Source organism: Eumetopias jubatus, unplaced genomic scaffold (assembly GCF_037043125.1).
Source record: "Eumetopias jubatus isolate StellerSeaLion01/CBP00866 unplaced genomic scaffold, mEumJub1_p1.0 scaffold_2, whole genome shotgun sequence".
NCBI lineage: Eukaryota > Metazoa > Chordata > Mammalia > Carnivora > Otariidae > Eumetopias > Eumetopias jubatus.
In genome coordinates, this window is record NW_028274808.1 from 9326311 (window position 1) to 9398399 (window position 72089).

A 72089-nucleotide genomic window follows, 5' to 3' on the forward strand; every position below is an offset into this window, starting at 1 on the left:
CAATAATAGCCAATCCCAAAACAACCTAGGTTGGGTTCCATCTTACGGAACCTGCCTGCTCTCCCACCTTGAGAGTGCACTTTTGCTTTAATAAACTGCTTTGTGCTTGCTACTGTCCTTCTGGCTGTCTTTATTGAAACTTGGATCTCCAGGTAGGTCTTCTCATGGGGAATCCAAGACCGAGACCTCCAGTCACACAAGGCAGCCTCACCCACCAGGAACAGAATGCTATGCTATTTCTTCCTGGGATCAGGACTAAGAAAGCCTCCAAATTAAAATACAACAAAACTTATCTCTCTTTAAAGAGTTGTTCATCGGAATTTGCAAGGCTTTCTAAGATATAGGGCGGTCCACAAGCTCGTTTGCAACGTCTAATCCTTGCATTATTTGCATTCCCTGAGAGTTGAATTCCTTCCTGCCTTACTTCCACCCGAGTCTCCTGCCATCAATTACTGCTTCTCTGCCCAGACTGTTCCACTTTCCCCTTTCTGCTGGACGCTCCTCATTGGCTTTCACCAGATGCAGTGACCTCCCGTGTTCAGGAAGAGCAGCTAAGCTCTGTGTGGACCCACCCCTCCAGGGATCCCTCTCCTCTCCACAGGCAGCTTCAATAAGTGACCGAGGTGAAGCTTATTTACTCCTTAAATTTCCCGAGCTACAGTCACCTTTAGCTAACATCTGGTTTCTGCTTTAAGTACATCCTCATCACAGGCTTCATTAAAGTCCTCAGGGATTTCTGGCTAAAGTCAAGGGATATTATTCTTCCTCAACGTTCCATCCTTTTAGAAATGTGTTCTGTTCTCCTTTGGACAGGTGTAAGGAGAAAAACAAATGAAAAACAAGAGGCCTAATTCTCCCCTCAAGAGATTCCTCACTGTTTTTTCTCAGAGCATTCACTTTGGAAAACTTGTAAGTACTTTCTCTTTGAAATGCATATAAGGCTTTTGAAAACTCGATGGACCTTTGGTCAGTTTCATGACCCAGAAATGTCTTTCTGAAGGACCTGGGAACCATCTCCTTGAAATGTCAACATCTAGAGAGAGAGGAGCCGCCACCACCCCCCCCCCCCGCCATCTCCAGCTTTGTGTGGGAAGGAGGAGCAGAACTTCAGGGGGTGCCTTGCTCCAAACTGCAAAACTACTTCCTGTCAAAAAGATAGGAGAAGTTTGTTTTTTCTTCGGGTAAAGCCAATTAGCTAACATGGCTGGTCATCCCAATTACCTGGTGAAGTTAGGATGAACTATGGGTAACCGACGGCTCTGTCAAGTCCTCTCACTTGAGGACTAGTTAGTTATCCTGAGAATGTATGTCATGGGTTGCATCTGCTGGGCTGTTGGAAGAGGCAGGCTCATGTACACCGTCTTCAGGCAGCACAGGAATGGGTCTGGGGCTGGAATACTTCCTGCCGAGGGGTAAGGAGCCCATTATCATCTCATGTGGGAATACCTTTCTTTGTTTGAGGCTCAATGAGTGTTCTTTTGTCTTAAAGTGTGTGCATGATGTGGCAGTTTTCCAAACCCACTGCTGTATTTGTCCTCTGTAACAAGGGGATGGGGTCCTTCCGCTGCAGAAGAGGAGGTGCATGGCACACTTGGACAGCTCAGTCAGTTAAGCATCTGACTCTTGATTTCGGCTCCAGTCAGGATCTCAGGGTCATGGGATTGAGCCCCAAATGTCTGGCTCTGTGCTCAGCTGGGGAGTCTGCTTGAGATTCTCTCTTTTTGCCCCCTCCCCACCCCTGAGCTCTCTCTCACACATGCGTGCTCTCTCTCAAATCAATCATTTTTAAAAAAAGAGGGGTGCATGTAGGCATATTGCCCCACGTAGTCCCCCGCCAAGATGCAGTGGGCAGAAGTATTTGGACTTTCCTTCCTGGTGGCTAACATTGTGACGATTTTTGCTGTGTTCCATGCGATCGGAATCTTCTTGTGAGATTGGTGAACCATGCTGGAGGTCCTGTTCTCCCAGGATTGATGGCTGGTGGCTGGGAACCTGCTCAGTGGCTGTACACAAGAGTGAGGTCCCTTTCTGCCTCTGCAACCACTTAGTGGACTGCCTGTGACGTGCATCCCATTCTGGTTTAATGCTTACTCAATAATAAAAGGATTATATTTCTCTGTTACCTTTAGGGAGAGGATTTCTGCCCTGGGAGAAGATTTTGTTTTTATTGCCCCCCCATTACTTATCACCAGTCTTCCTCCTTCTCCATTCTGTGTCATGCCATCCTGCTTTCCACCAATTGTTTGTTCTACAAATGCAAAATGAGTTTCTCAGAGGTGAATCTCATAACCTTGAGGCCAAGGTCCTTCTCTTTCCCCATGTTTCTTGCTTCGAATACTTCCATGACTCGTAAGATAGAAATGAAAGCTAGGAGGATGGCTCACAAAGGCCCACAGTCTCAAGCTTCCCCTTGCATCTTTCTTGTCTCACTACCCCGTCTTCCGGTTTAAGTGTACCGTTCTCCCAAAGCCTGGAACGCTCTTCTCTCCTCAGCACTCCATTTTGTCTAATTAACATGACTCACCATTATGATATTAACCTAAGTATCTCATCTTTGGGGAAACTTAGCTGCCAGTATCTCATCTTTGGGGAAACTTAGCTGCCATTCAGATGAGGTCAGATTTGCCTGGTATAGTTACCAGAGCACTATATGCAGTTATTTTGATAAACCTACTGCAGATTGTATTGTGGAATTATTTGCTGACTTTCTTCCCCATCTGACTTCCCCATCTGCCCTCCAAGAGGGCAAAATCTTTTTGTGTTTTTACTTACCATTGCATCCCGAAGGCCTAGGACAGTGCCTGGCATATGGTAGGAATTGGAGAAATGTTACATTCATCATGTTTCCCACTGGAATAAAACATTTCCATTTGTATGCGACAGATGGGGAAAATATTCAGGAAGTTCAGTGTCATTTCTCTTGAGTTTTCACTATGCAGGTATGTGGCTGAGAGATCAGCTCTTAACGTTACAATGTTTTTCTTAGGTATTCCATTTGCAAAATCCATATTGAGTTTTGCCTTATTGGTTGCTGTGGAGCAAAGTAGTGCAAAACTTGATTTTTTTTAAAGATTTATTTATTTATTTTGAGAGAGAGAGAGAGAAGGGGCAGAGGGAGAGGAGCGACAGAATCCCTCTGAGAATCCGCACTCAGCGTGGCGCCCGATGTGGGGCTCAATCCCACGACTCATGAGATCATGACCTGAGCTAAAACCAAGAGTTGGATGCTTAACCGACTGAGCCACCCTTGCGCCCCTAAAGCTTAGTGGTTTGAGATAAAAGTTAAACTTTCTCTGTAAAGGGTCCTACAGTAAATATTTTGGAGATCTCTTTTGGAAATACGCCACTCTGCCACGGAAGCACAGAAGTAGCCATCGACAATACATCAACAGACGAGCGTGGCTCTTCTCCAGTTCAGCTTTACTGTATCGGACAACTGATCTTCATGTGGTTTCCTTGGGTCACAAAAGACTATCGTTATTTCACTTTTCTGCAACCATTTGATAATGTAGGAGCTGTTCTTCGCTGAGAGGCCACACAGAAACACGCAGTGGCCTGCACCTGCCCGCGGGCTGCAGTTTACCACAACCAGATTTTTTTTATTACCTGTAACTATCTGGGGGCTTAGGAATGAAGACAGAGTCTAGTGGGGCGATTTTCCTGCTCCTCTCGATGTTGGCAGTGGTCACTCGATGGCACTCAGTTTGGGATGTGCTGGCCTGGAGGGTCCGAGACAGCTGGATTCCGACGTCTGGCATCTTGGTGGGAATGCGTGGCAGGCTGGACTCAGCTGGTCTTGTGGACACACTTGCTCGGCCAGCTGGCGGAGGGACTGTAGATTTACCCATATACATTCGGATGGAGGGCAAGATAGTCTCCATATGTAGAATGAGCCAGGTTTTTCTTCCTGGTGCTTATCAGCATTAACAGCACAATGGCGCAAGTTTCTCGGTTTCCTCCTAAGAAAGTGCTTATGCTAATGCACACTGTCAGGTTTTGGAGGACGGTTCGCTTTTCATCTGATCATCTCCTTTTTTCTTCATCCTTCAATTGCCTTTCCTTTTCAGTTCAAAACAAGCCTGCAGAGTAAATGCTGAAGCATAATCCTGTATTAATTTATGGGCCGTGGTGTGTCTTACTAGAAATGAAACGCTCTGGTCCCATGAAATCCTAATCACTTTCACAGCCAGCAGGTACCAAAGTTAAAGCATTTCCAGTGAAGTGAACAAGAACATTAAATAAAACCAGTGCTAGGGACTGGATGCATTTAAGTCAGGAAGAGGAAAGTACCGTGTTACTGATCAAAGCCCGGCTGGGCAGGCAACTCTATTTGGCTTTAACTCAGTGGGAAAGGCAGTAACTTCAAATCCATGGTCAGATCAATTCAATTTATGAGAGACTTACCCCGTTATTTCTGTATTGCATACCAAGCAGAGAGGTTCTGAGCAGGCTTATGAAAAATCTCCTAGGTGAAAGAGATATATAAAAATTGTCCCCTGTGCACATTCTTTCAACTATCCCTGACCCTGCGAGCCATTCTCCCAAAGCGGATCAGAATCTCAAAAAGAAGGGAAAGGAACTCCCAGGAAGGCATCTGTGTTTCGAGTGGACAGCACTGGCCCCATTCCCTGTAGCAAATTTCTTTCTGATGTGGCAGAGTGGTGGGGAAAGCCCTTCTTATTAACCACTGACTCGGAGTTGCCTGAATGAAAGCAGGTTTTGGGAAAACACACATCTAGATGTGCTGGGATTATTGTAATTTCCTGAACATATGAATGACTGTGAACGATTTTTCTAAAGTCTAAGAACAATACATGTAACAACATCTGTACGTGCCTCGTAAATCCAGAATAGCATTAATTAAGACATCGTTAAACGTAATATGATTAAGTGTAATTCTGATGATCAGTTATGCCAATCCAGAAAAACTTCTCAAAGCTGGCAAAAATTTTAAAAAATATCCTCAACAGCAGAGGGATGTTATATCCAATAGAATGGTGATGAGAAATAGAATGGTAAACCAAATATGATAGGGAATCGAGAAATTACTGATGCAGTAATAGGTTTGGAATGCCTGCTATGAATGCCTTGGCAGGAAATATATCTTCTGGATGACGTCTAACTTAGAGTAATCGTAGGATCCACTTGCTTTTCCTGAATTGACCTTAGGAAGTCATGCAGAATATTGCCCAGGTTTCAATTTTTAGTTTAATCTTGATTCTGAATGCCAGCTTTTCTGAAAAATGATTTTATTTTTTAACGCTTTTATTTATTTGAGAGAGAGCACAGAGGGAGAGGGAGAGTGAGAGAGAGAGAAGCAGACACCCTGCTGAGAGGAGAGCCCAACTCGGGGTTTGATCCCAGGACCCTGAGATCATGACCTGAGCCGAAGGCAGATACTTAACAGACTGAGCCACCCAGGCGCCCTGAAAAATGATTTTAAAGAGCAACATAAAATAGCTCTGTTAATGCAGAAGTATGATAGCATAGAGCTTTGAGAGTTAACATATACATTGACTGTAATGCCACTTCTAAGTTTAATACGGTATTGAGGAATGCCTTTAATTACAAATGGAATAACAGTCCTATGTCCAAAGATGTACACAGCGAAACCTGGGAAACATCTGTGCGTGTTGTGCTATGAGTGGAGAAAGGATTGAAAATATTTTCACAAATCTGGGGAAGGAATGGAAAGAAAAGGACAAGGGAAGATTTTGAATGAAGACAATACATACTCAGGTGTGAACGCTCTTGGATAGACGATAACCCAAGGGCGGGGGGCAGGAAGTGGTGTCTGTGCAACAGGTGGGTGCCTGTGTGGTTACGTTTCCTCCATCACCCAGGGCAATGAAGTTGTGTCTCGATTTGCAAGATGACAGAAGGAAACCCTTCAGAGGCTTTTGGGTTTGATACCGTCTGTTAGGCTTTCATGGAAAAATTGCTACAAGAATATTTTATTAGCAACGATCTCCAATCCCCTTCCTTCTTTCAACCGCTTTTGTTAGAAGCATAACACAAATAATTCAGTTTTGAAAAACAAAGCTGTTCTAGAATATGACTGCTAATGGAGGACTTGAAAGCCCTTGTTTTGACAAGCCAGGCGCCGGTAGTATTTGTGGGCATGAGAGTGTGGTTGGTTTTTCATCTACATCCAGATATCTTATCCCAGAAAAAGTTTTGTGCCATGATTTTTAAAAGAAATACCATCTAGAGTTTTGACAGTGCTCTCTGCTGATCATCCTTAACCGATTAAAGAGGACCCACCAGAGAACTTGTTCATAAAAGATTTACAGAAAAGTCACAATGTAGTTGAATTCAAAATGAAGAGTGTAAAGATAAGTGAGCATTTTTGAATAATAACATATTCAGTAAAAGACAAAACATATCAGCTCAAAATACAATGGAACAGCATTAAAAAAGGTATCTTGGGAGACATTTCTCTCCCCTAACAACTCTTAAGAATAAACAGATTTCTTCAGGGTTACTTTGAAAGACTAAAAACACGTACTAGGTAATTGGGTTGACAATTGCCCTGTTTTGAGACAGCACTCTGGGGATACGCACATCCTGCCCCCAAGCAACAGCATCAATTTGATAATTTGAAAAACAAAAATGTTAGCTCGATTGTCTCTTGGCTGGACTGACGGTAGTAGAGGGAGAAGCCCGTTTATGTCTGAGAGCTATTGCAAATGGAGGCCTGGATTCATCCCACTTGCTGGCACCTGATAACTATTAGCTTTTAGAATTTTATGTTACTTTGGCAAGATTTGATACTTTATGTTTATTGTCTTTGTAAGTTGGGCGCAATAGCAGTCGCAAATGAGTGTGTGGTAGGAAGTAAGATCTGCAGATTGGTAACATGTGGGTTGTGCAGGAGAGAGCCTGCAAAGGGGAATTAACATGTATTCAGTTCCTATTGTATGCCAGGCACTGTGGTATGTGCTTTATAATTTATAATCACCACATCAGCCTCATAAAGCATGTATTAATATCTCTAATTTGACAGATGTGAAGAAGTCAAGTCATTTCTCCAATGGCACATAGATAATTCGGTAGCAGAAAAAGAGTTCCCGTTTAGGGCTCTCAAATCCCAGTGTTGTGGTCCCTGTAATTCACAAGGCTGACTCATCAGGGAGGAAACTTGGCACATCTCGCTCACTGTTGCTCAAATTCTAATGCACACATAACTCAGCTGAGGATCTTGTGAAAATGCAGATCCTGAGTCACTAGTTCTCGGGTGTGGCCTGAAATCCTGCATTTTTTAATTAGCGCCCAGATCATGCAGATGGTGTTGGTTTGGGGGCTGCACTCAGAGTAGCCAGCCTCTAGTTTACCTTCATGGGTCCTGTTGTGGAAACCTAAGCCTCAGACATGAAAAGCCCAGGAACATGTAACTCAATCACGGCAGAGCTGAGTTTGAGCCGTGGCAATGCCAAAGGATGGTTGGAGGGATGCCCCCTTCCTATTGTCCATCAGCCCCCCAAAGTAGACCCATAAACATGCATGTATTTGCTGTTGAACTCAGAAGACTTGCCTGAGCCCCCTTTTCCAGTTCCCTCTCTGTCCTTTCCTTCTGTACAGGATTCTGGAGTCAAACCTTTGTGTTCTTTCAGTTGATGCTTTTTTAGTGTAACTCAAGTACGGCATCTCAAAACATGATGGACAAATAAGTAACAGAAGGAAGCCATTACAGCTCCTCCGAGATGCTATGCCTCTTCTCCGATTAATCGGGTTTACGTGATGCAGATTTTCTCTCTCTCACTGTAGTTAAATGACTGCAGTGATAGAGCTTCTTTCTTGCTTACTTGTAAACATGTATGCCTTTGTTTCTTGTTTAATTTCCCACCGACAGTGATCTGATTTTCCACTCTGTAAGATGAGAATATTCATCTCCCTATCCATTATTTGATCTTTCTTCCCCTTCCATCTCCCATCCTCTATTATTTCTATTTAATTGTACTGTTCTACACGCATCCAAGTATACAGTTACCATATGAAATTTGGGTGTGGTGAGAAGCTGACCTGGTGATTCCAATCCTAACACTAGCTTCTCTAGCTCAAGGTGTGTGGGTGTGCGCGCGTGCGTGTTGTATTGTTAAGAGCCAAACCTTAAATGATGATTCTAATAGCTACCGAGCAGCCACAGTGCTCGCCTTATTCTATCACTCTGTGGGGATGCCGTTCAGTGGGCAGCAGAGGTATGCCAAAGACATCTGGGCACTGCTTTTTAGCACATTCCAAGATGTGGCATTTCTTACCAAACAGTAATATATATATGCCTGACTATAAAAAGGCTTCAGAGAGAACAAACGTGAGCTTCTCCCGTCGGACACAATGTTACTTTGTGTGGAGGGTGTCAGGCAGCTGCTGGACCCTGTTAGGGTTGAAGGGTAGGCTTCTTTGGCTACATTTCCATATCCCTGGCAAAATCAGTCAAGAACTCGGAGTGCACAGAAGTGTCTGGGCTCTTTGATTGCCTGTCCATCACTCATCTTAAGGCTCCAGTTATTATTACCTGCAGAGCCCAGAGACATTGTCTGTGTACTGTGATATCCTCAGGGGTTTGTCTCCTGAAGTTTTTCTTTCTCTTAACTTCTTCCCTCCCTTCTTTCTTCTGTCCCGGCTTCTCTCTCTTTCTTTCACTACTTCTTCCTTCCCTCGCTCCCTCCTCTCTTGCTTTTTCTAACAAACTTTATTCTAGCTTCAGACGCAGTCAGCATGCCAGGCCTGGCCTGCTCTATAGCTGATACCGCTGATCTCTTAGGTTGGAAACCGCTGTCACTTTGAACTCACACCTCCTCCAAGTTTCATGCTCACTTTGCTGGACTTGATCCTAAGGCAACTTCTGAAGACAGGGTGCATGCAAAATACAATCTCTGAATCTTACATGTTTGTCCAGGTGTTTATTTATTTATTTATTTTTAAAGATTTATTTATTCCAGAGGGACAGAGAGCATGAGCACAAGTGAGGGGAGGGGAAAAGGGTGGGAGAGAAGCAGACTCCCTGCTGAGCCGGGAGCTCAAGAAGCAGGGCTGAATCCCAGGACCCCGAGATCATGACCCGAGCCGAAACCAAGAGTTGGACGCCCAACCAACTGAGCCACCCAGGCTCCCTGGACAGATCTTTATTTGAGCCCTTGCTCTTGCTTGATAATTTGTTGTTTTGATCTTTTTATTGTGTCCTGACAAATTCGAAGGTCTTGGTTGCTTCACTGTTTCCCAGCACCCCATGTTTTGTAGATGAAAGGTCTGCCTCTCATTCTCTGTCTGGAAATGTGCCCTTTCTATTTGGAAAGCTTTTCCAAAAGTACTGAAATTTCATGGTGTCTGAACATATGCCTTTTTTCGTGCCCTCTGTAGCAAACTCAGTGAACACTTTAAACTGTGGGAAATTTATTTATTTATATTGAGAAATTCCTTTGCCCTATTTGTCTAAATTTTCTCTTTATTTTTTTCTTGAATGTTTTCTTTCCTCCACCTTCTTCCCTTTTCATATTATCCGGCTCTTGCTTCATGGATACTCTATATTTAAAAATCTCACTGCAAATACTTCTTGCACTTTTACTGTTATCTTCTGCCCCCAAGTTGTTTTATTTTTCTCCTGCTTCATGCTGGAATGTATGATTCCTCCTACATTGTAAAAATAGCTTCCATTTTGTAGACTTTTCTCAAATATCTAGGAATCCTGGCTTGCCTTTTAATCTTTAAGAATGTGGCAACTGTCAGAAAGTTCACTTGGAGCTCTGTGAACATGGCCGGGCTGGTAATTGGCAGTCTTTCCTGTAGAATGGGTGGGGAAGGAGATGAGTGGCCTTAATTGCTACTGCAGAGTATCCTTGTTAGGGAAACGAAACTCTTTGAGCTAGCTTCTCCACGTTTATTCACACTGTGCAGTGCACATGAGCACGCGCGCGCGCACGTGTGTGTGTGTGTGTGTGTGTGTGTGTGTGTACTGGGGGAGAGCTAAGGGTTTGTAAACTTTAAAAATAAAGCTGTCAGTTATTTTACCAACAAAATGGGTTTATTTGGGAATAGCAGAAGATTGCGATTTGGACATCTGGCAAAACCAGAGGCAAGTCCAGAGAACAAGGGAGAGGAACACTCTTTTATAGAGGAAAGAAGTTAGAGAGTTGGGAGAGGCTCTTTGGGACAAAAAGTCCATTGGAGTAATCTAAAAGCTGAAAGTGTAGCCGCTTCTCATTGGCTGGGCTTTTGGCAGGGGGAGGAGGAAACTTTCCTCTTTCCTGCTGGGGTGGAAAAGTAGCATCACTCTCAAGGTCCTCTCTGTTGGGTCGGCTATTGACGGAGTGGTGGGGTAGGAGAGCGCCCCCTTGTGGCCCCTTTGTGGCTGCATTTTTAAATGAGGTTTCCTTTTATTAATTTTCACAGGTTAAACCCCTGGTTGGCAGGAATTGTTCATGTGGGAATAGGGTGTGTGTCCGTGTGGCAGGGAGTGGGGCTGGGGGGAGGGGTCTATGTATGTTCCCTAGTTTTGAACTCTACATTTCACGGATTTCCTATATTGTTCATGACATTTCTGATTTCTTCCTTTTTCTAGAGTTTTATGAGCTCGTCCTTCTTCACCAGGTCTGGGTATGACCTCATTCACTCTCCATTTTTTGACATCTCTCTTTTGCCTTCCAAATTTTTTTAAAAGTCTTCCATGTGCCCCCTTGCGTTTTTTTTTTTTTTTTTTTTTTTGATGTTGTGGGCTTATTTTGATTCTTCTTCATTTTTAAGTCATTTGAAAGTAGTCGAGGGAAAGGAAATAAGCCCGTGTTTAGTTGATCACCGTGGCTTGTAAGCTCTTGAAAAGGTCTTAAACAATACGAGGGTATGAGAAGCCAGTTTTTGAATAACAGACAGCGACTGAGAAATAAATCAGTCACCCGTAAGTAAAATTTCACACCATAAGTAGGTGGGCTCAGGAACACGTTTCAGTGATGTTCTTCCTGCCCTGGGTTTCTTTTCTTGTGGGGGAGATGCAGTGGGGAGGAGGTAGGAGAGTCTGGAGGTGTGTATGAATGCCGCCGTTGGCAGAGATGAGCTGACACACAGCTCTGTGTTGGTGCACAGTTCTGAGCAGCCGTGTGGAGGCAAAACAGGATCAGGGGCCAAGGAGCCCTGTATGATACAAACAGAGGCTAGTAAGAATACATGATATATCACACACGGTTGCTCAAAGATATTATTTAAAGTCTAATTTCTTGCTTCAGCCTCGATAATAACAATAATATTAGCCAACATTTACTGAGCACCTTCTGTGTGTGGCATTAAATACTTTAGACCAGTTCCCCCAAATAATCCTACAAGGTAGTTACTGTTATTGTCATTATTCCCATTTTACAGGCTTTGTGCTGTAATTGCTTAAGGGCAGGCAGCTAATAAGTGACAGAGCCAGTGTATGAAATAATTAAGTTCCAGAGTTCCTCTAAGACTTGTGTGTGTGTAACATAGTAACATATATGCTACAGTATCTCAAAACACTTTTAGCCAATGGTATACTAGTAAACTGTTTCTCCAGAGCGAAAAGCAAGCCCTAACTGGTAATGTCTACTGACATGTTGGTATACAAACTCCCACCATGGCTGATTTCAAGGATATTAATGATTTAACAGTTGGCTCTGCTGGCAAAAGTGGGCCCCAATACAACACCGCTTTAGCCTCATTCGAACTAAATTGAGTGAGCTTAGATGGTCTGTTATTGCTTCTATTCTGAACTCATCTTTGGCTTAATTTTCATTTGGTCTTAAATAAGCAGAACAAGAAAGGAAGACAAATGATATTGGTTTTATTTAGGAGTGGAAAGAAGTATTTGACATTTATGGTGGTTAAGGATTTTGCACCAGTTAGAAAGAAATATGGACTGCTAGCAATTGGAACGGATTTTGTTTTTCTATATCCACGCTAATATCTGATTTTCTCACAAATACTATATGTCACCATCCAAGCTACAGGAACAAAATTTTAATTAAAGAAAATAAATGAGCAGCCACATCTAATGCACAGCATGGAAAGGTCACTAGTTTAAATCAGTTGGCCAGTTCTTTAGTGCACTGTCCATGCCTTAGAACTATAAATGACTTCCTGTCCCTTTAACTCAGAAGCAAAGAAGCTGGTTATGGCAGCTCTAACTTCCACTGTATCCATTTATGAATGTGGTAATTATTTTATCCTTCAAATGGGGATGCCCTCTCCAAGTACTAAACTATGGCACTTCGTTGCTGGCTGACCCTGAGCTGTGTAAGAAAACATCATATAGTACATATGAACCACAGGCAGTTCATATTTTTTGTAGACCTCCTTATCTCACATTAACTTCCTAAGACAGGGGTTGAAATTATACTGAGTAATCATAAACAGCAAAATATTGAAGAAAGCAAGCAAAAATTTCACATATGACTTTTTAGAAGCTTTTTGAAAGGTCTAAGAATCTTTAAAAAAAAATAACCAGTAAAGTGACATAAATAGGTCTGAATTTATCTTCAAAATTAGCATCCAATTAAGATATATATTTATATGTCACCAGTTTTTATTCAAATGATTTAATTGAACTATTAAGATACCAAATGACTTCAATTATGTCTTTAGCTCCAGATTCAATCATCCAGCATCAGATGTAATGACACTTTAAAAAGAAGTTCAACAATGAAAAGTTATGGGCTTTATAAGTATATTATAGTCTTTACAATATCTCAATTAAAAATACATTATGCCTATGATTTACCTTCTGAAACCAAAAGGAATCATTTAAGTGAGTGCTGGTGTTGGAAACAGACACATTTTTTTTTTTTTATTTATGTGTATATAGCACACATACATATTTCTAGCAACTTCAGGTCAGTGTTCTATAAGAGTAATTCAAAAAAGACAGTATCTTCAATAAATGGTGGTGGGAAAATTGGACACTTATATACAGAAGAATGAAACTCCACCATTCTCTTACACCCTACACAAAGATAAACTCAAAATGGATGAAAGACCTCAATGGGAGACAGGAATCCATCAAAATCCTAGAGAACATAGGCAGTAACCTTTCCAACATGGGCCACAGCAACTTCTTTCAAAACATGTCTCCAAAGGCAAGGGAAACAGAAGCAAAAATGAACTTTTGGGACTTCATCAAGATAAAAATCTTCTGCACAGCAAAGGAAACCATCAACAAAACAAAGAGACAACCCACGGAATGGGAGAAGATTTTTGCAAATGACACTACAGATAAAGGGCTGGTATCCAAGACCTATAAATGAACTTCTCAAACTCAACACCCCAAAAAAACAAATAATCAAGTCAAAAAATGGGCAGAAGCAATGAACAGACACTTCTCCAAAGAAGACATACAAATGGCTAACAGACACATGAAAAAATGTTCAACATCATTAACCATCAGGGAAATTCAAATCAAAACCACATTGAGATACTGCCTTACACCGGCAAGAACTGACAAGACAAGAAACAACAAATGTTGGAGAGGTTGTGGAGAAAGGGGAACCCTCTTACAGTGTTGGTGGGAATGCAAGTTGGTACAGCCACTTTGAAAAACAGTATGGAGGTTCCTCAAAAAGTTAAAAATAGAGCTACCCTATGACCCAGCAATTGAGCTACTGGGTATTTACCCCAAAGACACAGATGTAGTGAAAAGAAGGGGCACATGCACCCCAGTGTTGATAGCAGCAACGTCCGCAATAGCCAAACTGTGGAAGGAGCTGAGATGCCCTTCAACAGATGAATGGATAAAGAAGATGTGGTCCATATATACAATGGAATATTACTCAGCCATCAGAAAGGATGAATACCCCCAACTTTTGCATCAACATGGATGGGACTGGAGGAGATTATGCTCAGTGAAATAAGTCAAGCAGAGAAAGTCAGTTATCATATGGTTTCACTTATTTGTGGAACATAAGGAATAACATGGAGGACATTAGGAGAAGGAAGGGAAAAATGAAGGGGGTGAAAATCAGAGGGGGGACAAACCATGAGAGACTATGGACTCCGGGAATTAAACTGAGGGTTTTAGAGGGGAGGGGGGTGGAGGGATGGGTTAGCCTGGTGATGGGTATTAAGGAGGGCACAATACTGCACGGAGCACCGGGTGTTATGCACAAACAGTGAATCATGGAACACCGCATCAAAAACTAATGATGTACTGTATAGTGACTAACATCACATAATAAAAAAATAAAAAAAAAAAACCACCAGTTATACGAGGCTGCTAAAAAAAAATCTAGAACAATTTGACAGGAAAGGAAACTTTAAGTATCGTTGGAGTTCTCTCTCCATTATTTGGTATGTATTATTTAGTAGTGTAACTCGTTCTAATTTCCATTATATTAGTTACTATCTCTTTGATCATTTTAAAGAAATGAGGTTAATATTTAGTGTTTCAGGTGGGATTCCTGAATAGAATAAGAAATTTTTTTGAACTTTTATCACAGCTAATTCAACATTTATTGTATGAACAATTTCAGGGGGTTTGTGCTGGGAAAACCAGTCCTTGTTCTTATCTTCAACTTACCTGCGGGTCTACAATGGTTTACCCCAAATACGCAACAGATAGTGAAAAATAACAAAATCAGGGATTTCTTACAAATTATTGTTGACAATGCCGAGAACTGTGAAGAGTCGGAGATTTTACCCTACTTGCTAGCTAACAAGTTAGCCTGCCACTTTCACGGAAGCTGGCAGAAGACAAGAAATACTGGGTCAGAGACAAAGGACTTCTTTGCTTACAGCACAGCAGTGTGATCTTCATATTTAGGTCCCTACTAGGGCCCGTGGGCGTGCAGGGAGGTGAGCTCAGGTGGGTATGGAAGCACTGAGGTTGCATCACAGCTGAGGAAACTCAAACTCAGGAAACCCAAATTTTTATAAGGATGTTGTAAGCAAATCTGCCTCAAAAGATTATCTTTATTATACTGCACAGCAAACAAACTGCCCCTTGCCTGGGAAGGGGACACCATCTCAAACAAGGCTTTTGCTAGAGAAACATTCTCGAGAAGAACAGAAGCCAGCACCATGCCTGCCTGGGAGGGTTGCAGCTACTACGTGTAAAATATCTAAACTCAGAATATTAGTATTATCTTCCTTATTGGTTTTTGGTAGAATAAATGAGATACAACACATAAAAGTGCTTAGAACTGTTAAATGCTGAATCAGTGTAGGCTATTACTATATAATACTCCAGCACACACTCAGATGTAAGACCTTTAATACTTGAGATTTTCCTCCCCCATTATAGAAAGTAATATATGCATTTTTTTTCTCCTTTTAGGCTTCCATTTTTTAGAATGGTTTTAGGTTCACAGAAAAATTGAGCAGAAAGTTCATAAAGTTCCCTTAATAGCCCTGTCCCCACACATGCACAGCTTCCCCTACTCTCACCATTTGCAGTAGGATGGTCTATTTGTTACACCTCAGGAACCTAAAATGATACATGTTTGTCACCGAAAGTCCAGTAATTTACATTAGGGTCACTCGTGGTGATGTACGTTCTGTAGGTTTGGACGAATGTACACTGACATACACCCACCACTATAGTGTCATGCAGAGTAGTTTCACTGCCCTAAAAATCCTCCATGTTCAGCCTCTTCCTCCCACCCAACTTGCTCACCCCGGCAAACACTGATCTTTTTCTGTCCCCATAATATTGCCTTTTCCAGAATGTCAGAGTTGGAAACAAACTACATATATATATATATATGCTTATTATAAGATAACTTTTTTTTAAGATTTCATTTATTTATTTGAGAGAGAGAGAGGGAGAGGACAAGCTGGGAGGAGAGGGAGAAGCAGGCTCCCCACTGAGCAACGAGCCCAACATGGGACTCGATCCCAGGACCCTGGGATCATGACCTGAGCTGAAGGCAGACACTTAACCAACTGAGCCACCCAGGCGCCCTGTAAGAGAATTCTTAAGAAAGCCATCCATAACTTTCCTACCCAATAATATCTTTAACCTTTTCATTAATGTCTAACCAGTGTATTTCTACATATCTTTTGGTCTGTTTTTTTAATTCCTTTTGTCCTTTAGAGAATTCATTTGTCATAAATTTAACAACCTCCATAAAACTTTTCAACCACTTAAGCATATTTTATATGTCAGTCAGGAGAGAGTAATTTGTGCTGGATCACAGTAACAAAGGCTTCTTTCTTTCTATTTATTTTCTAACCGTCCATGGCAAGAACACATTTATTTGTGAGTGATTTGAGAGAGCCATGACTACCACCATGGGCCTCCGCTTGCTTGCTCTATATGAGGAGGCTACAGTTATAAGGATAGAACCAAAATAAGAGCAAAAATACAGCTTTGATTGTGGTGAAATTTCTTTGCAGTAAAACTGACCTCAGTGCAAAACTGTAGGAGCCCTAGTTGTAGCAACTCTGATTATTCATCAGCCTCTCGCTAAGGCTTATTTCTTGTTCACACTATGTGTCACTGTGTGCTATCACGGGGGTCGCTACACATGGTCACTCAAGGGCTCAGGTGGATGCGGCAGCCACAGAATGCCACATTGTCTTACGTGACGAAAAGAAAGCTAGGAAGGTCTCACACTCTTTACTTGGGATTAAAGCTCCAAAATCAGTCACATGCCTCTACCAAACCACAAGGGTCCAGGAAGAGCAATCCTACCATGTGCAGAGCTGGGGATGTCTGGTGAGCATGATTCATGACTCCATGGTTTATTCTGTAGCTAGTAAAAATAAGACTCAAGCCATAGGGTGAGTCATTGTTGCCCTGTTTAAATAAAACAGAAGTCAAATAATTAAAAAAAAAATTGTTCCAGGGATTAATCAAAGCACATCAATGAAGAGCATGAAATTACCAACAGCTCTATTAAATATTTGTGGTTAAGGTTTTCCTCTTTGCCTGCTGTGCTAAAAACAAAAACAAGAACAAAAACAAACAATAACAACAAAAAAACAAAGACTTGAGTGAAGTTCACCTACAGTAATAATCAAGAAATTTTATACCGTTGACACCAAAATCCCTTCCTTTCTCTGATGTTGTTTAAACTGAGCTAGGATAATGCCCAGATTAAAGTCCACTGGACTCCTTTGCTATGTTGGAAACCTTACAGGGGAGAAAAGGTGAAAGTCTATGAGCTGAAGAGGCGGGAACAGAATTAGGTGGGGAGTGCTGTGTGCGTAACTCTATGTATCTACATAGTAGAGAAAACCCAGCAAATCCGAGTGACAACATTCATGTTCTCACTTAAAGGTGATGAATGGGTATGTGTGCTAGGACAATTTAATTTTGCTTAAGTAGTAGGTAAGTAATAGGACGTTTTCTGTAGGGTCAAAGGAAAGAAAGCTGGCCCAACGGGGAAGGTGTTGTAATGCTAGCTCTTACCTTTACCCCAAGCTACCTCCCGGCCCTGCATCCACATAGTGGCAGAGCCGGGACAGATGTGAAAAAAACCAGCAACTACTGTTTGCCATAAAAATGTTAGATCATGATTAATTTTTCCAAGGTTCCCTTCCCCAAGCACTTTCTCGCTTTTATGAAGTTTTAGGGAAACAGTTCATTTTTAATGTTTATTTTTATTATGTCAGTCACGACACTAGGGAACCAGTTCTAAGTTCCATTTATGATTGGCTCACAGTTCCCTTTTTGAATTGTGCCATTTCACTAATTACCTATGTGTCTCCCCTACGGGCCCCAGTGAATACTGATAATCAGAACATCATCATTAAAGAGGTGAGCTCCCTCTCTGCACATTGTCACCGGGGACCAAAAAAAAAATATTTCTAGCTTTTCAAAAAAAAGGCAATACACCTGCAGCCTTTAGTTATTCAAGTGTTGAATTCCAATATTCAAATCTAGAACTTAAAAAAAAATTATTTCCAAAGCTAATTCCATTTCTTTCTACATTAGATATATAGGGGAATTATTTCCATCAGGAAGAATGTGAGTGGGAGAGAAAATACCTTCTAAAAACATAAGTGGGTTGTTTTTGATGTAGGAAAGATGTCACGGTTCGGAGCTAACAGCCAAGAAAAAATTCTTGAGATGTCTTTGGTGCAAAAAGGTGGTTTTTTTAAAGCCCGGGACAGGACCCATGGGCAGAAGCAGCTGTACTGGGGTGATGAGGAGTGGCCCATTATATACTTTCAAGTTGGGAGGGGGTTAGGGATAGCCTCAGTCTCTAAGGAATTTGGAAGCAAGGTTTCCAGGACCTCCAGGGGGCTAGCTATTGTTGGGGAAAGGTCATTTATTACTGTCTCATAAAACCTGAGTCATGAGATCCTTCAGAGGTACATCGGTGGGCCATATGCATGCCAACATGCATCGTGGGGGCTTTAGAGACGAAAGAAGTTTCCAAAGTAGACTTACAGGATCCTGGTGGTCGGGCTAGGATTGCCTTTTGCCCTTAGCAAAGTACTAACATGGAGGCAGCCGAGTCCCTAGAGGAAAGTCACTCTGCCTATTTCAGGGACTTGTCAATGGGCTCTAGGTAGTAAGGAAATTTAATAATTTTTCTTCTGCCTTTGCTTCCCACATCAATTTTTAACAGCTAAACTCCTAATTTGCTGGGGAAAGACAGGCCATGAAGACTTTCAATTTAATTTTTCTACTGGTACATGGCTGCCTAAAATATTAACAGATAACCAACATACAAAACAGGGATTCCATCTTGATGGAAATATGCTGCAAGCTTAAATCTGCTTCCTCTCCTTTGTTCCAAGGCCCAATATCAGATTTAAACAAATCAATATACCTCATGAGACCCCTCAAAAGTAAGAGTTTCTCTTCTGCTCTGTGAATGTGAGTGAATCTGTAGTATTATTTCCCTAGTAGTTTACAGGCTACCATCAGTAGCTGCTAGTTCCAGATTTCAGATTCTAATTTGTGAAGAATCTGATTTGGTGGGCTAGTGTTCCTGAAATGGAGGTATTTGCAATACAACCTCCAAAGGCCAAAGCAGCCATAAGATCAAGGAAAAAGGCCAACAAGTTCAGCTTGACAGGAAATGGTTTATTAAGGGGACTCAGGGACAGATGTGTGTCTTGGGCAGCTGTAAGATGAGTAGAGGTCCAGAAGCCCACCCCCCGTAAAACCCGATTTTTATAGCCCTAGAGGCTGGGGGACCACCTAAGAGGAAATGTTTGAGAATCATAGTCCAATCTCCAGAGCTGATCTTTGCCCCAAGGATGTACTTGAGTGTAGTTAAAAAGAAAGTGTGTGTGTGTGTGTGTGTGTGTGTGTGTGTGTGTGTGTGTGTGTGTGTGTGTGTGGCAGGGGCTGTGCTCCAGAACTAGCCGTCCCCAGGACAGATTGGTCCAAGATGGCGTTAGTCGGGTTCTCACACCTGAAGCAGAGGGTGTTTGTGAAGAGGTTCTCCACACAGTTATACACAGCAAGGTCGGAGAACAAGGGAACTGAAAGCATTCTCAAAACTATAGTTCTCTAGCCCTAAATCATCAAGAACATTAAATATTAAGATGAATTGAAAAAATCAGAGCAGATCTACTACAGTTTGAGGACAATATTGTACACACAGATTTATGGACAAGATAATGCTTTTGAAGGAAAGATGATGCTGAGAAGGCACATACAGAACTCTCTGGCTGTCGGTCAGATAGTTGACCAAGTGCCAAGGAAAACGATGCCCAGCTAGCCACCATTTTACTGCCCTATTTCCAACTGCAATCACCAAGCTCTGCACAAGAGATTAGTAACACTGTCGTATCAATCAAGTTCCCTAAAATATTTTCAGAACAAATTCTCAATACTAAGTATTAGTAGCTAAATGATCAGGGATTTTTGCAACTAAAGAAGCTTCACACATTGAGAACTCATCAGAGGGAAAAACCAAAGGAAATCAACACAATTGCTCATCAGATTTGCCCATACCTTCGAATACGTGCAAAACAAAACCCGCCTTTATTATTAATGGCATTCTTTCCCCTTCAAGCTGGTAGGGAACGTTATGTAAAGCTGATAATCAGTGATAAGAGACCCATCAATGTAAGGTAATGAAACTGAATCAGGGATAATCATGGCGCAACTCACCGGTATTTTGTTTTTTGGGTCTAAAAAACTTAGAGCCTCTAATTATTTTAAGTATCCAAATGCACATTATTTCCTTTGTCCTTAATACATCACTGTGGAAATACATCCCCAAAGTAGCAATGTCTTGAAATGTTGAGCAGAAATCCAAATATCACTTAAAATTTAAACATATACAAAATACATGCATACATATTCATGTTCAGGGGATAGACAAAGCTTAAATAACAAGATCATAAGAACCACATCCGATATAGAAAGGGAAAGTGCTACTTCACAGGTTTATTTTTGTGCCGATTTATACAAAGAAGGTAGAATGCATGAGGCATAGGATACGACAACCGTGAGTAACCTTTTCAGCCTTTGTTTCTTTCCTCTTTAAACATAGATGCGGACGGAAAAGATGGATTAGATGCAGTCTACTTTTTCTTCAGTTGGCTGATTTTTTAGAGAATTATAAACCATGAAACTGAACTGAGTAAATGTGGGAAGTTTACCGCAAGCAGCACCTGGGGCCAAGAAAAGAGAAAGTTGTCTGGGTAAATAGAGGATGCACATCTTTACAACCAATACAGACCCAGTGGCTTTGCCTGGCTGCTGGCTGTCGTGGACCCCAAGTTAACTGAGCCACACAGAAGCAGCACGCTCAGTCCTGATAAGCTGACCGGCCATGAGAGGAAAGAATGGCGGCGGTGGGGGGGAAAGCCATCTCTTCAAGCTCAGAATACAGGCCGATTTTCTGCTTGTATACACACATGATATTTTTACTACTATTACTTTACTCTGGTTTCATATCCTTTTCTTGGGAAAAATTATTTAGGCAAGTGCCCCAAATTTTATTTCCCTAGCCACTAAGATACGCCCATGATTCAGCCCTAACCCTCCCCTCCCCTTGCTCCCTGTTCTTTTCTATTCTTCTCCCACAGGAAGAGCTCTTGGTCAAGATACTCTGTGTCTAATCCAGTTCCCCTAACTGAAGCCAGTTTCCTGATGCCCTCCCCACCTACGGCAATGGGGGTCTCTTCCCCTGCCCAAACACCTGCATGGTCCCCTTCTAATGCCATTGCTTTAGAGAGCGCCATTGCGTTAGAGAGCCGGTCAATTTTAAATTCATCTATAATTATGTAATTGTCATTTTTACATCTTGTTAAATCCAACTTTGAGCCTTCTAAGGTTTATTTCATAAGATGGAATCAATCTAACTGACTCACTGTAAACATAAAGCCTGCCCCCCCCATCACTTTTATTGACTTGGGTATCTCAGTACTTAAAAAAGAATAAGGAATTCCTCAAACAAGTTTTTCAAATGCAGAACTGTGGGAAGTAAAAGATCAAAGGACAATAATAAGCAGTCTAACCTAATACGTTATATTGATCAGTAAAGCTGTATATCTTCCTCATCTGAAAATTCCCTAATGAGAAGCAGCAGTGGTTGATCTTGAAACACTTGGAAACTGATAGGCTCATATGGAAAGTAAATGAAGTAAAGGACATGCCTCAAATGCAGTGTAAAAATAATTCTGCCAACTTCTTTGGTTTACTAATTAGTAATACGTTTGGTACCTTGGAGCCCCAAGAAGATCTCCATGACTTGAGACATTAATATAATGAACGGGAAAGAAGCTGGGAAGATAATTTGTCCCTACCAACCTCTGATTAATAAAAGCATTCGACTACAGTAGTCCATGTCACCTGGCACCCGAGCTGAAGCTGAATACATGGTGGACCCATGTCAGAGATAAGAACTAGGAGCCAAACACTGGGTCATGAGCACCGAGAGTCAGCCAGAGGCGGGGGTTTAGGTCTATTTAAGCACTCTTGGGGGTCTTGACAGATCAACAATTAATAGTGACTCAGTGCCTACTTGACATAGTCCCTGTTTCCACTGTATAGGAGCAAATCACACTACAAAATTTTAAAGTATATGTTTTCAACAACATTTACAAGTTCACGCAAGTACGAATTCCAAATAAAACTTACCATAACTTCCAGTCACATTGGCACATATAACAGCCCCAAAGAAGTTTGGAAAATACTTCTGAATTCTGGAAATCACTTTCTGGCAAGCTATGGTTGGATCTTCTCCTCTTCTCATATATTCTACAGCTTGGTAGCTGATTTAAACAGAGGCAGAGTTTTTAGGATCACAGAGTCAACAGAGTCCAAATATGTTACTTGAAGTTAGAAACCTAAAACCATCAGAATTGTCACAGTTGATAAAATACCTAAGAGAAGTCAGTAACTCCTGTTACCTTCAATTGGGAAGGCAAGTAAACCTAGATACAATGTCTATCTTTTCAACTTATCTACCCCTTCATTTCAAATGAGGACTGTTTTTTTTTTTTTGGCTCTGGCTGGATAACTGTTACTTAGGAATGACAGCCAGAAGTCCTAAAGAATAAAGGTTCTGTTTAAATAAGAAATAGGGCTGCAATTAATGGGGGAAGTGGTGGGCATGTGCAAGACACCCAGCTGTAACGGTCGTCTTCGAGGAATTCATTGTACACAGTGACTGTCTTTCCTACTTTCATCATCAATTACCACAGCTCCTTTACTCAGTGGCCTTACACAAATTATTTAAATGCATCATAAGTAGTCTCATCTGGGAAGTAAAGCAAGAAATATTCTATTTCAGAGGATGATGATGACTTAAATTATCACCATCGAAAATGACAGAGGCGAAGGGTATGGAAGCAGAATTTCTAGAAAGCTCTCGTGCACACAAAATCAGATGGCCTGGCACCAACAGTTATTTTCTGTCTTGACAGACGCCATCTCCTGTCAAGATCTCGAAGGGTCCTAAACGGGAGGAGTCACACCTGGGTAGAAAACGCATCAGTATATCCCCATCGCCAGTGGCTGCAGCCGTTCCCGCGCTGTCATCCGCGTAGGCACCAGCTCCAGGTATTGGCGAATCTCCTACTCGACTTTGTGAGGGCGTGGCACAAAAATTCAGGACAGGAGATCAAGTGTGAATGCCACAGTATTTTAGGAGATGATTCAACAACAGGGAATGTTTCTACTTAGCCACTGATGGTTGTTCTAAGTAAAGTCTTCATCAGAACACAGAGGGCAAAGATTTTCACTCGTTTTTCAACTAAGGTTTCCATACACTTCAGTTCATGATATAAGCATTCGATGCCAGCCAGTTAGATGTCAAGATGTCACAGATTTAGTAACTGTTCAATTACGACCATCCTTTGGCATCGCATTTCTGGACTATCTCAATAGGTTCTGATTCGTTTTCCTCGGCTACCGTCTATTCTTGTTTTCTCTCATGTGCCAAAATTTTACCAAGGTTCTTCCTTGTAATAAACCTTGGGTGTTTACTACTTTAAAATAAAATCCAGAAATCCTTAAACTGACTCAGGACCCCCTGCAGTGTGGCTCTGGTCCACCCCCCGCCCCGCCCCTGGGGCACCTGACATTCATGCAATTTCTCTTCCAGCAGGCAGGAGCCCTGAACCCAGCATGCGCTACCCCGGGTCTGTGCGTGCCTTAGCCTGGATGCTCCCTTCCCTCCCTGAGGCTCCAGCTCGGCCCCCAGCATCTCTCTGCTGGCCTTTCCCCAGTTGACTGCCCTGCTGACTCAGCCCACCACTGCCATCCCTGAGCTCCACGGCACCAGCTGCAATGCCCACGCCTTTGGCACTTAGCAGATAATTATTTGCTTTCACGTTTATCTATCTCAGCAGTAAGGGTGGGGTTGTGCTTTACATTTTGCATCTCTCACTAGCACCGTGCACATGCTGGTTTATACTCAGTGTGTATTTGCGAGATCTGTTCTTTTAGAAACACTAACCCAGGTATTTTGAATTTTAAACCGTTTGTAGATGTACCAGCAGCAGTACGTCCCATCTTATGGACTACAACCATGCCTAAAAGTTAAAAAAAAAAAAAAAAAAAAAATCACTCTAGGTGTCAGCTCTGAGGTTTACCTCAATATATAAACAAATACTTCAGCAGCTGGTAATATAAATATCCTCACTCAGTAATTTTGGGTAGAAGAAAATAGGAAGCTCAGGAATGCTGAAAATCACACCACTTGCCTAATGTGTACTGTTTCAGAACCCACTGTCATAGCATCATCTGGCAGACTTTCTACACCCTTACTCTTCCAACTGCTCAGTTACCTCTCAAAGGTAATTCCAGAGCAAGTCATTGACACAGAATAATGGAAATTTTCAACATGACAGCTCTAATGTGGCAAACAACATAAAATTATTAAAAAACTGCATATCAAACAGGGGCACGTGGCTAGCTCAGTCAGAAGGGCACATGATTCTCGATCAAAGGGTCGTGGTTGTGCCCTATGTTGGTATAGAGATTACTTAAATAAAAGAATACATAAAAACCTAAAAAAAAAAAAAAAACCCAACGTATCAAGTAAAGTTTTAAAAATCTGTAAGTGGCTAATCACTAGATTTTAGGGGCCTTGTGTAATTTATCTAAATGTATATAGATACAATGGAAAGAAACCGTGTGTGTGTGTGTGTGCGCGCGCGCACACCTGTGCCCACCCACATATGTATGTACAGCCTTCCTTGGCAGTGAAAGTGGTTAAAATCACCTTCTGGCACATAAATAAGGATGAAGAAGTTAAGAACTACAGAAAGGCAATTAAAAATGGCTGAACTTTAACCGTAACAATTATATAAAAGGCAAATTACCAATTGTATCATGACCGTGGTTATTTCCTGTTTCTTTATGGGAAGGACCTTCTTGCTTTAAGATACTAGGTGGTTTGTAAGGTCCACAGTATTTTGAAGCATCTGGTACAACATTCTGTGGACAAGATTTAAGTTTTAGTTTTTAGAAAGGTTCATTTTAGAAACTGGCAAGTAGTCACATACAATAATGAAACATTAGCAAGAAACCCAAAGGATGTCTGGTAACTGAAAAGTATGAATTAAAAACCAAACATTAGCTAAGTCTTATGTGAACGGATGGATATAATTTAATTTAATACTAGTCTAGAGTCAGAATTACATAATATAGAATCGGCATCTATACTGTCTGGAAAAAATCCCTAATTTTTCTCTTTATATGGCTCAAGTTCTCTGCACAATGGCAGACAGAAATGAAGATCTGTGTATTAGATCTTAATCCTCAAAGGAATTAGGTACACAGCCTGACCTTTAAATTTCAGAATTTGTTTTCTGGCCAAAGAAGAATTCTGAGATTTTAAAGCAAAATCTACTTTAAAACCCTCTTTATTTCAAAGCTAGGTTCATGCAAACATATTCTAAGTTGTACTCAGATTCCTCTATGGATTTAAAGATACAAGAAAAGGATTCAAATTCATAAATTTAGGTTGTGCATATGGATTAGTATTTAATCAGGAAACCTACTACTCAGGTCTTACTCATTAGTGCACTTGCTGACCCCCCCACCCCCGACCCAGTTTTATACACTAGCCTCTTTCAAATGCTAACCCCAGAGACTCACTGGTTACTCAAAAGTAATTACGATTTGGGGAGAAGAAACAGATGAGAGACTAAGGCAGTCCACAGAAGGGTTCTGGATGGCAAAGACAAACAGATTTATGCTAAAAGTCCCATTGATTTAAAGATAAATGACCCCACCACTAACACACTAGCCACCTAATAATATAGATCCAGTCAACAGGGCAAGTTACTGAGTATACTTCATACAGACAAAATGTAAGAAATATTTTAGACAAATGGTTTCCAAACTCTGATTTTTTTAGACTTGGAACCTTCTGTTGCAAGGAAATACAAGCAGAGCTGTTCTGACTGAGGCCACCCACTCTTGCCCACATCAGGGCCGTCCCAATTTGAGAACTGCTGCCAAGATCCAGGAGTGTTCCACCACGGACCTACGTGCACGAGAAGCAGCTAAGGAGAGTTCGGGAACATCCACGCCCAGAGAGTTGACTTAAATCGTTGGTTCTCGAGGGCAACCAGGGTGATAAACAGCACTTTAGGCAACAGGTAGCCACCAAAGGGCAGACGGGGTGTCGCTTCATATTTTCTAGTGATTTACTTTTAAAAATTGGGTCTACATACCCTCCAGTAATTTGGCTGGCAATTCCGAGCAAGCCAATCTGAATGAAGGGCTCGAGAAGTATTGGTAGATAAGTCCTCCCTGATAAACCCCATACTTTCAGCAAACTTGGTGGCTGGAGATTAGGAAGAAAAGAAAAAGATTAGTTAAGCATTGTCTTCTAAATAAAATACATATATAGGAAGTGTTCTTGGTCAGCGGTCTCTCAAGTGGGGTACACCATCCCAGGGGGCACACGACGACTTTGAGAAGAATATTCAGACACGAACAGTTTTAAGGACATCAGTTTCTAGATCTCAAGTGCCACGTCATTCCTAAATCCGATCTGCTTGAGACCCTTGGGGTGTATATTGTGACAGTTATTAGCTCTCTTTTCCATCCCCCTTCACAATCTCCCTTCTTGCACACACCGCTCACTAAGCAGGAATCTCACTGTCCTAACTAGGGTGCAACGCCCAGCGCTGAGACACCAAACAAAGAGCCAACTAGACTCCATGTGTGAGTAACCGATCTTTTAGCTTGTCAGACAGTTTTTAATTCCATCTTTTGGCAAAACTGAAGGACGCTTAACTGTGGGGTTATTAACTAATTCATCATTCAAAAGTATTTTTGATTATAGGTCCCTGTACAATTTTTGGTATATAACTTGGAAGACGTTCAAGCAAGTGACGCTGCCATAGCAATACTCTGGTGCCCGTCTTTGGATGAGAAGAATGCTCTGCAGTCTCACCCTGATACAATGAATTCAGGAGGAGAAGTGTTGCTGGCTCATTCTTCAGCCCAGCAATTACCTATCTATAGATAAGGAACTAGGTTTTTTAAATCCTTTTTTTTTTTGAGCACTCATAATTTTTGTTTTATTTAGCTTCCCTAGGCAATGTCTCTACCCTCCAAACCTTAGCATCCATTCCACCGTGTTATCCATGTTTAAAACTTTAGCATATTGTTATTTTTTCCTATTTTAAACATGAAGAAAGTGTGAATTTAGAAGTTTAGTAACTTACCTGACAGTAAATAGATATTAAGTAAAAGGGCTGGAATTGGAACTTGGGCCGGCTTTGATCAATTTTATTTTTTCACAGTGAGGAACAGAGACAGAGGGCTAGATAAAGCTTCGGTGTTGTAAAAATATACCTGACTCTCCCACTAACAGTGTGTGTGCTGTATGTTCTAGCACTTTCCGAGCCACACCGATTGCGTTTTTAATTCGCCTGAGATCTCCTACCGCTCCTACGTTCATAGTAGTGCTGCAAAAAAAAAAAAAAAGGCATACGACTGATTAAGGTACTTTCACAGGTTCAAAGATAAAAACAGTATTGGTTTACTTGGAGCCAACAGTTTTGTAGGATAAATTCCACCGTCTTAACATTACACACGATGGCACATGCATGAAGTTCATTCGAATTCCCACAAGCAGACAGATTAAGGAACAAACAGCAAATCCATCTACCACATAATCCAACAGTACTGCCATTCTCAGTTTCTCCTGACTCATTTTAAACGTGGCTTCCAGAAGTGGTTTTAAGGCTTTGGGTCATGCAAACCACAGTTTATGGGGATGGCAGGTCAATGATGATCTACCAGGGCAGACATCTTTTCACAGCTTGGGATTCTGTGTGTTCTAAGGAGACTACCTACTTCTATGTGATATTTCTATTATAATGATGATTTTCTCTTAGGACATGTACAATAAACTAGGAGTTTTCACCTGACAAAGCTTACACATGCCTGTCTTGCTCTCAGTAGAAGGTTGATCATGTTCTTACCCGTCCATGATCATGGCGTCCAGTGTGGTTTCTCCAAGCTCATCGGGACTCCCTCCAAAGCCCACAGTGCCGTCACACTGCTCCCTCTCACACACGGCACAGCCCTGCTCAACTGCATCCAGGGTAGAACCTCCAGATGCTAATGTCCTCCACGCTGTTAATCAAATCCTTGTTTATATACTGATTTCTTTTTTTTTTAGTGCCAGATGCAACAAACCAGAAACGTTTTGAGAACTCATATAAAAAAAATTTCACATTTACACTAAGTTATTCAGAATTTTAGTTTAGTAAGTGTGACAAAGGAGGGATGTAGACAAAGTTGTATAATGCACCTATTTACGGTGAAGAATTTAAAGACTTTGGCTACTGATATAAAGTGAGGGGTGTTTTTTACTTGCTGATATTTCTATGCTGTGTAAGAAATGTCTTCTCTCCTTCAATTTTCTAAGTGAAGCCACTAAAAGGCAGTTAAATTGAAAATTCATTAAGTCAGTCTTATAAATTTCTTCTGCATCACTAGATTATCAAAAATATATACAACTAGTACTTTTATTGAGGTAACATCAATCACAGCAAGTCTCAATAACCACACCTTAACAGCAAATAATGACAACGTGGGTAGGCATGGCTTCATCCACTAATCTGCACAACAGCTTTTCAGGTAAATACTGTGCAATTACTATCCTCATTTTAAGTAGGAGGAAGCAGACCCAGAGAGGTTAAGTAACATGTTCAAGATCACACAACTGTTAGGTAGCAGAGTCAGGATTCAAAAGCCCATTTTGGCTCCAGTGGTCATGATTTTAGCAGTACTTTGTTCTTTGGAGTCCCATACATTGAGAAGGAAAAAAAAAAAGATCTTTGGTGGTCTAATGTCTTATTAATAAAAATAGAATTCCGTGAAGGGAAGGTGCTATTACTGGTAATCTTAAGTATTACTACTGGACCTACAGGCTTGAAAGTGTATCTCAAGAAGTTCTCCTTTCACTACAGGCGGCCTTTATATGTCCCCTGCCTTGGCCACTGCACTTCCTGTTTTGTCTCCTCATCGCTGGCAATCTCTTTCTCACAGCCTTGTTTGCTCACTCTGAATCCTATGCACCACCTGTAACATACACTTAGCTCCACCAAATTCCGGAGCCAATTCTGCCCCAATAAGTTGTATTAGCAGCCTCAGATGGGAGAGAAGGAGTCTGAAATTACGCTTGGGGTAGTAGGTCTCGGAATGAATGAGACAAACACACAATACATGAAAAAATGACAAGATCATGGTATGTACAGGATTGCATCAAAGCACAGAAGATAGGTATCTAATTCAGACTGGGCATAAGGGCAGCAAATCAAGGAAGGCTTCCTGAAAGAGGTGACAGGTAAGCGGTTCTCAATCTTGGCGGCCAATCAAAATCACTTAGAAAGCTTTAACAAAACAAAACAACAACACAGAGGTCCTTTTTCCAGCAGTTAAATGAAAATCTCAGGAGGCAGGGCTCGGGCACGGGTACTTAAAGAAGCTCCACAGATGATTTTAAAAGCCAACCACGATTGAAACTCTGTATTCCAGGTGGCAAATACACAATGTCAGCATGTAACAACAACAAAGTAAACGTAAACAGTTATGTATGCTTTGGGAAATCAGCCTTTCGCAAACTGCAGTTGCGTTCAGGGTACTGGGGAGAACGGAGGGCTTAGCGGGGTGGAGAGATGACAAGAGACAGCCCCCGTGAGAGAACGGATGTCAGGTAAGACAGCGTAGGCGCCCCCGCAAGAGTCTAAGCAGGAAGGCCCTAACTGCTGCTGGTCAGCAACGGGGTGGAAAACCAGGCGGCGCGGGGCTGAACGGAGGGCGGATCGTGACGGGAAGAGGCTCTGAAAAGCAGCAGTGGAAAGCGGGACTCGGCGTCCACTGCAAGAGACGCCGCGGTGGAGCAGGCGCAGGAGGGCCTGGGAGCGGAGGCTGCGGAAGGGCCGGTCCAGGCCCGCGCCAGCCCGCCCCCTCGGCGCCCGTACCCGCACAGGGGCCAGCCCCCGCAGCGCAGGCCCCGCCCCCGGCCACCGCCCCGCACCTGCTTCGGTTGCATTCCTAAAAGGCCAAGTGTTGAGGACCAGGGGCAGAGGGCTGGAGCTGTGCACGAGGCCTGGGCCGAGCAGGAGCGGCACCAGAAGCAGAGAGAGGATCCACTTCCGTGGCATGGCCGCGCACCCGCGGAGAAGAGTCGGGGCCGCAGCTCAGCTGGCCGCCCGCGCTCGCGCACTCGTGATCCTCGGCGCCCCGCCCAGCCCGCGGCCTCGGCGCCCCGCCCAGCCCCTCGGCGCCCCGCCCAGCCCCTCGGCGCCCCGCCCAGCCCCTCGGCGCCCCGCCCAGCCCCTCGGCGCCCCGCCCAGCCCCTCGGCGCCCCGCCCAGCCCCTCGGCGCCCCGCCCAGCCCCTCGGCGCCCCGCCCAGCCCCTCGGCGCCCCGCCCAGCCCCTCGGCGCCCCGCCCAGCTCCCCGGCGCCCCGCCCAGCCCCTCGGCGCCCCGCCCAGCCCCCCGGCGCCCCGCCCAGCCCGCGGCCTCGGCTTCTCCCTTGGAGCGCGGGCCGTGCTCCCCCTACTCTCGCGAGACCTGGCCTCCTCGGGCCCTGGGAGCGCGGGAGCCGTGGGCGCTTTGTGGCCCGTGGGCGTCTTGGCTCGGTGCTGAGGGCCTCTTTAGGTTGTACGCAGATTTTTTTTTTTTTTTTTAAACAGTTAACTGAATTATTGCTTTCCCCGGTTGTGAAAGGCAGACTGAGCCTAAAGTGAAATTATGCAGCCCGGGGTTGCATGACCCTGGGACTATTTTCATTTGGTTTTCGCTTATTATCCTTTAAATGAAAAGTTGAAGTAGACATATTTTCAAATTCAAAATGTACTCCGGGATCCCTGGCCTCAGGGGTGGTTATGCAGTATGGGTGAAGCATGCTTGCTTACAGCCACAGCTTTTCGCAGGATGTGCTCTCATTACGAATCCCGGAGCTGGAAGGAGAGCAGACACGGGCTCCGCGGGGCTCAGGGAAGGGCACGCACCCTCCTGGGGCTCCAGGGCAGGAACGGTTCCGTCTGGAACGTCCTCTGCCTTGTCCCTGACACCTTTCAGTGCTAAATACGTGTTTGAAATAAAGGTGGGATGGAGACTGACAAATAATGATTTTTTTGAAAACGATTTTTAAGTAAATACGCTATGCAGGCTATTGTGGAAAACTTCCTTTGTGAACGTTTACTTACATCTTTTTACCTAATAGGGGAGGTTTGGGGGATTGATAAAAAGAATAGGTGGCCTCTGAATTGTTTCTAGAGCCGCATTTCTTGTAAAGACTTGATCTGGAAGACGCTACAGCTGTATTTAATTCCTGAGAGAACTGAGTTGCATCCCGATGATGTTGTTGGGCTGACCCCACCTCCCCCATTCAACTCTTTTACCCTCAGTTTGCATCTTTATATCAGGAAGACTGTTTTCAACTGAGATGGAAATCAAAGCATTCCTGTGTTCTAGATTTAGGGCTGTGTGTCTTTTCAGTGTTTTAATAAATCCTTCTTACAAAAGCTTCAGCTTGTTTTCCATTCCCTCTGGGTCCATAGCTTCATTTTAGCTTAGGGGAGACGGTGTAAAAACTTCCTGTCAAGCTCTGATTATCAATTTTCAATTTGATAATATTGATGATGTGGCTTCCTCTGGCAACAGAGTCCGGTATCCCAGAGCCCCAAAGGGATTACTGGTTCATGCTGACCCATGTGCCTAGACAACCGAACTGTCAAAATGAGCAATCTCTACCATGCGCGTTGACCATAGAGCTTCTGACCATAGAGCTACATTAAAAACAATCCTTTTGAATGTCTTGTCAGGTCTCAGCTGAGACAAACAGTAAATGCCCCTGACCATACTGAACAACCCCTTAGACATAAGGGGCGTCCTCAAAAACGGTGCAACAGATATTACCCTCCCAAGATCCAGAGGCACTCTCAAAGATAACCGAAAGAGAGAAAGACAATTTTCCTGAGAGCTGGCAACAGCCAGTAAGACCACAGGTGCAAATGGCATGCAACCTGCATTTCTGCATAGCCATATTTTGGGGGCCCAAACCTGACAGGTGCCAAGCCAAGTTCTCAAGACACAAAGTGAGACAAATGAGAAGGCAGCAGCTGTACCCAGGAGAGAAAGGATTGACAGTCAGTGGGTACCTAAAAGCAAATTCATGTGTCACAATTCAAAGATCTAATTCTTGAAATTTTTTTTTTTTTTGCCTGCCACTCTGAATTTGGAAAGGAAGGGATGAAGTAGAATTTTACCTTCCTCTCTCAACCAGACACCACAGATGGAGATCTGGGAAAGCAGACTGGTTAAGAATTCTTGCCATTTGCCAGCTTCTGCCATTTGCCTAAGATTCTGTCAGTAGGCTGCAGGGGGAGTGTCCCAGGTGGTCTCCTCCTGGCCCCCAGAAACTATAGAGGAGGAAAAATTATCTTCCCTACCCCCTTTATGATAGTACTTTGCTGAGACCCCTTTTATTCTAGGGCAACTCCTAAATGCATTAGGTTGTCTAAAGTGGTTTAAAATTCTCCATTGTAGCTGCTGTAATTCAAGATTATTTTTGCTAAGTTTAACCTGCTTGTTCAACCTTAAAACAAAATTTTATTCACCCAAGGCCTCACACTGGACCCAGTCCAGCTTAAGCCAGACCCAGTCCTACTACGGCCAGTTTAGGACCCAGCCCAGTTTCCAAATCAAACCGGTCCAGTTTCTAAGGAGCACCTAGCCTGCTTTCAAAGTCAGACCCGGTCCAATTTCTAAGTCGGACCTGACCCGGAAAAAGAAAACCTCAAATGAAGTTTCTGAAAGCTCCTAACGCAAAAGCTGCGGATGCAACAGGACCCCCCAGCACCTCCGGAGGCACGGGAAAGCAGCAGAGCTCAGGGGACTTACAGGTACCTTCACGTGGTTGCTTGTTCTTCCTTCTGTTCTCTCTTCTGGCACCAGAACTGTTAAAAGATAAAGTGAGGCATATTGAAAAATTTGAGTTCATTTGACAAAAATTGATTCAAATTGGGCAGCATCCAATCTAGCAGATGGAAGGGAGTTCAGAGGAGCTGTACAGAATCAAAGACTTCTATAGGGAGAATGGGGCGGGGACAAGAAAAGTTAGAGCGGGCGAAAAATGTGTAAATTACTCCAAGGTTACTTTCCTTTCGGGGGTTGGCAGGGGACAGTCAGGCAGAATGCCTGACTAGTGCAGATCAGGAGGTTCCTGATTGAGTGGTTTAAGTTTCTGTTTCTGGAAGAGCCAAGACTGTAATTAATTCTTGGTTTGGTGACAGAAGCCATAGCATAAGCAACTTCATTTTTAGACCTGTTGCCTTGTTTTTAGCAACACGCATGGTAGAGATTGCTCATTTTGACAGTTTGGTTGTCTAGGCACATGGGTCGGCATGAACCAGTAATCCCTTTGGGGCTCTGGGATACCTGACTCTGTTGGCAGAGGAAGCCTCATCATCAAATAATTTTGACAAGCATTTACAAATTTATCCACACTTTTAAAATACTAACTTGGTGGGAGTTGCGAGGTTTTCAAAATCTTTAAGGCTTCATTGCTACGAAATCAAATACACAATTTAAACAGCAGATGATAGTCTGGAAAGTGTATCCCAAGGTGGGGAAGTATTATAACGGTAGATGCAATTGAAGAAAAGTATTATAAATTTCTACTGTGGGATTTTGGAGGAGAAACAAATTATTTCTGCTAGTATAATCAGGATAAGCTAACGCCATGTGAAATTTAAAAGAGGGGGTGATATAGGATAAGAAAGCAAGGAAAACATACATTGTGCGTTGAATTAATTTTCATTAGCACCTAAACTGAGCCTTAGTTTTTTGCTATGTCAGGAGCTAGGACATGGCTCCAGAGAAAAATATTGTAACATAATACATGCAAATTTGGTCTCAGTGCCCACTGCTACCTGTAGGTCCTCCCTTGTAATTAAGTCATTTGTGTTTCTTTTGGCTAAAAGAGCCTGAACTTGGTCACCTCCACTAAGCCCACCCTTTTTTCCCAATACTACTCTCTCCCCACTTGAACTCAAAATTCCTAACAGAAATGCAACTCATCTATTGGTTGGAGGAAAACAGCTAAATTATACTATAGGGGGAATGTCTGAAAAAGGGTATCAATAGGTCGGCTTCCCCAAGGGTATTTATATTTAGAATAATTAATATGCCACCTCAAAGGACTCTGACTTTTTGGTGGCTTTTTAGCATCTATTAAAATACCCAATGGGTCCACTATCCAGTTAACTTAAACTTAAGAGTCATGTCTGCAGCTCTGTCTTAAAGATGTTAACATACTCTGGATATTTGCGTTCCTTCTGGATTGAGTTTTCTTTGACTAACATTTGGAGAATGGTTTGAGTTTTAGTCTTGGAAGTATCCTCATGTTACTCTTAGGTTTTCATGTAACTGGATCCTTATGCTTTATTTTGAGGTAAATTTAAATGAAAAGAGACATCAATTGATTAATTAGATAGCAGACCTTTAAAAAAATGGTCCAGGGTTTTCCCAGCATCCTTTCCAATTTTTCATTCCTTAAATCATTTACTATACATACCAGCAGATATATGTAGTATTACTGATAAAAGAATTAGTTATATGTTATTTTTATTTAAGTTTAGACTGCATTACATAATTTTCTTTGGTAAGATGTTTATGTTGCTAAATAGAACTTATGTAAAACTATCAACAGGATAGAATAGACTCTCAGGGAGATTCTGAAGACGTGGATTTTAAAAAACATAGGACAACAACCTATCAGCCGTGGCTTACTTATCTAATCTTCCTGAGGCACTCTTTCTTTATCTGAAACCAGGAGAAAATAAGAGTGTTCTACTTTGTCTTATAAAGTTTTGCAAATGAGGGTGGGGATGTGAGAGAAAGGTTAAGTACTGTGCAGATTGAATAAAATTCCTTTGCTTAATTGGCATTTACCCAGCATCCATTAATTGATGTCAGGGAGGAGATGGTCCAGAAATGTACAAAGCAACGAAAAGAAATCAATTTGTGATTCAGAAATTTCTACAGGAATTATAAAGAGTTGGCCAGATACCTATAATGCATTTTAAAGTAAATACTTAGAATTTCCTTGACTGTCTTAAATGGGAATTAAAAATAAGGTTTTCTGTCAACTTTGAGCCGTCTGAATTTGGTTTAAATGTTTATAAAAATGGTCCATTGCTGGGTTGTGAGATTTCCGAATGTCTTAAGAACATCATCCTCCAGTCTTACCAAGGAGACAGCCTCAAATGGAACATTAAGCGATGTTACAAATAGAGTCTTCCTGTGTGGGGTGAGGAGGCAGGTGCAGGAGGCTGCAGTCTCCCCTCCATTTCCTCCAAACTTAATGGCTTTCAATTTATCAGTCTCAGAGGGATGAAGAGTTGAGTCTCTCCTGATAGCATTTGAAGCTGTGGTTCCACAGAGGATTTAACGCTGTAGTTGCAGGGAGTCTGGGTATTTCAAATCTGAGGCTTAAAAAACTAAGCCATCCCCTCCGGTTCTTGCACTGATGCTGTGAAATCCATTTGAGAAACATGCCCATGTTTTGCTACTTGTTCAAAGCTGTAAGCGTGACTTGGCATTGAAATAATAATTTCTTTTTCAGAAACTCCCCACTGAACCTGGGTTATCTAAATACAAGTTACTTATTTGATTGGCATTTGCTGTTGTCAGTTTCGCAAACTGTAAGTAATGATTGCTGCTAATGTTAGAGCATTTGTGGTTCTGTGTTTCTAAGTTGAATCCATTTTCACATTAACCTGGGAACACTTGAGCGTTACTCCCTGATTGTACATTCTGGATGAAATTAGAGTATCTTTCATTGTACAGAAATAAGTGTTATTGTTCTACAAATGAGAAAAGAAAGTATTCTTCCTTCCTGAAATACTTTTCCCGGTTTATGCCCCTGAAACCGTTTGTCAAATCAATGGCAGATTCAAGTCACAAACTTGTTTTTGACTTTTTAATCTTTAAAAGTCATCTTAGTGACTTATAGGACCAAGACTGTATATAGTGGAATATTGGCCTATTCAGTGACTTCTTCTCAAAATAATTTATATACAATGTATTTTCAATTTGTAATGTTAATACTGGGCCAGAGCTACAATAAAGTTATCAGAACAAGGATATAGTAGATCATTTTACCTGGTGTAATCTGCTTTTTTATGACAGTTGTTTATAATGTTATGATGTCTTCATGAATGTGATCCATTATAATCATAAAGGCCTAGGGCAACAACAAGCTTCATGGTGTCTTCCGACCACTTTAAACGTTGCTTCGACATTGTTAACTAGTGTCACAGATTATTTTAATGAAGAAATTTAACAATAAAAGCAAAATTCCAAAACAACGATGACCTCCAGTGAGTCCTCTCACTGTTTAAAATAAGTCTTATACTGATCATAATTTAAATGGAAAAATATTCCAGTGAACAGATGTATCCTGTGTATATGTATCCAACTAGACTGTTACTTCCGGGTGGTTCATATGGAGATTTATAAGAAAAGACTATCTTACATGTGACTTAGTATTTATTTTTTCATGTTTTAGAAATGTACATCTTCTTCAACGATCTCTGTGTATGCCAACCCTTATAGAAGATCACCTACCTTTTAGCATGTCAGCTATATCTGTTTGGTGAAAAATCTTGACGTTCTATACATTGTTGTGTAACCTGCTTTTTAATTTAAGGTATCTTTAACCTCTTGGCATGTCACTGATATTCTTTATACTATTTTAAACCTTTATATTGTGAAATGTAATATAAATCTAGAACAGCACATAAAGCATAAACATACAGCTTAAAGCATTTTGCATAAAATGAACACCCATATAATCACCACTCATGTCAACAAATATAATATTCTGAGCATCCCAGAAAACCCCTAACTGCTCATACAACATCACTTTTAATGGAGGTATAAAATTCCTGTATGACTGAGCCAAAATCTATTTTCTACTGCCTTTTAAATTGTAGGTCTTTATATATAAATAATTTTTCAGAATTAATCTGTCCAGCATTACACTGAGTTTATACGATAGACTGTAGCAATTAAAATAGTGTCATGCTGGATCATGGGTGAAGGTGAACAGAAGGAATTTGGGACTCTTGCATGGCTCAGGTGGGTGAGCAGTTCAGTTCAGTCTATTACTAATAGTTGGGTTTCCTAAGAATCAGGGCAGATTTAGAGATTAGACCAGTCTCTGTATTCCGGTCAAATTCAAGGAGTCAGGTGGTTTGAGAGCATGATGGTATCGTATGAAGTCTCACTCCAAGGAAGGGGCTTTGCACCCTCCCACCATCTTTACCATTTTTCTCCTGGGTGCAGGGTTAAGTAACTGTGAACTGACTCGCCCACCACTGCATTTCTAGCCCTGATGGCACTTGCTGGCGTAGGTGCCCTATTTCCCGGACGGCTCTCGTAATAGAGGCTTAGATCAGACATCTCTGAAGTCTGAAATTCATAGGTTTAGTGTTATGATCACTGTGATTCTAAAACTTTGTAGCAGCTTTAAGTGCTTGCAGTATCAAAGAAGGGAAAACTTGGTGGTTTTAGAAAAAAAGGATTTACTTTTTTTTTTTTGCACAAAACAGTAAGTGTAAAAACTGTCGGCATTGGTTCAGTAGCTCTAAAATGTCAGAACTTACTTGTTGCCTTATGGTCACAAGACAGCTCCTGTTGTTCCAGACACTTCCACATTCAACCCAGGGGGTGGGAGGAAGGGCTGCTATCAGCCCCAGCCCACCCTTTTTAGCAGGAAAACGGAAGCATTCCCAGATCCTGCCAGCAGAATGCTGCTTCCTTCTCACTGGCCAGAATGATGTCACTTGGGGCCTTTTCACTGAGACTCAACAACACTTTTTTTTTTTTTTTTCTTTCCTTTTTTGTTTTGAAGTCCAGATGTCACCTCTGGGTCGGTGTAGTACATAATAGGAATAACACAAACAGAGAGAGAGGTCGACTACTGAGGCAGCCTTGAGAATTCGAGACCTTTGTAAATTTCTAGAAACTTTTTGAAGGACTTTGGACTTCAGCAGAGTGTAAATATGGAGTTTGAGCCAATCTTATTTAGATCTCAAGGATCAAAGCCGCCTCATTCAACCTCAGAATTATGACTATGGTGCTCAGTGGGAGATTGAGGGGAAAGGGCAGTTCTCCGTCTGGGATAAAAAGATGGTTATTTTTGAGAATAAGAGATTAAAGGGAAATGGGGGACTTACTGCCTGATAATCTTGATCTTTTCTAGTAGTAGAAATCACCTGCCAAGATTCTAGCAGGTTTGAAATGGAATTGGTGACGAGAAATTGGTGAGGGATTTTAGAGGATTCATTATGGGAAGTCTCATGAAGATGGCAGTAATTGAACAACAGAGATTGGGGGGCATGAACGAAGGTCCGTTTTAAATCAGAGAGCCTGATAATTGGTGAATCCTGATTACCACAATCTTGCCTTCCTAAATTATAATGTAGAAAGTGAGAATTATCCCTACTTGGAGAGGGAGTCTACTTGGTTTGATGGGGAATTTACTGGTATTGCTGATAATGGCAAAGTCCAGATTGAGCCCTAAGCTGGGAGAGAGAGAGAGAGAGAGAGAGAGAGGGAGGGAGGGAGAGAGAGCGTGATGGAGGGTTAACACTTGGTAAGTGGAAGGTTTTGAAAGACTGGAAATTCTGGTGAAGGCAGAATACCTCTTTTAGTGGAAGTCAAGGACTAGAGAGTTGGAAAATAAGGAGGTTGTAATAAATTACAACAGTGCTTTTCACATACTGCTGACTACTACATTCTGGGCTTTAAGGCAGATTCACTCCTCAAACTGCAGAGGGGAAACTTACAACCTGGGGCATCTTTAGCCTTAGGATCCCCAGCGGGTGTTGCTTTCCTTTTTTCCTCCTGTCTTCCCTCCTTCTTCCTCCCTCCCTCCCTGTCTCCCTCCCTCTCTCCCCCCTTCCTTCCCTGCCCTCTTCTCCCTACCCCCATCCACCGCCCTCTCCTTCCTTCCTTCCTTTTTTTCAAAAATATTTATTGGTTGCTTTTTATATATCAGGAAGGTTTTTATGTATTATTAGATACTGAGGTGAACTCAACAGACAAATCCCTACGCTGGTGGGACTTCCCTAAAGTACTGACCACGTAGATGGGATGCTGAAGAGCCGCGGAAGCCCCCAGAGGCAAATGAAGCAGCAGGATGGGTCTGTGCCGATGGGTTGGGTGATGGCGACCAGAAGTGGTGAGGTTGAAGGTTTTGAAGGAAGAACGTGCAGACTTGCTAAGGGTTTCCTGTGTGGTGTTAGAGGAAGAAAGGACTGAAGTTCCTTACCAAGGCTGTTTGGACGATGTGGCCAGGCATAACTCAGGCTGAGAAATGGGATAAGGAGTACATTTTTGACTTTGGATACTGAGTGACCTTGGCATTGATTTCCTGACTGGAGGGCTCTCGCACGTTTCTGATTCCTAATGAGGGTGACATGCTTATTGCTCACGGTGGTCTCAGGAGGAGAAGTAGAAGCCAGACTGTCCTGCTGAACTGTGGTATCTTCTTCCAAAGAGGAGTCCAGTGCCTGGCTGACCAGACACGCCTGGCTAACTAAGTCAATTGGAAGATGCAAACAAAAAGCTGGGGGAAATTCGGAGGGATCCTTTTTCCTTACTGCTCCTACTTCCTTCCCGGTTGAGGGTATTCACTGAACCCTTGGCCTCTCTACTCCTTTACGCTGAGTGACTTTTTTGGTGATCAGTTTGGGAGACTAAATCAGGGTAGGGGGCTGACTTATGGCCCTTTATCCTTTGGAGGCTGAAAGGTGTGCAGGGGCTCTGTTCTCTGCTCCCGCGTGTTCCTGCTGGGCTGGAACACCTTCCTGTGTCTCAGAGCAGTTCACGCACAGGGCCCCCATATTGCAGGTGAAGGAACTGAAGTTTACAGCAGTTAAGTGACTAAAAGTAGCAGTGAGATGGTCTATCCAGGTCTCCTTTCTACGAAACAAATGTTGTGGTTTTCTTGTATCCACAGCGACTTTGGATATATATTGAGGATATGTTTTCTTTGTGTCACTGGGGTGGTGCATACACTCATCAAAGTGAACAGCGGCATAGGGAACCTCGGTCAAACTGTGAAAATAGAAAACTTACCTCTCTATATTTGATTAGTTCAAGCCTTGCACATCATTCATTTGTCACTCACTTGAAATATGTCCAATTTTTTCATTCACGTCTGAAATGTACTCAAAAACACATTTTCCTTGAGAGTTGCCCTTCCTGCAGGTTTTTGTTTGTTTGTGTTTAGGTGCTGAATTTTGGTATTAATTTTGTTATGTTTGTCATCTGGTGATATTTGTGACTCAACTAGGAAATGAATAACAAAATCCCCAAATTGTTGAAGAATTTCTATAGCAGCTGCTTTTCTACCAAGTACCTTTTAATTCCTCCATCTTGGCAGAATGCACTATCAATTATTGCAAAATTTTAAAAGTCTCCAGCTTCACAATGAAAACTATGTTGTGCTTATTTTTATGTGAAGGGAAATCTAACATGGTGAGTACCCAGGAGAGTCGTTATGGGCAGATAGCAGTACAATATGAATGGCGCTGGAATGGTTCCATGTGGTGGTAAACTCTTATTTCCAGCCAAGACCCATCAACACAAATAGAAGGAATGTGAATTAGCCGTTGAGCCTGTGCATTTACTATTAAGAGCAACTGTGCAATCTAGTTTTCAAGACCCATGCTACCCAAACACATTTTTCTGCATTACATAATGTTATCATTTGAATATTGTCATTCAAATGTGAAGACCAGCTGTGCATTTCAGGACACAGCTGTCGGGTTGAGGTGCAGATAAGCCATCTGGTGCTTGGCTCTGGGTGGTTAAATTCCAGCCGGGGATTTAACTTCATATCCAGCTGTGATAAAGTAAATTGAAGGCTGCATATTATTCTTCAGAAATCACTCCTTTGGGATATTCCGCAGAAATAAATTTTAGCCAGAGGTGTCATTGATTGGTTCTACACTTTCAATTATCACAGTGGCCAAAATAAAGCCAAACAACAAAATTGTTCGGTCATTTCATTTTCTTTGTGCGAAATAAAACAATAGTTACAGAGGATGAAGCTGTTCCATCTTCCTCAAATGATTTGCATACAGGGACAAATCTGCAAGACAACCGCCTGACTTTCTTTATCTCTCTGAACAATGAGAGGAAAAGCCAGGTGATCTGTAAAGCCTGAGTTAGACAGCAGAGGTGGTGATTAGCCTCATTGTTCTGTCTGTAGCCTAGTGAAATAGGAGAAAGCAACACGATTTTTCACCTTAGTCATTGCTGTGCTCACACCCCTTTCTCAGTTCCAACTGTTTTCAAGGGGAAGATCTTAAAATGTTGCCTTGACCTTTTGCTCGTATGGTTAATCATGAAGTCCTGAGAAAGCAAAGGATCCCTGAGAAAATTAGACTGCTCCAGTGACTTCAGGCATTTCTGTGTCTAACTACCTATATCATGGAATTAACCTCTATCACTTTTTAACATCCTCAAAGGAACAGACTTTTACTGTGACTTACTGCAATATTTTACTTAGTCAATGCCCTGTAGATAATTTTGTCTAAAGCAGGTAACACTAGGATATATTAATTACTGAGCAGGATTGAGTGAGAGTATATATTCATTGTATGTTAGCTATCAACTAATTTAGCTGGCATCAAGAATAAAAAGGCTTTCTCTCGCTTTCCATCTAATTTACTTAATTCTGTCCTGTGGCTTCTAATTGGGAAAACGAACCTTTTCTCTCTAGATGGAACTTTCTTCTGGGAGCCACAATTGCTAATTTAAACACGGAAAAAAGCGAATGTGGCTGTATGTAGAGCAGATATTCAGTAAAGACCCTTTCCTTTATCTTCTTCTCAAAATGTGTTTGGAGAAAATCTTGTAGTGGCCTAACGTGAGTAACCAGAACATGGGAGAAGCATAGGAATGCAAACATCAAATGCATATACTTTAGTCGGGGTTCTCAAGGCAAACAGAACCATAGGGATACAGATAAGTAGAGATAAAAGGAGATTTATTATAGGAATGGGCTCACATGGTTATGGGGGCTGAAAATCCCACAGTATGCCATCTGCAAACTAGAAACCAGAAAAGCCAGCGGTGTAATTCAGCACTAGCCTGAAGGCCAGAGAACCCAGGACCCAAGGGCGGAACTCTCATCTGAGGTCAAAGGCCTGAGAGCCAGGAGCTCCCGGGTGGGAGCGCGAGAGAAGATGGACATCCCAGCTCAAGAAGAGAGAGGGGATTTGCCCTTCCTCCTCTTTTTTGTTCTTTTTAACCCTCCATGGATATGATGATACTGCCTGCATGGATCTATTAGTCTGCTGAATCAAATGCTAATTTCTTCCAGAAGCACCCTTACAGATACAGCCAGAAACGATGTTTTACCAGAATTCAGGCATCCCTTAGGCTCGTCAAGTTGACACATCATTAACCACCACAGAATACTCAGGTCTGCTGGTTTATTTTCGTTTTGATTTTTTAAAAAAAGATATGTATTTGTTTGTTTGTTTGTTTAGAGGGAGGGGGTGATGTGGGGGGGAGGGGGAGAGGGAGAGAGAAGGAATCCCCAGCAGACTTCCCGCTGAATGCAGAGCCCAAGGCCTTGGGGCTCCTTCGAAATCATGACCTGAGCCCAAATCAAGAGTCTGACATTGAACTGACTGAGCCACCCAGGCGCCCCCTTTTGATTCTAAATACAGATTTTAATAATATGGATTTAAGATCAAGACTTGTTTCTAAATATCTAAGAGGTCTCAGATAAACCAGTGAAAATATATTGTTAACAATTCATTTATAATCCCCTTTGAATATGTTTGTTGGGGAAAGAATTTAAACAGAAAAGAATTTTAGAATTGATGTCAGGATTATGTATTCACCAGTAATTTCTCAAAAATATGTATTTTAAAACCCTGTGAAATACTTTGAATATAAAATCAAGAGATCTATCCCTTCAATTCTACAGGTACCCTACTCCATACCCCCATTCCCTGGACTAAATGGGGCTGATCATAGCCTTTGAAGCGGCTCCGTGGAGCATGGAAGGGCTGGCCTCAAGGTCTTAGAAATCATGAGACAAAAAATGAGCAGCAGCAAGGAGAAAAGGAAGTTTACAAAAATTCTAAGTTGACAAAGATTTGAAACACATACTACATCTCTCATTTTACTTTCAAATTTAAACTGCGGACAGCTGTTAAATTTTAGACTAACTGTTCTTTTCATTTCGAATACTTTAAAAAATAAATTTTATTACATGCTTTGGTACCTCGCAGTGTAGACAAATGAAAAATGAAAATTACTGTTACTTGGTGTCAGAGGTTTCATTATTTGACTTAGAAAATTAGTTTTACCAAAGTCACCATGCTGCCTGTAGTCATTGACTTAGAAAATTAGTTTTACCAAAGTCAGACCATGCTGTTCGGTGATGGTAAATAGCCCTTCTTCTTCACAACAAAAAAGTGGCAGACTGATTGAGAAAAGTATAAGGAAAATGAATATTTAGTGACTTTGGCCATTCCCTTTGTGTGGATTCTTTCTTTTGAAAATGGGAGACGGGAGAGAATCTCCTGAGTGAGTGAATCTTAAAAGTACTTGAAATGAATACACACACACATATATATAATCCCTGTGTTATGTTATGAAACTATCTGGGAAAAAATGAGTAGTGGTGGAAATTATCCAAGGAGACTTGATGTTCATATGAAGGGACACGTTGTGGGGTCAGACCCTCCACAATAGAGGGAATTTCTTGTTGTTGTTTCATTTGTCCTGACTTGGGCAGGAGCTTTGTTTCTAATTAGGGGATGTACTAGCAGGTGTGATACTGACGGTGCCTAAGCGTGTCAATATGTTACGTTATGTGCACAACAATGACCGTGATGATGAATAGCTACCATTTATTGTGTACTCACTGTGATCCCAGCACTGTTCTAAGCATTTCATGTGTTAATTTACTAATCCTCTCAACACTAGTATTACCCACACAGTACAGATGAGGGAATGAGACCCAGAGAGGGTAAGGAACTTGCCCAAATTTTCATCACTAGTAAATGGTACAGTCCGAATACAAATCCGTAATGTCTGATTCCCGAAACTACATTCTTCTATCCTAAATTATATTGCTTCCAAACTATTATTTGATGTTAAGTCTATAACATATTATAGAATATATCTAATTGGGATCTCATAAACAATCAGGATTCAAAATGAACAAATACATAACACACATGTGGGGCCTCTCCTCTTCTTAAGTAACCAACCAAAGAAGTGAAGTTATTTTTCTTTAAGTCAGAGCTTTTCATATTTTGCAAAGAACTTGAGCAGAGCCATTTGGAAGATTATTAAGTAAAAGACAACAGAATCATTTAGCTACTAAATCACTAATTACTAAAATGGGTACTGGAGTATAGAGAACAGAGTGGGTTTGATTAGGAAGGTTACCTAAATTATACTCAGACACATTTTAAAAAAAGTTTTGAAAAATGAAGGACAAAAGTCTCCACAAACTTATATACCCTGAAGATTGCACAAGAGGAAATGGATTTTGCTCACAAAAAGGCAGATTGGGTTTAGACATAAATAAATCTTTCCAAGAGTGTGTGAAATAGATCAAAGCCATAGAGACTCACTTGGTACTGCTTATCACAACTCAGGCACCCTATTAAATGTAAACTCGATCATTAAAGTTCCTTCTACCTCTGTGATTCTGTTGAACTTGACCAACACTCTGTGCCACATCCCCTACCGTTTAAATTGATGCAGCTTGTGTAGTCATTGGGAAAATGCAAAAAAAACAGTATTATTAGCATTCTTTAAAAGCTGAATGGTGGTGTTTTACAATGCATTTTAAATTCCTTCTGCAATATCGGAGGTGAACTTGTTACCAAAACCCAAGTTCAGCTGCTCTTTCCTCAAGAGACCAGTTTTGATTGGAAAGGAATATGAGCTTTATTCAGGAGGCCAGCCCGCCTGGGGAGAAGGCAGACTCCTGTCTAAAAGCCAACTTTAAGGTTTCTGCCTGGCCCAAGGATTTTTAAAGGGGTGTAGGGATGTTAATTAGTAAAGGGAGTATAGTGGTCTGTAACTTTTCTTGATTATGCGCAGACTCCATGGTGCCAGTGACAGATATCATCCCGGTGCTCGGAGCTTGTGCTTGGAGGTCTGGTCCTTAGTGTCCGAGAGTTGTACAACAAGATCTGGTTTCTGTTTCATGACATGCAGAAGTGCTCTTTCCTTTCTCGGAAAGAATGCGTGATCTATAAATATACAAAACAAGATTGGTTAATCAATCACACGGGCTAAAGGTGCTTGCTAAAGTTTAAAGGCTACTGGGTTGGCTAGAGGGGCCAAGGCAGCTTCAAACTCAATTAAATGTTACCAAACATGAGTTGGTTACTCATGGGTTAACCTATCCATGAGTTAGAAGCATCTATCCAAGTACTAGTTTAGGTTAAAAAAAAAAAAACACACATTAAAAAAACCCCACATATTTTTCCTAGGAAAAATTGTAATCACCAAGATTACAATGTGGCAAAAGACATAATCCCCTCTGAAGGAAAGATTTTAAGCTAAAATTTTAACATAAAATGTATACAATCACTTTATTACTAGTTGTTTGGAAAGATGAACAAAAGAAAATTTTCTTTGGGGCCAAGACTAAATTTTCTGAAACAGTTACTTGACATTTATACAAATGATAAATTTCATGAAGTACTCCTCGATCTTAGAAGTGCTTATCTATGCCTTTCAAACCCTATGATCATCATATTGCTATTATTTGAACTTTCCACATTTTCTGGGTCCATCTTAGTTATGAAAGTTACCCATTGCTAAAATAGGGCTCTGAGGAGCATAAAGGATCACTTCATCATTTTTGTTTATTTTTGAAAATACAAAGATGTGACTTTGCAACACTGTGACCAACTTGTTTGAATATATATTCTATTAGGTCATAATCTCACATATATATAACTTGCTTGATCTTATTTAACTTCTTTAAAAGTTATTATTACTTAAATAATTCATTCTTGGTCACTAAAACTTGATTCCATCTTCCAAAGTTCTTCATCCTTTTTGATAGGTTTGATGAAATTTCAAGGTCAATTATCTTTGAGGACAAATTGAAAAAAGAAAAGAAAAAATCTGGTCATGATGAAGTCTAAAGGATTAGGTTATTTAAACATGAAACCTTTCTTGACAATGAAGTTATTCAATCTTAGATATTAGAATAGAAGTTATCCTCTTTGGTGTTTTGGTTATAAACATTCTCATTTATCTGACATGAAGTAAATGTAATAATTTTAAGGCTTGGGAATGGAGTAGATGACCTTAAAAACTCATTCCATGAACATAGGTATGACATATACATTATCGGGCATGAAGTGATTAAGTAGTAACTATCTGAGCCACTATTCCCAGAGTAGAAGAGATTATTTAATAGTTACAAACAGGAAGTGTCCTGACACATTTGAGTGTGTCGAGTGGAAGACTTGCAGGTGACTCTTCCCATCTGAATGATTTCGAAAGCCCAAGCCTCCCACCATACTCCCCAGGACAATGCAGTTCCTTTGAGAAATTATAGACATGCTGGACTCTGGTTGGAAATATAGAGCTGAAGCACTGTCCCATTAGACCCAGAGCCTAATTAGAAGAGCACAAACCTTTCATGTGTATTAGCTGGTATAGACTCATGCTTAAAAAGTACATCTGAGCAAGTGCAAGCAAAGGCTAAGGTTTATTAATAAGGGAAGTCAAAAGTCAAAGACTTACTCTTGGCATCTTGGTGCACAAGAAGCAGAGCAGAGTAGTTAAGACTATATACCCTGGACTCAGTCTACATGCGTCTGTACCCACTGTAGAAACTTCAGTTTGTTATGTAGAACTGTATATTGCTAATTGTAGAAAGTTTTCATTTCTGAGTGTGAATTCCATGTTCATCAGTGGATTTTGTTCATCATCTTTGTAAAAGGCAAAGCGGCTGTTTGGGCAGGGCACACAGTTCTATTATAATAGCTGAAGTCTCTTCTGAATAGTCCAGGTATCCATTCTAATTAATTAATGCTGATGAAGAAAAATTGAATAATTTGAATATCATTCCTGGGCCTAAGTATTATTGTATAGATACTTGATTTGGTTGCTCAGATATGCCTATGATGAGATATCTTCAGAAAAATCTGTACGTGAAGCCCAACTCCCTGGCGCTTGCTTTATATTTTCTCCTAATGAGAACTTGGCTAATTTTAGATTATGACCATTATTATCATTTTCAATTTATTTTTATTGAAATATATAAATTATATCTATATCTGTAGTTATATATTTCTATAGAAGATTTTTTTATAGATTTTATTTAGCTCAGTGATGGATATTAAGGAGGGCACGTACTGCATGGAGCACTGGTTGTTATATGCAAACAATGAATCATGGAACACTGGTGATTAACATAACATAATAAAAAATTATTAAGAAAAGAACTAAGGTGAAATAAAGATGTTCTCAGACAAACTAAAAAAAAAAAATTATTTGAGAGAGAGAGAGAGAGAGCATGAGCAGGGGGAGGGGCAGAGGGAGCAGCAGACTCCCCACTGAGCAGGGAGCCCAATGAGGGGCTTCATCCCAGGACCCTGACATCATGACCTGAGCCAAAGGCAGCCGCTTAACCGACTGAGCCACCCAGGTGCCCTCTATAGAAGATTTTTAAGTATATCACCCTGCGTCATGTTCCCGCACCCTCTCTCTCTGTCTCTTGCTATCTCACTCTGCATCCTCTCTCTGTCTCTCGCTATCTCGCTCTTGCTCTCAAATAAATAAAATCTTAAAAAAAAAAAGGAATAGTTTGCCTGCCCTTGAACTTCATGCAAATGAGTCTATACGGTTTGTATGCTTTTGTGTCTGGCTTCTTTTTTTCAATAACATGCCTGCAAGATTCATCTACATCATTGCAGGGAGCCATAGTTATTTCTTTTTTTTTTTTTAATTTATTTATTTGACAGAGAGAGACACAGCGAGAGAGGGAACACAAGCAGGGGGAGTGGAAGAGGGAGAAGCAGGCTTCCCGCAGAGCAGGGAGCCCGATGTGGGCCTCTATCCCAGTACCTGGATACCAGTACCCAGTGGGTACTGGTACCCAGTACCCTGGGATCATGACCTGAGCCGAAGGCAGACGCTTAACGACTGAGCCACCCAGGCGCCCCATAGTTCTTTCTTTTTAATTGGTGTGAAGCATACTGTTGTACAATTTATCCATTGTAGTATTAGTTGCATTGTTTCCAATTTGGGGCTAGTTGCTACTAATGTAGTTCCCTGGTAGACTTTAGCACTCATTTCTGCAATGTGTATACTCATGACTCCTTGCCCTTAGGCAGGATAGGCCAAATAAGGTACCTGTCCGTTTCATAGATATCTGCACATCTCCCTAAAGGGAGATTAACTATCAATAGAAAAACATCTGCTTAAAGCCTCTCTGTTTATAAAAGTGTTTCCTTGCTCATTTGATAGGTTACTCTATCTTTCCAGAAAAACCTGTGTCTTGCCAAGAAAGCTGTAGAGGTAGCCCATGAGTTGGACTCCAACAAGATTTAAGTATAAGGGTCTAACAGGATTATGCCAGAGGCAGAGATGTAAAAAAATAATTTTACCATAAGCCCATTCTGTCAGCTCAAATTCTCAGTGCTCCAAAAAATGTAATACAAATAGTCCAGAATATTTCCATCATGACCTGCAGCAATTTCCAACCCTTCCCTACAAAAGCAAAGCAAAGCAAAACACACAAACAAACCCCCAAAATCAAAAGCAAACAAAAACCAAAATCATGCAAAACTTCTTTGTCATTTAGCACCCCTGATCTCTAAGAGAACAATACCAGCTGGGTATTGCTGGGCTTACCTTCAGGTGGAGGAAGGAAACACAGTATGATTTGTGTCTACATACGCCTAGGAATTGCATTTGATGAAGCATAATGAGTTGGAAACTTTTTTTGTTTGGTCTCAGGCTCAAAATTAATCTAGCTCAAAGTTTGGAAAACCTTAAAACCTGACTCAGTATGTGGAATCACCTTCCCCCAATTGCTCAGACTAAAAACCTGGGATTCAGCCTTGATTTTTTTCTTTCCCCAAACCCATTTCCAACCCATCAGCACGTCTTAATGACTCTTAAGAAAACATTCCAAGTGCAACCACTTCCACAAGTTCTCTGTGCCCTTCGCTTTCATGCCACCCTCCCCTCCCCCCAACTTGGCCATAGCAGCCCATTAGGGGCATTTCTGCTTCCATGCAGGTCTTGCTGCTTTGGACCTGTTTCTGCAATTCACTCTCCTGCTGCAAATGGACTTATCTTTTGTGAATATAAATTAGATAATGACATTCTGCTGTTAAAAAATAAAAACAAAACAAAGGCTACCTGGGACTTCTCATTAAATCTAGACCCAATTCCTTTTTGGCCAAGAAATTTCTAGATTCTCAATCTTGACTGCACATTGAGAATCAACTGGAAAATTTAAAAATATTAACTCATCTGGGCAAATGGCATTTTACAGCTTCCCAAGGTGGTTCTAATGTTCATTCACCCAAGACTGAAAACTTCTCTAGGATCCCTTCTCCTACCACACTCTTCCTTCTTTCTCTACCCACTTCAACCCCCAATTGCCTTCTTGCTGTTTTTTGAACATACTAAGCTCATTTCTGTCCCCAGACATGAATCATTCTTTCCCCAGATTTTTTGGATAATCTATTCTTCCACACATTTAGATGTCTCCTCAACTGTTAACTTTACAGATACGTTTTCCTTGACCAACCTACTTAGCCACTGTTTCTTTACCCTCTATATTTTTAGCATTTATATGAAATTACTTTCTTCTTTACTTGTCTTAGTGTTGCTCTTCCTGGCAAGAATGTAAGCTTCATGAAGATGGACACTTTGTCTTACTTGCTAAAATGGCTTTCACCTGGCGTCTAGTATGACTGACACTACCTCTCCAGTAGTTTTTTTTTTTTTTTTTTTGAGAGAATAAAAGGACTAATCAAGATTTGAGGGTCAAGAATTCCTATGACTAGGGAATTGTAGCTTATAGAACACTTTGAAAGGCTTTTGTTGTTGTTCTGTTTACAGCCTTAGACTTTCCTTCTGGAAATAGTCAAGGGGACTTTACTTTTATTTGCTTAATTATGTTGCTATGTTTTTATGTTCCACTTCCTTCGTGGGATACAGACCATCTGGGTGGACTTTTAAGTGAGTTGTCTGGCTCCAGGGCTAGGATTCTTTTCTTTATTCCTGTCTCTGGGGAAAGCAGTAGCCACCGTTCTCTTAGGAGAATGGATGGCATCAGTGGTAATCCCTGCCCTGTATGCTGAAGGCCACCTCCCCTCTTTATTCATGTGCCCCCTTTCCACCTTCTCCCTTCCTGATCCGGTGATGCATCTGCATATAGAGGACTTCAGCAATAGACGTAGTCTTTCCACATATCTGCATACCTCTGGCTTAGGTGTGGGTCCCGGTCACTCACACAGAGGTCCAAAATGACTACATTCCTGCTCCAAGCCAAATGCTGCAAATCTTTCTCCTGAGTTAGAACGTAAATGAGAGCACTCAAGGGTCATGTAGCTCATGGGGAGGAGACCTGGAGTTTGAACTTGTTATTTGGCCACAAGAACAGCACACTCTACATTCTATGCTACTTTTCTAAGGCTCAGAGAAATTATACTGAGAGTAGAAAGCTGAGAGGAACTTGGAGAAGCCCTACACCTAAGACGTAGAAAGAATAAAAAGCAGAGTGAAAGCTATCTTGCATTGGGTTGGTGACCAGAAACCAATTGGGCTATTTTAAGCACAAAGGCATTTAGTAGAGTGAATTAAGTGCTACTGGGAACGTAGATACGATTATGATGATACAAAAATGGGAATAATAATGAAAAAAAATTGAAAATGGTGAGAGAAATCAAAGATATTCTAAGTGTACATGGGTAACATCCTCTTTTGATGAGAATGATTCTGAGCCACAAAATGTGAATTCTGCTGCAAATGAGCAGCAATCAGAAAACAAGAAAATGATTGAGACAGGAAGAAAAAAGAAAAAAAAAAAAACCCTTTGCCTGTATACCATACAAAGCAACTCAACATTACATGAGTTCATTAATGCAGAGTTCTTAAAACGGTTTCTGCATTTAGAGAGAGGTCACTAAGCGCTAGCTAGGAGAAACCAGAGACTAATACATTATGAAGAAATGCCTACCAGTAACAGTTGTTTGAAGCGACAGGTAGCTCACTATTTTCATACTCCGTTCTCTTCATCCATCGTCACAGTGAAGGGCAAGGCAGGTAGCTATGAGATTCAATATTTGGTAAGGCGATGGCAGCACATTTGAAAGGGTTAAGGTTGGTGGTACCTGCCTCAGCAGATTCTCTTTTTTTTGTTTCTCCTCCATTAGGTGCATTTTAAAATTACAAAAGTAATATATACATTGTATCACATCACACAACAGAAATGTATAAAGAGAAAGTTTAGAAACGTACCTAACTCAGTTTCCCTATTTCTGTTGATGAGGCTTTAATGTCAATCAACACATTTTTAATTCAGATGATATTTGTTTATTTTCGGGAAAAGTTAAAAAAACAGAAATGAGTAGAATAGCTTGCCTTCAAAAGGTCATTTTAAGGGGATTATTGGTAGAAGTACAAAGATGGTAAGCTTAAATCCACTTAAAGAACAAAAGGACTTGGAAAAACCAAGTTATCTTTTTGATATTTTGTTAATTCTAAAAATATATTCTTACTGGTATTATTCTGGGAAAAAAAAAAAAGAAGAATGCTGCTAGGCAAGACTGTAAGCTCCTTCAGGATTAGTATTATCACGAAACCTGGCAAAGAACCTCATATGTGGTGAGGATTTTGTAAGTGTTAAATTAAGACAGAAAAAAGGAACATCTAAACCCTTTTAATGTAACAGTTTTTTTCATGATGTCAACAGAGTTCTCATTTTACCTATTATAAATATTAGTTTTCTCCACTATATCATTAAGATAACATATAAAATGTATTTATGCAGTTGGTTAATTTGTTTCATATATTTTTTATCTATGTACAACTGTTGTACCATTTTGGAAAGTCCTGTGTATTAAGAGTTTACTGTATTCTCTATTTGTCTTATTTTATGATGCATAGATTTTTTTTAAATTTATGTCACTACAAAAAAAATGTAGCAAATCTTCAATATTCCATTTGCATAATAGTCTTAATAGATTTTTTTTATTAGCTTGTAGATCCTCAGCACCCCTTATATCAATGTTCCTATAAGAAAACATTCCAGGAATAAAAAAAAGAAAACATTCCCAGGGGTGCCTGGGTGGCTCAGTCAGTTGAGCTTCCAATGTGCACGTGCGCATTCTCTCTCTCTCTCTCAAATAAATAAATAAAAACAAAAATCTTAAAAAAAAGAAAACAAATTCCAAATTCCAAATAAAACAATGTTTAGAATTCTAAACCTGTTTATAACTTAGGGACTGCCTATAGTGTTTCAAGTTAGGGTTTTCATTCATAGTACCAGACATACGGGAAATATACATTAATGGCACAGAAAGGAAAGGAGACGTCTGCTTTCAGCTACCTGGAAAAATATCTAAACAATCCCATACAGATGGCTATGGTTTCTTCCTGATCATCCCAAGGGAGAGTTTTGCCACTGGTAGTTCTTAGTAACTGGCTTTGTTCCAAACTTCTCCAAACTAGCCCACGCTGTATGTAACAAGTCTGCAGCACCTGTGGGTGTCGCCTTCTTGCTCTCCTTTTCCTTCTTTTTTTTTTTTAAATTTTTTAAAGATTTTATTTATTTATTTGAGAGAGAGAGAATGAGAGACAGAGAGCACAAGAGGGAAGAGGGTCAGAGGGAGAAGCAGACTCCTCGCTGAGCGGGGAGCCCGATGCGGGACTCGATCCCCGGACTCCAGGATCATGACCTGAGCCGAAGGCAGTCGCTTAACCAACTGAGCCACCCAGGCACGCTCTCCTTTTCCTTCTTTACTCCTTGTTATTCCTGGAGAAATCAGGCCCTGCAATTGGGGGGTGGGGAATAGTTATGGAGATGTGGTATCCATCCTTCCTTCTCAATCTGAAGCTTACAATTTAATTTTTTTTTAAGAATTTATTTATTTACTTGACAGAGAGAGACACAGCCAGAGAGGGAACAGAAGCAGGGGGAGTGGGAGAGGTAGAGGCAGACTCCCCACTGAGCCAGGAGCCTGATGTGGGGCTGGATCCCAGGACCCTGGGATCATGACCTCAGCCGAAGGCAGACACTTAACGACTGAGCCACCCAGGCGCCCCTGAAGCTTACAATTTAAACTTAAATAATGACCAAATCCACAGCTCATCCAATTGGTTTTTAATGAGATTCTTGCATATTTATATTTTAGTTTGCGTAGGGAATATGATTCTTGTGCATCATTAACTATGGGGAGGTTAAGGGAGAGAACATCGGAAGTGGGAGTTTAAAAATATATAAGGTTAATTGAAGTTTCAGATTCTTCTGCAGTGAAGGCAATTCTAATTCAATTTGGTGACAATAACATGCTTTAGATTTTCATTAGTTATGATTTTGAAGAGCAGATTTCTTATTCTGGTTAGTTCTAATTTTGCTAATGATACCAATGACTCAGAAAAAATATCCATTTCCATTTGAAAGTAGTTTCTTTAGTAAAAATTTGAAAGAAAATGCAGGACTCTAAAGCTGGATCTTTCTTCTTTTCCTTTCTAAAAGGGAGATGACCAATGACAAGAGCTAAAACATCTTGATCTGAAAAATAGAGTTTAATTAAAGAATATCTCTTTCTTGTCCTGCAAGAAAATAAAACCACATCTTTAACATAATCTTATGTGGATGCTTGAGAGCTTATAATAAAGATTGATGTATTACTAATACTTTCTTTTTATATGCATTAAAAAGTGAAATGAATGGATTATAGTTATAAAACACTACTGAATATATCAATAATGTGCATTTTATATTGACTTCTAATTTTCTAGTGAATGCTACATGACACATGAATATGCTTCTAATTAAATTAATTAATTTGGTGTTTTCATGACCTTATATATTATTATAGGTTTGTTGTTAGTTTTTTGGTTTTTTTTTTTTTTTTTTAGTTTTTTTGAACTAGGAATTTATTGTCAATGTTTGGGAAACAGACCTATGAATTAATACTTGCAAAAGGTGGCAGGCAGCTGAGTAGTTGATGTTTTATTAGTGGTGCTAATAATAAATAGTGACACGACCTAACTTAGCCACTTATTTGCTGTATGACTTGGGACAAGTTATTTGACTTTGTTTCCTTTTCTATAAAATGTCTCTGTTTACACTTATATAAATTGGTAATAAAAATTACAGCTTTTTCTGAGAATTGAAAGCATATAAAGCACTTACAACTCATACATGCAATGTGTGTTTTAATTTTTCTCTTCAACAAAAGTTATAGTTTGAGCCCATTGTTTTTCCCTAGAAGATGTGTCCCTGTCGGCTTTGAGTTCCCCCTTTCCTTTCAGCCAATATACTGAGTGTATATTCTGGGAACTTAGAGAGTTCCAGGGCTTTGGTAGGGGTGCTGGGGAGAGCAGATCTGACCTTAATGTCTTTGCCTGTACAGTTGTGTGCTGAAATGAGCTGTCCATCATGCAGAGTGGTCTCTACCCTCCAGGTTATTTCTGATATGGGTCTGATACGTTCTTTTCTCACCTGTCCCTGTTCATATAGAGAAATTGCAAGGCTGTTTGAGTCCCCACCTACCCAGACAACCTGCACCTCCATTCCTGCTCCAACCCTGCTGCTGGCCCTAGGCTCTCCCCGTGGAGCGGGACTCAGGCTCCCCACATTCTCTGGCCCCACACATCTATCTGGCCGTTTGCATCTGTAAATATGACGGACTATGGAACAGATTTAAAAGCACACCTATCTATGATATTTCTCAAATTATGATTATTATTATTTTGAGCAAACTTTTCCAAATTCCATTTTTTTTTTTTTTTTGGAGGGAGAAAGGATTAAAGATGTTACTGATTTATCACAGCCGCTAACTCAGAAAATGAACTGGTAAGTCCTGGCACACTGCCATGGCCAACTGCTCCATCCCGATCCCAAGAGGGCTGGACAAGTCGAAAGCATAGCTCCTGGCTGGGTTTGCCAACATTGTTGCCAAACAAACTCAGATAAACTCATTGCAAGAGAAGCCAATGATTCAAGAGATGAAAGTTTGGAAAAGAGAAAGGGAGAAATTTATTTCGTGGGTTGGCAGCTGACGGAGATGGCAAGCTCGAGCCTTAACAACCAAACTTTCCACCAGCAAGAGGGACACCTAGCATTTTATAGGGAGAGGTTCAGGGCGGGTAGCTGCAAAGGAGCAGGCAGAGAGCGCGTGATCATAGGTGGGGGTTGAAGTGTGTTCAGGGTGCGATCATGATCAGGAAAGGGGGACATAGGGTGTTTGGTCTTCTAGGCATTCTCTTGCTATCAGGGCTTCCTAGCCCTGTGGTTGGAATGCTCTGATCATTGCAAGACATCTTAGTCAGTGTCTCAAAAAAGTGTGATAGGAAATAAGAGTAATAGGTTGCTGTCATAGCATTGAGTGAAGCGGTCTGGTCTATTTCTGGTTTTAACTGTTGGGATCTAATAGTTGAGCAAGAGGGCTTGCTGACAAAGACAGGAATTAGGATATGGAGACACTATATTTTAACTAACTAGAATTTAAATAAAAATAAAAAATAAAATATACAAGAAAAAAAAAAAAGAAAAAAAGGACATGAAGAGACATTACCAATGATCCAGGGCTCTTATTCAGTCTGAGATCTGGCCAGGAGACTCCCCTAGACATTTGATTAGTTGACATTATGGCCATTAACCTAGAGAAACAAGTATGAGGGGTCTGCAGCTCTAAGAAAGGACTTCATGGTATTTAGCACCATATTGTGAGTATGGCACATTAACGATTGGGTCAGATTGAAAAAATATATGGAAAGTGTTAGAAGGGAGAGATCACTTCTGTTTAGTGAATCAGAAAGGGAAAAGAATGGAGGAGAGGGTATTTGATTTAGGCCTGGAAAAATCGGTGAGATTTTCAGCAAAGATAAATTTTGCAAAAGAACAAAAACAACCCCCCCCCAAAACCCCCAAAAACTGTTTCTGCTTTTTTTTTTTTCACCAAAGCTGGTAATTTTTTTCATCCTCCAATTTAATAAATAGAACATGGAAAGCATGTAGACTTTGGAAAGCATGTAGACTTTGGACCTATGAGACTCAACACTGTCCACGAGTAGCTGGATAAGCTTGGAAAATCAATCTCTGGGTTTCTGTAAAATGATCTTGATATCTGTCTAACTGGGGTCAGAGGATCAAATGCTGAAAAGTACATACAGCACCCAAGGTCTGAGGCCTAGCACCCCGCAACAACTCAATAAATGCTATTTCCTTTCCTCTTCCCCTTTTAACCCCAGGGCTTTAAAGTAAAGTTTATTTGGCATGTACCGGGGACATGGACAAAATTTCCTTTAGGAGCCAGATTCTACAAGTAAGTACTTTGTAACAATAGTCCACTTTCTCCTGGAAGGAGCTGTAAAATGCAAGAATTTTATTGTCAATGATACCTAACCCAAATTTGTATAATCATACAATATAACAAAATAACTGGTGATATTCAGAGCCTAAAAAGAGAGAAACTTACTTGATTTATGGGTTTTTTTTAAACCACTAAATTCTGTAGAGAGCTAAAAGGAAGTACCTTGGTAGAGCTAACAGAAGATTTTGCAAGTGGTTGCATTTAGCAGAAAACATGATGTTTTTCTCCCCATTGACCTCTGAGGAATGAGGTCACTTGGTATACTCGGTTCTCCCTAATTAGGCTTTGATAGCATCTAATAATTGGACAATTAAGTTCCTTCGTAAGGTCTTTTGCTCTTGTTATGTAAAAGCTTGCCCCAAGGCAAGAAGAATGAGACCACTAGCCTGGAGATCAACTGAAAGGCATTAGCAGTGTGGCGAGTGGGGAAGGAAACCAAGAACAGGCTAGTAGGCGAAGCGTGCAGGTGTCGAATTCGTTAAGTGTCTGAATGAGCAGAAGTTTTACATCAGCATGGAGGAGAATTTCCAGCCTTGGTACTGTTAGACATGTTAAAGAGTTTGGAGGAGGGTTGGGGTGCCCTGCTCTTGTTCTTAAGTTACCCCATTTAGGAACGCTGTTGAGAGTTGGCTCATTGTTGTGTGAATGTTACTCTACTGGTTTGCACTTCATTTTGCCTGCATTAGTTACTTGGATACTGTTGTAGTATCCACTCCTTGCTTGAGAGCACTAGATGTAAGGGGTCATTTCTCCACTCTGTGGTGTGTTGACGCCGGTGTCCTACTCGGTTCTCCGTCCTCTTAGACAGGAGACTCTTCTGAGTTCTTTCTGTTCTTATTTTACTCAATCAGATTCTGTCCCCCTTGCATTTAACAGATTGAATTGAGAATTCTTCGGTGGTTCTGACTAGTGATACTACATTGTTACTATTGCATACACATTTTTACTTTCCTAGAAGTACTCCCTTACCGTTAACCATTAGAATTATGCTTAAGATGATATTTGATGCAATTTTATTCATGCCTTCTTGGAAGTCTCCTGAAAAACGTACGCATTTCTTACAGTAGCTTGTAGTCTACTATTTTGTCTACACATCCTTCCACCCTACCGGGTACAAACACTGTATCTGACTTTCCTTCTGTCCTTACAGCTGGGTTGACAAATCCTGCCTTACGGACCAAATCAAGTCAGCCCCAGGCTTTTGAATAGTGCATGAGGGAAGAGTGGTTTTTTGCATTTCTAAATAGTTGGAAAAAAAAAAAAAAGATCAGGAGAAAGAGATATTATGAAACATGGGAAAATTGTGTGAAGTTAAAACTTCAGTGTCTGTTAACTAAGTTTATTGGAAAACAGCCATACTCCTTTGTTTACATATTGGCTCTGCTACTGTCCTGATAGAATGGATGAGCTGAATAGTTGGGACCCAGACCCTATGCACCACAAAGCCTAAAATATTCACTCTCCAGCCCTTTACAGAAAAAGTTTGCAGATCCCTAACCTGAGGTCTTAGAGTAGTGTTTTTTACAGGAATGTCCATAAAGGCCTCTAGAACAAGTAAATAAGTGTATATAAAGTTGGGAGTCATTATTAATAAATTTAAGCAGTTTAGATAATGTGAGCAACATAGACATTATAAAAGGAGAAATTTTCTTTTTTTTAAGATTATTTATTTACTTATTTATTTGAGAGAGAGAGCAGAGTGAGTGAGAACACGAGTTGGGGGGGAGAGGCAGAGAGGGAGGGAGAGACAAACTCCCTGCTGAGCAGGGACCCTGATGCAGGGCTCTATCCCAGGACCCTGGGGTCATGACCTGAGCTGAAGGCAGATGCTTAACTGACTGAGCCACCCAGACACCCCTAAAAAGAGAAATTTTCATTTTGATTCAAAGCCAAGAGCTAAAATCAGTTATACTGCTGCTTCGTTGCTCCTGAATCAAGGGTGGTAACCATAGGCAGAGTACACATGATGATGATTCCAGCCTCTGAGATTCTGGAAAACATCGAGAAAGCAGATACATTTGAAAGACACTAAAAGTGTCTTGCTTGGAAATGAAATTAAAACTTTTAAAATTAATTAGAAACTTCAAATACCAATTTCAAGAATAAACCCAGGAACAGAAGCAGGGCCTTCATGTAGATAAGGTGAACTCTTGAGGATTTGAAAAGTAAACAGTTCTGATTTCAAAGAAAGCAGGCATCATAATATAACGCTCACTTCCTTGATATGGATTAGAAAAAGAGTGTGCATAGAATAAAAACTTAATGCATGTGAAAAATATGAACAGGAGAAGAAGACTTCAAAACCACCCAAAATAAGAGGCACACGGGATGAATTTTCTCTCTTCCTCTGGCAGTTTTGACTCCCAAGCAGGGATGACAAAAATTGAAAAAGAAATACAAGACATTTCTTAGGCTTGCTCCTTACCCACACTTCATTATGGCCTCTTGGTGATAAGAGTATGCGTCCCTCTTCTTCCTCTTCCCCTTGCCTGCTCTAATTAGCTTGAAAATAACTAAATAAATATAATAAGTAACACATCCTACAAGTGTGGCCCAAATTTCTATACAAGCCCAGAGTAGAGGAAATTCCATCTGCCTGGGGGTAATCATTGATGAGTTGGCAGATGAACCGATTCTTGAAAGACTTCTAATGGGTAAAAATCAGGGATCGACGATCCAAGTAGAAAGAATGACGGACCAAGTCCATGACAGTAGCAGAATATGACATATTTTTAGAGAATGATATATCATATTTTATATTATTTTGGGTATAAAGGAGAATAAAGGGACTAAGTCCCCGAGTTATAACAAAGCCATTATAGAGGGGCCCAGCAGGCTCGGTCAGTGGAGCGTGCGACTCTTGATCTCAGGGTCGTGAGTATAAGCCTCGCATTGGGTGTAGAGGTTACTTAAAAGATAGATAGAATATTAAATAATAAAAAAATCTTAATAAAAAAACCCCAAACAAAACCATTATAGCAGATAGTGCGAAACAGAGTTCACATGGTACATTTTCTTGTTTACAGCCTCTACATATTCAACTTGTTATGGACGTAAGAACACAAATATAACATTTCATAGTAGTTCTGATATGTAAAAAAGTCGAAACTACTGGAGCTTTAGTACTTGAAAAAGTGGTGATCTGCATGCTTTCTTTTTTTTAATTAATTTATTTTTTAATTATGTTATGTTAATCACCATACATTACATCATTAGTTTTTGTTGTGGTGTTCCGTGATTCATTGTTTGCATACAGCAAGCATGCTTTCTTAAGACCTGCTCAGTAATGCTTCCTAGGCTGGGGATAGCTGTATTAGCCAGAGTGCGTCATACTACCTCCTTGCTATTAGGTTCTCTCGGCCAAAGCAAAAGGGAATGAGGAGTTCAGGCCTTCATCTGTTTGATTTAGAAGGAAAAATTCCTTTCCAGAAAGAAGCAGAGCATGTCTGATGGGGCTGTACCATTTGTTGTCACTTGCCCAATTTGGTAATTGCATACAACTCCTGTTTGCTCTGGCCGCATAGGTAAAGTCATAGATATTTGGTTACAGAAACATAAAAACAGTGCATTGAGACTTTAGTTTGAAGACTTCTACAAAGAAGCCCAGAAGTGCAAAAACTTTGGGGCAGAGACTTCCGGATATCAATATTATATTTGTACTCGTTATCCATCACTGTCAAATCCATCTTTATTAAAAAGTAATCTTGTTGTACATGGAACTCTCCAAGGCCCAGACTGTGATCACCATGATAGCCTCTAACCTCCTGAAATTGTAACTTCTTCTGCTGGACTATGGCGATAAAATTATAAAGGCTTTTTGATAATGAAGAAGAAAGATGTAAGAAAACATTATGCAACATGATCTAGAGAATGAAATGTTGAATCCGTCTTAGGAAAGTAAACCTGGACTGGTAAGGGGAAAAATGCCTATCCGTTCACTTTTTTTGGAATAGTTGGGTCAAATCTCAAAATACCATCTGACTGTATAACACAAAAATGAAAACCATCTATTGCATTCAAACCATGTGTTCAGGCTGAAAGGTAATGTTAACTGGATTTCCTGAATCCAGCTTAGAGACTTTGATACCCTTCCGTGCCATGGGGAGACTTAGAACCCTCTGCCTATGGAGGATCAGACTGTCTTTTATCAGTCTGGGTTGCCCGTTATCCAGTTTTGTACCTGTTAAGTTCTGTTGCAATCTCTTCTGGTAAAGGGACAGAAGTTAGATATTCTTTTCTTTCTATCATTTTTACAGTGATGTGGCTCAATCTGTCCCCGAGTATTTCAAGAATAAATAGATATTATGGGCCAAGAAAAGAAGAAGAATAGTAGTTGTGAAGTTGACCTAGCTATTAGAGAGTGTTTTTCACTATTAGCTTGGAAGAACACCTGCTTCAATATCCTACGGTATGGAAGGAAGGCTGAGCTTTGGAGGCATCAGACATCCTAAAATATAATTCAGATAACACAAAAAAGATGCGTGTTAAAACTCATACAGCTCCACGCAGGCAGACTTTCTTTCTTGTGTCACAAAGCTTAAACAACTGCCTCTCTTAACTGTGCTCAAGGTGTAAGCGTTAATTGATGGCTGTTCTTCCTGAATTACATTCAGTCTGTTGGGGAAAACCTGTGTGTAATCACTTTAGAAACAGAGTGAGTTAGAGGGGCGCCTGGGTGGGTCAGTCGGTTAAGCGTCTGCCTTAGGCTCATGTCGTGATCCCAGGGTCCTGGGATTGAGCCCTGCACCGGGCTCCCTCCTCAGCGGGGAGTCTCTTTCCTCTCCCTCTGACCCTGCTCCTGCTGCCTCTCTCTCTCTCTCTCTCTCTCTCTGTCAAATAAATAAATAAAATCTTAAAAAAAAAAAGAAATACAGTAAGTTAGAATGTAGTGTCACAGATGGGCAGTGGGCAGTGACACTTGACTTCACGCTTTTAGGATACCGACTTGGATTACAGTCATTCTCTGCCTCCCGGTTTCCTCCAGGTGTCCCACTGAGAAGGGAAAGCACCCTGTAGGAGTATGCAGCCCCTGAGATTTGAAGCATGCAGAGTGTGGTCCGCGTATACCTCTGCATGGAGATTCTCATTCTGGCTGCCAGTTAGTTCCGGGATTGGCCAAGAGGTCCTAGGGAGTTGTTTTTAAAACACTGTGTGAATTGAAATGAGTTTCAGGTTCCCTCTTGTCCGAGCCCAATTTTGTTGAGCTGTAAAAATGTGGGGTTTTCATTTTTTCACAACTGCTATTATAAATCACTATGCCCCGCGGGTTTCTCAAGCAGTTGTGGAGTATGTTTTTCCTGGACAGATTCGGAATATCAGACCTGTCATTGAATTCAGATCGAGACTGACGTGGCTGGCTTAATTTACTTTCTTTCAACAGTACTCTTTCCGTTCTGTGTGTTCTATGCAGCTTTACCAGGATTTTTCTTTTTTTTTAAACTTTAAGATCTTAGTATCCTAATAGGACTCCTGTTTAAAGGAGACATAGTTGATATAACCATGTTTAAGAGCATAGTCATTTATACCCATGCTCTGCTGTGCATGGTAACTTCACAGCTAGAAATCCCATGGGTTTCTTGTTGGTGAAAAAGAAAAACAGACACTCTGTATTTCCTTATAATATTAGTTCTATTGTATAGAATATTTTATAAAAATACAAATGTTTGCAGTTATTATTTTTACCATAAATTCCCAAATCATCATACTTGCGGTCAGTCTCATTTGAAAATAAATCATTAAAATGCATTTCCACTTTTTTTTTTCAGTAAGGGCCTTCATTTCTATTCGAATACACTTGCATCATTTGGTTCCCCTATGCTACTGGCATTTTCCTATTTCTTTTAAACATGTTTCTTCTGCTATCTAGACACCCATTTGTCCCATGTAATTGTAGTCAGGGTAATTATTCTCTCTTTCTCTACTTGTCATATTTGGCATGTGATAGCAGTTTTATGCAAAGTAAGTTTTGGGGATACCTGTTTTAAGGAAAGGACATCCTATTAGTGACTGACCACCTCAGTTTTTTTTTTTTCCTCCTGAGCATGGGATAGTCCCTAGTTATAGGCAACTGGGAATAGTCCTTAATTTTAGGCAGCATGGAATGAGAAATAAAAATGAGATTTGAAATTGAAAAATGCGGTAGTCACAGACAAGTCACTCTGCTTTTTGAGCTTTTCTCGTCTGTCAAATAGGCAATTGTAGCACATACCTTACGTGGCTTTTGTGAGGATTCAAAGAAATAGGAAAGCACTTCGGAAATTGCAAGACTATTTGCAAATATTATTTATAAGACTCTTCTGGGGAGGAAGGCTTTTATGACAGGAAACAAAGTGTTTAGCAACTAACTTCAGTATTTAATTTTGAGGCATGAAATTTCTTGTATTGGCAGCTGACGTCTCCATCCCAACGTTTTCATTTTTGTTTTGTTTTGTTTCCTATATATTCTCTTTTACTTTCTGGGTTTATTACTAGTAAAAAACGATGCATACATGTGACCTCTGCATTGTATCTTAGTAAAAATCGGGTAATAAAGTCCTTGAATAGGTGCAAGAATGTGGCAGTAAATAAGGAAAGTGAAAATACGCTTCATTAAAGTCCTTTTGAAACACCTCACTCTGGATTCATGATAATAAACACAGTCACCCTGTTTCTGAACAGCCACATAATATACCAGTCATCATGTTGGGATTAACATACAACCTATTTCTATATTTTTTTTCTACAGTTTTGGAAAAATAAACATTGGACTATTCTTTACAGATGACTTGAGAGGCATTTGTGGATTTATCTTCAAGCCTTTCTTAGTAAGAGGGGCTGGAAGTTCAAATGCCTGAGCATCCAGATGGTACGTGGAATGTGGGGGCGAGACGCAATCTCGTTCCCGTCCGCTTCCTCCAGTCCCGACTCTGTCTTGTGAAATTGCCTTCTTTTTCTGAGAAACAAAGAAAGCATATCTTCAGTTTTTCTCAGGGAACCACAAAGGAGCTAGCTCCTTTAATTCCATGGACCAAATCCTTTTGCAGTCCAAATAAAGCAGTTAACCTAGAGATCCAGATGCAAACAATAGCGCATCTTTTCCCGTGGACCCTTTAAAGCTCAGAGGCTCCTGGGCTTCTTGCTTCATTGTGTTTTCTCCCTGAACTTTTCACCAGTGAATTTTTTTTCCTTCTTTCTTTTGTATTAGATCATAGCCAAACTTAGAGGTAATAAGTTTTTAAAAAGGAACATTCATAAATGTGGAGACTTGTCTCAGGGATGAACCACTGATTTATGCATCTCCACACATTGCTCACTGCACTCGACAGTGGTTCTGTGTATTTGGTGTAAAACAGTTAACTATAAAAGTCCATCTAACCTGCTGACTCTCACTTCCCTGGGCCAATGGAGACTGAAAAGAGTGGGGACAATGAAAGCCCCCAGAAAATCCATACCTCCTTCCTTCCTTCCTTCTTCCTTCCATCCCTCCCTCCTTCCTTCCTTCTCTCCGCCGCCCCCTCCCCCCACCTTTTCTTCTTCAGCCTTCTGAGTTTGAGTTTGAGTTCAGCCTAGGTTGGCTCAAGCCTTACTTTCTTTTATGTTCTGGGTGATCTAGGGAGAGAAGTATTAATTGCATCATAACAAATACATGAAAATAATGACAGTTGCCATTTAGTGAGTAACTTTTATTAATTTAAAATTTTCTATTTTTACTTAATTTCTATTAAGTTGAATTTAATTAAAATTAAAATTTTTAAATGTGAACAATTTTTTTTCTTGTCATATACTTTTTTATAAATTACAATATCTAAAAAACTGAATATGTAAGTTTAGGAGGTTTCAAGACCCCTTCTTCGAAACAATCTCATGAGGTGTCATCCAGAACCAATTTATTTAGCTTTAAAAAAGAATATAGGAGATATACTACAGCATGAATGTTAATGGCGTAATAAAGTCTCACAGTACCCCGGTGAGCTTCCCTTGTTTCCAGATTACTTCCATTGCTCATAAATTACTTTGTCATTGACCAGCTAATAACCTTCTGTTCCAACTGGTACAAAATGGCAGTAAAAGAGAAGCTGCTGGAAAATGCGTATATGTAAATGCATGGTTGGACTTCCTTTTATAGACTAGGTTGAAATAATTACAGGGATGACCTGCAGTAAAGTTAGCTCTAGGACATTTCATTTCACATAGAATGAACTCTTCTCTACATGACCCCACTGCAGATCCATCCCCAAAGTCAATATTTTTCAACAAACATATACTGAACATATGCTATGTGTTAGGTGCGATGGTAGGAAGCTGGACGTACGGCTGGAGTCCTTGGCTTGAGGAACTCATGAACTATTTACGTGACTAGAATATTTCAGTTGTAGGCAGTTTATTATGGGGGAAATTTCTGTCTAAATAACAGTGAAAATAACCAACATGTTTTGACTTGTAGAGGCAGCATAGTATTATAGTCAAAAGTTTGCACTCGAAATTTTACCCCTAGAAGTGCTGAACATTGGAAAAGTGGTTCAGTCTTTCTGACGTCTGTTTCTTCCTCTATAAAAAGTGAATAACAACAGAATCTACCTCATAGGGTTGTTGTAAAACTTAAATGAGTTAATATTTGTAAAGTACTGAGAAGAGTGCCTGGATTCAAATAATTATTTAGAAATAAATAAGATGTCTTGCTTATCCTAAGGACAAATCTAACATTAGGAATTTAGAGATTGTTTTAGTCATCTCTGGTTGTGTAACAAATTATCCTCAAACCTAGAAGCTTGAAACAAACATTTATTTTTGCACAGATTCTGGTGGGTCAGGCATCTGGACGTGGGTTGGCTGTGTGTCCCTGAGCGAAGATTCTCACAGACTGTAGTTCATGTCAAGTCTTCCCTCAGAGAAAAGGCACCAAAATGGAAGCTACCACTTTTTTGAGGAAATGACATTCCATCACTTTTACTGTATTCTGTTAGTTAAAATCAAGTCATCAAGTCCACGCCACACTTGGGGTTGGAGGGGGTGTGTGTGTGGAGAATTTACACAGGGTTCTGAATACCAGGAGATGGACACCGTCTCAGAGACTGCCAAACACTGAGATGAGTAACATTTTTTTTACCCCATGAATGCTAAATATACTTGCATTAACAGAGAAACTGAAGCTTCCTAAAATCTCGAGAGACTTGGCAGTCTTTGAGTGTACTTCATTTGGCCAACTAATACGTTGTCTCAGATGCCAGACTGTTAATTCAATTTTGTACTGGTCTGTGGTCTGTCTTTGAAAGATACAAAGGCTTCTGGTTACTTTAAGGTTGCCCAATAGATGTCTTCTAGCCCTGGAAGCTGACACTTTTCTTTTTTCTGAATCCTTTTCTTATCCAGCTGAGTACTGGGCACTGATGATCGATCCCGGGGATCGGGGTCGGGGCCCCAGTTCCATGGAGGATAACAAAAATCATCATGCCAACCACCAGCAACAGAAGTCCAAACACTTCTGATCACTGTATCTTGGTATTGAAGTCACCAAGGAAAACACGGTACAAGCAAGCACTGAAATAGAACAACACTTCACTTACTTAGAGAAGAGACAGCAAAAAATTAGCTTTAATAGTGGCTATCAGTCCCCCCGTGGCCAGGAGGTCTCTCTCCACAGCCAACATAGGGCGGCCCGCCTGCATGCACCCCCTCCCCTCATGCCACATAGTGCTGGGGTTGGTCAGTGCCATAGGATACACACACTTAAGCAGAACAGAAGAGCATTTACTCAGCTTGAAACAAGGGATGGATCTTCCCACAGGAAGTAATAAGCCCAGTACAGGCTGTGTGGCTCCTCATCTCTTGGTAGGAAGTGTTCTAGGTGCACGCCCATTCTTATGAGACTCCGCGGTGGTCAAAAGACTACAGGCAGGAGACTTCCTTTCCCTGCATTTCTGTTTGTATGCGATTTGTGGTTGTTCCCACTCTGATTTGTGGATTTGCCATATAGAATTGAGTTAAGACTATGGCTTTTGCAAGAGTGCTCAGAGAAACCCAAACGTAATAGCTTCTTTGTCCTCAAGCCCCAAAATATGATTCACAGAGTATTTTTACCCTCATGATAAAACCACGTTAGGTTTTAAGTCACTCATTTAAAACTAAACCCTGAGGATGGATCACAAAATGATATAAGAAGAAGTGCATCTTGAATTCAGTATGGCTCTTCAGGCCATGTCATTTAAGCTAAAAAAAAAGGGAAATAATGTCCTACGACGAAGCGTGCTATGATCTTATTTGGCCTTGGAGTATCAGATACATTCTATTTTGTCCAGATCCATTCCATCAAATACACATAATGTGAGATTTTGTTGCCAATTAACTTAAGTTGTCTGGACTTAGAAAATTCTCTTTGAACCACGTGCTTTATGTGAACTATTTTTGAAGTGTATTTGGAAGAGAAAACAGTTTTTTTTTTCTTTATGGTTGTTTTTCAATTAGAATTCCTGTGCTTATATTGTGGCTGACCTCTTTTCAAACCTTAATTTAAATGAGGAGTAAAGAATTCCACATCCTCTTGCAAGGTCCATTCTGACCGAAATATTCTTCAATTCTGTGTTTCAGAAAGGTACACAGTTGTTCGGAATTGTAATTAGAGTGGCAATGAACTCTTGTTCTCTCAGAATGTCAATGCTAAGGCACAGTTTCCCAGCATCATTGTTAACAACAACAGCAAAATTATGGTTCTGTATTCCTTTCGATGAACAGAGAAAATAGAGATATTTAATCCTAAGACATTTATTGGTTAAATTATTTTGTAATGATTATTTTATTTTTATTTTTAAAATTTTTGTTTTTAATTAAAGTATCCCTGACATATTAGTTTCAAGTGTACAGCTTCGTGATTCAACAGTCATATACATTATAAAATGCTCGGCACGAAAAGTATAGTTACCATGTCACCACCTAAACTTGTAATAATTTATTGACTATATTCTCAGTGCTGTACTGTTCAACTGTTCAACTCAGTGCTGTACTGTGACTTGGTCAATTTTTTTGACCTGTATGGTAAGTGAAGTTTTGTTGGAAGGAAACATTATTTCTCATCTCTGATTGCACTATCTGCATCATATCACCTACTCATCTAATTCTCCCCTCTTATTCTGCACCCTTCTCTTTTTTTAAAGATTTTTATTTATTTATTTGAGAAAGAGAGAGAGACAGCAAGAGAGAGCACGAGTGGGGAGGAGAGGGAGAACAGGCGCGGAGCCCGATGCGGGCTCCATCCCAGGACCCTGGGATCATGACCTGAGCCGAAGGCAGACGCTTCACCGACTGAGCCACCAGGTGCCCCGGAACCCTTCTTTTTAAATTATCCTCTCTTCTGTTAAGTCTTCAGCTATTCCCTCCCCACTCACCTCTTTTCCTTTGTTTATACACATGCCTACTTCTCCCCTGTTTAGAAATGGAAAACAAAATAGGAATTCTCCTTTGGCCATGCTATTTCAGGGTACTGGCCTGTGATGCACCTTTTAGTTATTTATTTATTTATTTTAAAGATTTTATTTATTTATTTATTTGACAGAGAGAGGGAACATAGCAGGGGGAGTGGGAGAGGGAGAAGCAGGCTTCCCGCCGAGCAGGGAGCCCGATGCAGGGCTCAATCCCAGGACCCCGGGGTCATGACCTGAGCCAAAGGCAGACGCCCAATGACTGAGCCACCCAGGTGCCCCTATGATGCACCTTTTAAATAAAACTTTTCAAACAGGAACACTTCTCCATTTCAGTACTTCATTGTCTGCTCCAACCTCTATTCTTTTTTTTGTTTGTTTGTTTTTCAAGATTTTATTTACTTGAGAGAGAAAGAGAGAGAAGGAGAAAGTGCATGCCTACAGGAGTAGGGTGGGGTCAGAGGCAGAGGGAGAAGCAGGCTCCCCACCGAGCAGGGAGCCTGACTTGGGGCTGGATCCCAGGACCGTGGGATCATGACCTGAGCTGAAGGCGGATGCTTAAGTGACTGAACCGCCCAGGCACCTGTATCCTCACTTCTTTAGCCCTCAATCATCTGCCTTCTGCCTTAACTCCTAATAACTGATCCTCAATCTTCCAGGTCACCTGTGATACAGTAACACAAAGGACAGTCTCTTTTTATCCTCCTTGATAAACTGGCAGTACTTAACACTTGTGCCCCTCATTCCTTTTTCAGAAATCAATCACCCTGTGTTTTTTTTTTTTTTTTTTTTTGACACAACTTGGATAGTCCTCTGTCACTGTTTTGTCTGTTACTATTAATTTTTTCCTTCTGTTACTCCAAAAATTCCACCCTGGAGCTCTCTCCTGTTCTGTAGCCTATGGTGTTTACGGACACTCTCCTAACTTTAATCATTTCTTCTTCTCGCTCTCTCTCTTTTTTTAAAATCACTAGTCCTGGTCTCTCTCCTGAATTCTATACCTCACACTTTTGATTGAGAGAAATTTTGACATTAAAGATTTCTTAGTTATATTGGTTACGTAGTCAAGTAAATTATCCAAAAAGAGCGACGGTAAGAAGAAAAAAATCATAGTACTATTATAAAGCGATTTGCTTGTTATCCACCCCTGAGTGCTAAACCAACTGGGTAATTTAAAAGCAGAAATAAATCTAAGGGACACAGAGGTTTCACGGAAGCCTGAAAACTGAAGTTTAGAGGTGAGCATCCATGAATGACACCGGTCAAAGTGGCCGTCTGAGGAAGTGGCTGCCTCCGTCACCACCAAGAAGCTGCCTGAATCAGACATCTGTCGGCTGAATCTAAAATGTTCTGCCACCAATTCCTGCTCTAGAAGCACCCAGTTCTACAGTAAGTCCTATTTAAAACAGTAGGGAAAAGGGAGAAAGGAGAAAGAAGTATTATATACTTAACAGCAATTAAGAAAATATTGGTAGTTTCTACAACCTTATTTTTCTCCAAGTTTCATGAAGACGTAGGAAGTATTCATAACTTCCTCTCTTCACTACCTGTATGAGCCAGGGTTCTCCAGTGAAACAGAACCAACAGGATCAGGTTCTATCATTCTCTCTCTCTCTCCCTGTCTCTGTGGAGAGCTTGTTACAGGGAGTTTGCTCCATGACTATGGAGACTGAGAGAAGTCCCAAGATCTGCAGTCACCAAGCTGGAAACCTGGGAGGGAAGATGTGCAGTTCTAGTCTGAGTCTGAAGACCTGTGAACCAAGAGAGCCAATGATGTGAGTTCCAGTCCTAAGGCCTCCAGCCGCAAGACCCAAGAGGACCACATATTTCTGAGTTGGACATCTAGGAAATATCTATGTCTCAGTTCAACAGTTAGGCAGGAGGAGATCCTTCTTATAAAACAAGAGGCAGCTTTTTTGCTTCATTCAGACTCAACTGATTGGAAGAGAACCACCCACAGTGGAGAGCGCAATTTGCTCTACTCAGGCTACCCGTTCAAATGATGATCTCATACGAGAGCACTCTCACAGGCATACCCAGAATAATGTTTGACCCAGTATCTGGGCACCCTGTAACCCAACAAATCTGACACATAAGAGTAACAATCGGACCATTCATTCCATACTTCCTCTTCCCCCAGATGGCACGTAAGCAAATCAGGAGTTATTCTCTGTGGGTGACGGACATCTTCATGGCCAAAGTGGGATTAGGAGGCAGCCCAGAGGAGCCCTGGTTTTCCAGACATATACTTTCCTACCTTACAATATAGCAGTGCCTCTCTTTCCCCACAAGTTGTATTAATCACCCAAGTAAACCGAGTCACCACAGTCACTCCCCTTTCCCTCTGCTGGTCCAGTGACATGTGGACCCCTGAATGACCAGATCTTATCTGCTACTGCAATGGAACCATTTTCATTTTCTTGGCTGAGAGCCTTCCTCCCTTGGGTACTGTTTTAGTTTACAACACAGGTTACCCTGCTGAACAGGAGAAACCCCAAACTACAGTGGCTTGGACAAGATAGTATTCCTCTCTCATGAGTCCAGAGTTGGCAGGTAGTTTAGAACATAATGGTATCTCTGTTTAATAAGATTATCCAGGGGTCCCATCAATCTGGTTCTGTCTGGTTGTTTTGTAATGCCTTAGGGTCTTGTCTGCATGGTCACAACTGACTCACCTGCATTACAGCCGTGAATTCGAGCCCATGCAAATATGGGAAAAAAGGAAGTGAGGTTCAACATTCTCCTTTTTTAAGGATTTGATCTGGAAGTTGCACACATCATTCTGCTCACACTTCATTTATGAGACTGTATATACTATATATATATATATATAGTCACATGATTAAGTTCTAGCAAATGAAGTGTGAGCAGAATGATTTTATATATATATATATATCTCATCACATACATATATATGGAAAACGGGAACTTATTGTTTCTAACTGGGGAGCCATGTGCTAAACAAATTCTCAAGGTGTTCTATTATTAACCTGCAGAAGGGGATAATTGGTCTTGGTGAAATGATCAGTCTATTGTATAGTGCTAAAATCTCTAAAAAATCAAGATACTGAAGTTTCAGGGATAGGAAGCAACAATATTACGAAAGACACAGTAGGTAGAGAGAGAGAGAGATACCACTTTCACTCCTTGTCTCCCAGGCCTGCGTAGTTTGGCTTTGGGAGATGTAACATCTTATACTGGACATGGTTTGAAGCATAGCTCACATCCTGAAGGATGGTTCCCCAACTGTACACTGTGGGCATAAGTCTTCCCTACTGTCCATCAGGACTTCTCTGAGGTCCCTGGAACGCTCTATCAGTGTACGTGGGCATGGTTCCAACATATCAAGTGTATGCAAACCAAGATCAAATGTTAAAATTCTCAGAATTTTTAAGAGTGTGAGTGTCCCAGCCAGACTGCCTAGTCTTAAATCTTGGTTTTATAATAATTAGTTGTGTGGTTTGGATAAATTGCTTGACTTCTATAAGTCTCAGTTTCCTTGTCCGTAAAATAGATATAATCCCTACCCATGGATTACTTAATGAGCACATTTAAAGAGGTGAGAATAGTGTGTAGCACAAAATGCATGCTGAATAAATGATAGCTCTTATTATTTTTATTGAATATAGGTCAATATCTCTTAGTTGCCAGTCAAAATCCTTCTTCCTTTTGTTTCAGCCTTAACTTCCACTGTTGTTTTACACCAACCATGTGTTTCATTTTTGCTAAGCTGGACGACGTCATGTTTCCTGATGAGTCTCTCAGTTTTGTGTTTGACTTCTTTTTCTGACATGTCCTTTCATGGAACACTGCTTATTGGATTTCACACATTTTATGATGTTCATTTCAAGTGCCGCTGCCATTGTGAAATCTTTCTTGCTATTTTCCTGTCTGCATGCGATCTTTTCTCTCAAAAAAATCTTCAATGCAGGTCATATTTTGTGTTTTTTCAGGACATCTCATTAATTACTTAACTGATTAGAGAATTAGATACTTCTTAAGTGAGTAGCTTCCATGTTTAAGAAGACCTTTTCCCTCTAAGAAAGGAGACTGCAAATTTGTAAGAGAAGCAGACATATAAATAGATAATTTGAATACAGTGGCTCTACGTCATCAGAGTAATGGTTAGCATTATCTAAGAGTTCAGAAGATAGCTTATTTAACTCCAAATTGGGAAGCCAGTGAAGGCTTCCTGGAGGAAGTGATACCAGAAGGA

The 72089-nt window shown here is 40.8% G+C and overlaps 1 protein-coding gene across 2 annotated transcripts; it reads right to left on the reverse strand.

The window, feature by feature from the left end:
* Nucleotides 1-8883: 8883 nt before the first annotated feature.
* AGA (aspartylglucosaminidase) lies at nucleotides 8884-30061 on the reverse strand. Of its 2 annotated transcripts, none has more exons than XM_028099746.2 (9): nucleotides 29871-30061; nucleotides 27808-27961; nucleotides 27176-27288; nucleotides 26044-26156; nucleotides 24685-24799; nucleotides 23817-23892; nucleotides 22834-22941; nucleotides 21995-22128; nucleotides 8884-11124 (listed from the first exon to the last, which is right to left on the reverse strand). In XM_028099746.2, exons 1-9 carry the CDS (start codon nucleotides 29995-29997, stop codon nucleotides 11108-11110), a joined length of 957 nt encoding a protein of 318 aa, XP_027955547.1. In that variant the 5' UTR covers nucleotides 29998-30061; the 3' UTR covers nucleotides 8884-11107. The 2 variants fall into 2 exon arrangements, with proteins under 2 accessions (XP_027955547.1, XP_027955546.1); XM_028099745.2 differs by lacking the exon at nucleotides 8884-11124 and adding an exon at nucleotides 20269-20523 and having other exon boundaries at nucleotides 29871-30060.
* Nucleotides 30062-72089: the final 42028 nt, after the last annotated feature.

Excerpts from the sequence above, each read along its gene's own strand:
- AGA (XM_028099745.2), bottom strand. The coding sequence starts at position 29,997 with ATGCCACGGAAGTGGATCCTCTCTCTGCTTCTGGTGCCGCTCCTGCTC. Across the intron at positions 22,942-23,816 it reads TTAAAATTCAAAATACCTGG|TCGAGTAGGAGATTCGCCAA; the intron begins GTTAGTGTTTCT and ends GCCCTCACAAAG. Across the intron at positions 20,524-21,994 it reads CAATGTGACTGGAAGTTATG|GTGCTGCTTGCGGTAAACTT; the intron begins GTAAGTTTTATT and ends TCTTGGCCCCAG.